The following is a 57,351-nucleotide window of genomic DNA, read 5'->3' on the forward strand; positions in this document are numbered from 1 at the left end:
ATTTCTAAGACAATATTGAATAGTGGTAGTGATAATGGGCATCCTTGTTTCGTTCCAAATCTTATGGCAAAGACTTTTAACTTGGAAAGGGATAGACTTTTTATAAAATAGAGAACTTTCAAACATTCCCTATTGTAAACCTTAAAATTCCTTAGACTTATAAATGTTGGAAATTTCACCATTGGGAAATTTCATACTTGGAAAATTTCTTACTGATAGTCTATTGGAATGTGAACCCCATTGGCATGGGAGGTTCCTCCTCCTCCCTTCTTAAGATTACTTTAGGACAGAAACCTTTTGCTGAACAATGGAAAGGACTTTGACCTATGCTTAAGCATAGAACAGGAATTTCTTTGAGTCATGATTGATTTTAGAATTGATACAATGGAGATACTTGGAATCAATCTCCACCCTACTCAGTCCTAACAGGATTGAAGAAGGGCTGCAGCATAGATCAAAATTTAATTATTCCAATCTCTACCCTACTCAGGTTAACAGGATTTAGGAAGGGCTGTAGCAAAGGATCAAAGATTTAATTATTTGAAAATATGACCTTCAACAGACATGTGCAAAGCCAGAGACCTCTGGGCGGTCCTGGGTTAAGCTAGAGCCTCCATTGGCACAGGGAAATTGATGGACAGTGATTGGTAGATGTGAGAACTGAGGGGAGGGAACTTGGATGTTTTCCTTAAAGAGAGAGGGGTCTGAGGACTGAGGGGGGTGGTTGGAGAGTTTTGGCTCTGAGTGGTTGGAGAGGTGCTCTGAGAAGCTTGCTCTGAAGGAAGCTGGAGGTGGAGGCCCTTGAGACTGTTTCTCCATTTTGGTCACGGGAGTAATAGGGACTGATCTCTTTTCTTTGCCCCAGCTATCTAAGGGCTTGGGCCTTTTGGCCCAGCCTAAACAGAAGGGGTATTTAAGCCCTATTCCCTTCTCTCCCTTTTCTCTCGCTCTATCTCTAATTCCTTTTTTCCTCCTGTTTGTAATTAAACTCCATAAAAGGTTAACTGCTGACTTGAGTTTTCATTTAGGAATTACATAGCTGAATTCCTTGGCGACCTTAAATTAATATATATCAGTCTTTTAAAGTGATTTCCTTGTCACACTATGGAAAGACCAAAGCTATGTAGAAACTTTGAAGTTCAAACATGGGAATTAGGAAAAACATTAAAAGGTACAAACAAATGAGCAATGATAAAGGACCAAACAAGAGTAAGTGCTTATATTCAAATATGGGGAGATGATCCATATCACCTCTGAACCCTATCAAAATCATGAGTCATAAAGGGAATCTGATGAGGCAGGGCTGGAAGTGATTTTTGATATATCCTGGTATGCTCAAGAATGGAAAGAAGGGAAAAGGAATAAGTGGTGTTTTGGGAGGAGAGAAAGGAAGGTTAAAGAAAACTATCATATATAATCAGGGTACACAACCAGACATCTATATGAACAAAGAGGAGGAAGTGAAAGGGAAACAGCTGACACTTGAAGCTTTCTCTCATCTAAACTTTCCCTCAAAAGTGGGAAGAATACACACAGAGAAACATGCAGTCAAAATTGAAAATAATTTCACTCAACAGGGAAATAGGAGAGAAAGAGAAGAGAGATTAAAGGAAGGATTAGTTCAAAGAAAACGAAACTCATATACAAAAATATTTCTAGCACTTTTTGAAGTGGCAAATGGAAATCTTAGGGAGTGTCCATAAAATGGGGAATGGTTGAACAAGTTATAACATATAAATGTGAAGGAATACTATTGTGCTATAACAAAAGATATAAAGGATGGTTTCAGGAAAACCTCAGAAAACATATGGAACTAAGAAAACAGTATATATAGCTACACAATTAATATTTGAAGAATTACTTGTGAATGTCTATCTCCAAAGAAAGAACTGATAAAGAGAAATATGAAAGACATGATTTGTGTGTGTGTGTATATATATATATATATATATATACATATATATATTTGGGGGGGGGTCTGGTGATGTAAGGTTCAGGAAGGAAGGGAAGGGTGAGAAACCTGATAATTTTAATTAATAAACATTTTAAAACAAATTAGTAAAAAAATTTAATGAAATTAAAAACAAATAACATGAATTGGTGTAGACTGAAATGAATAGAACCAGAATAATTTATACAATGACAACAATATGATAAAGACACATAACTTTGAAAGAATTAGAGACTCTAATCAGTGTAATGACCAACTACAATTCCAGAGGACTAATGACAACACATACTACCCCACCTTTTTTTTAACCCCACCTTTTGATTGAGAGAAGAATTTAGCATAACACAAATTTTGTTAGAAATGGTCAATCGGGAAATTTGTTTTACTTGACATTACATGTTTGTAATGATTTTTTCCCTTTCATTCTTAATTGGGGGGAGAGAAGGTAGATTTTTACTTGAAAAAATTAAATATGATCTTTTTTAAAAAATGGTTAGTAGGCAATTGGTAATGTAGAGCAAATGACTAGGATAATATATATATGTCTGTGAGTTTTCTTCATAGAAACTTGGTCATCTCACCAGCTCCCAAGAGTTTAAATGTCATCTCTCCTAGATTATATGAGAGTTTTATGTATTTATGTATAACTGAGTCCTTTGTGTATGTTCATTTTCTACTAAGTAGAAACTGTACCACTCCTGATAACCATATTGAGGGGACTCTTACCAACATTTGGGAAGACCTTAAAATGACTCAAATCTTAGGTTTGTTAGAGATTTTTAGACAGGAGCATACCAATAGAAAAACCTGACTTGATCTAGAGTCAGCCTTCCTACCTTACCTTCCAACCAGGATGAATCAAGTCAATATAAGCCCAGAGTCTCTTGTTGGGAGCCCTCTGGGAAAAACAATATAAAATATAGAGGAGTTTATCAATAAAGACCTGGATGTAATGGAGGTTGAATTAAGAGTTATCCCATAAGCAATACTCAAAACAACCCTTCTTTCTGGTTGACTGTAGTGGGAAGCTTTCGGGATTGCTCTAGTCATAGGGTAACTTAGTATCTAAAGAACCCAGCATTTGGGATGACCTTGGAGTGGTTTCTTGGTTCTCCCCAGGCACCATGACAGAAGAAGAGGGTGAGGTGCCATATTAGTTAAAAGAAGAAACAGCTACAGGCTCAGTCTCTTTGCTTCCCATTTTCCACTTGACAAGTGGTGAGCTGTTTGTAGATTCTTCATGGGGAGGGTAGAGGAATAGGTTTTGATCTTTGCCTCTACACCAGCAATACAGACACAACTAGATGATCTTTGAATGGGCCCCAGAAGCCTTTTCCAAGGTGACCACGCACCAACCTTGAGGTGAATGCATCCAAACTTGGCTACAGGCTTGTGAGTTTAGGCAGTCTTAGGTTCTTTGTCCATAGAATTGGAACCAAGTGATTGTCTCAGGGTAGAATACTCCAGGGCTCTTGGAGAAGTTGACCACCAACAAGAGCACTGTGTCAAGCCTGGCTGTCTTCCCAAGAGATAGCTACAGGGAATCGTTAGGATAGTGCAAAGTTGAGGTAAAATGTAAAATATCTAATCAACAATCTCACAAACTATGTTTTGATGAAGTTTAAGTATTATTCCCCCAATAAATTGTAACATGTTTGTTATACTAACTTACTGAATCCTATTTGAAATGTTTTTTATAGAAATGGCCTTGTGAATGTTGTTTTATGTGTAGAAATAACACTCCTGTCTCATATCTGATTTATGAAGTAACCAGGAATGTCAGTGGACAGATCGCTAGAGTTAGGAAGATCTGAGTTCATATCTGACCTAAGATGCTTACAGCTGTGCCACTCCAGGCAAGTCACGTAACGTCTGCCTCATTTTCCTCACCAATAAAGAGGGGATAATGATAGCACCTACCTTCCAAGGTTGTAAAAATGATATGAGATAATGATTGTAAAGTACCTGGCACATAGTAAGTTAGCTATTGTTGTTGTTCACTCACGGCTGAGACTCTTCATGACCCTATGGACTATAGTCATCCAGCAGGTTTTCTTGACAAGGATAGTGGTTTGCCATTTCCTTCTACAGTGGACCAGGTGGATCCTTCTGTCAGACAATTAGAGATTAAAGGACTTGCTCAGGGTCACACAGCTAGAAAATATCTAAGGTTGGATTTGAACTCAAAGCCTCCTGACTCCAGGTCCAGCTCTCTATCCACTGAGCCATCTGTTTCCTAGGCACATAAAAAGGTTAAATGACTTGGGTAAGGTCACAGAGCTAGGAAATATGCTAAATTTGAACTCAGATCTTCTTGACTCCAGGCCCAGTGCTCTGAACCACTGAACAACAGATGTCTCCTAGCTATTATTAGCTATGATTTTTGTGATAATAAAATGAGATATTTGTAAAGTGCTTTGCAAACCTTCAAGTGCTATATAAATGCTAGCAATTATTATTTATTATCTTTTAAATTCCATCTTTAAGAGAAACCATATAAATATTGTATTTGTTGAAAAGAAGGGGTAACGAGCTGAAGACTTATGAGAAAAGAAAGCCTCATATTAAAAGTAATGCTTCCACAGGGATTGAACTCCTGTCCACATACTTGAATCCAGGGCAGAGAAGTTCCCATAGGAGAGAAGGGAATGATATAGTACCTATATTAGAGAAATTTGTACAATCTGCAATAAAAATAATTGAGGCAGAACTCCAAGTCAATAGCTATATATTTAAAAAACTCTTGTTTTTTTTTTCTTATTAACAACTCAAAGATAGAAGGTCATAGATTAGGTAATTGGAGTTGTTACTTGCCCAGGGTCAAACAACTACAAAGTGTCTGAAGCCAGATTTTAATCAAGGTCCTCTGGACTCTAGGTCTGACACTCTACCTATCACCTCCTTCCCCAATAACTTTTGATTTATTTTTAATTTAAGGGACCTGGCCTCCTTTAGTGAAAAGGACCCTAAGATCTTCCTCATGATCTGAGATCTCTTCCTCCAGGGCACAGGTTTTATAATCCTTGTTTACCTAGATGATCAAGATGGTGCAGAGTAAAATATACAATCTAACTGGTTAAGAAACTTTTACCCTGACCTTCTGGAAGGGCCTACCAAGAAGGTTTAGAGCTGATGACTAAAGGCTGGCAGGCCACCAATAGGATGGAGGCCATGTTGGGCAACCAAGGGAAAGTAGAAAGAATAGTGGGGCACCTAAAATAACTGGAGAACTTTCTGCAATGTCAAGACATCTCTATCCTGATGAACTTGGATGAACTTGGATGGTCATACTCAGGTACAGTGGAGATTGGCTTCTGTCTTGGCTCAGAGAGGATGTTCCTATTCAACGAGTGTATACTATGTAAGCTGTGTCTAATAGTCTAATAGAAAAAAGGGGATCTTTAAACTAATTAAACATCCTAAATTAATTTAGTAATTAAAGTAAATAATATTAACCTATCTGACTAAAAATTACTAACTTGAACTTGATATATAAGTATAAAAGAAAAAATGACTCCCTCTAGGGAATCTCAGTAAACTGAACTGATTGGGGAAAAAACGGGGGATAGATCAAGAAATCAATCATTTCCTATATACCACAGCTTATGTGGGTCCAGCAGGGATCAAGATTACATTCTCAAGATACATTAATTTTATTGTCTGGTTAATATTTGTGCATAGTTATAAAACTTGTAAACATTTCCTAATTTTATTTGAATAAAACCTAAACTAATTTGCAATTTGAAAAGGCGGGGTGAAGTAGTAATTTTCTTCCTAATTTTATTCGTGCAAAACTTTACTAAGGCAATTATTTGCTTTCTTATAAAAAAAGGGGGAGGGGTAGAGTAGCAATAATGTTTTTTTAAAAGGTGGGCGTGGACAATAAAAAGTTTGGAAACCGGTCTCCCAGTCAAAGTGTGAGCTCTTGCTTGCATCCTGCGTGGGATGTGCCCAGCTCACCCGCTGGGGTGTGGGTGCCGCAACCAAGTGTCTCTCTAGAACGAAGCAGGAGAGGAAATTAGAGGTTAAAGACGGCCGCTACCCCCGCCCCAAAGACTTAAAGGAGAAAAACTACCAAAGGTCCAACACCAGAAAAGTGAGTTCACTCAGCAGTTCCGCCCTTCCAGGTTCTAGTACCGCCCTCTATCAGTCACGTGGGAGCATTTCCGGAAGTGATAGGCCTGCCCACACTGAACTTGGCTTAAAAGCCAATGACTGCAGGCGAGAGTGAGGCTAAACGGAAAGATGGCGGAAGTGACGTCATTTAGCGCGCCGGGAGGTTAGGAAGGCCGGGTAGGATCGGGTCGCCGTGGCGGGCGCAAAGACTGCCTCCGGCCGACCTCCGGTTTCACCGGCCGCGGCGGCGGCCACAGCGACCCTAGGTATCATTCCTTTAGATCTTACTCCTCGCCGGAGAGTCAGAAGGCGGGGGAAAACTGGTGGAGAGGCCTCAGAGGGAGTGTTGGGGGAGTCTGAGGCGACGACCGCCGCGTCGCGCGCGGGCTGCTTTTCGGGAAGGAGGGTAAGGGGGATGGGAGGAGGGTTGGCGAGCGCGCGGGAGGCAGCTGGGGGCGGGGAGGTGGGGGCCGCTGCTGGAACGACAGGCTGGAGGCGCGAGAGGCTCGGCGGGGCTCGCGGCCGCAGCGTGCCGGACTCTAGATGCGGTGGCCGCTGTCCGATCCATCCACTCCCTGCCAGCTCTTTCTCGCCGCCCCCCCCCCCCCCAAGCTTGGTGTATTGTTGTGGGTTTGGCCCGTTGGCCGGTAATTTTCTCCAAAGCCGGAGGAAAGTACCGAGGGAGTATTGTGCACGTGCAGTAAACCGTGGAAGGGACGTCACTGCCGCTGCAGGCTGATAGCGTTGTTACTAGATGTGTGGTGACTTGGGTTCGAGTACTGCCTATGATTATTGGCGTCTTTGTGACTCTGGGTCAATTTCAAGTCCCTCAGGCTGCTCTCTTGGGTTATCTGGAAGGAATTATTTGAATTAATGGAGTTTACTAAACCTCTGTCTTTGATAGAGAGGGTGTTTACCATACCAATGGAATCACTGGGTCAATCCACAAAGCACTTTATTAAATGACTTAATAGATGTCTCGAACTGTCCCCCAACATGGGAATAAGAAGGAAGATGGAAAACAGCCCCAGCCTTCAAAAAATCTTCCAATCAAATGGGAAAGACAACATGGACCTATATAGTTCCATACAAATCGCTGACAGAGTAGATCCGAGGTAACTTTGTAGCAACTGAGAACACAGAATAGCTTCCTACAGGAAGAAGGTGGTGCTTAAGCTTACTCGAGTTCACATCCACAAATCGGAGAGGAGGTAAGAAGGTAGAGTCTTCCAGTTATGGAGAATTTCTAGTGCAATTGCAGAGAAACTGGAGATGGAGCATCGGGTGTGAAGGACATAAGGAGATGCTGTGGCTGGACTCCAGAGCCTATGCAGGAACATGCTGTGTGAGAGACAGTAAGGAGGCCACTATGGTGGACTGGATGGCATGGGAAGAAGTGAAATATTTAAAAAGATTTTGAAGAAAAGTAGGGGTAGGTCATGAGATGAAGAGCTTCAAATGAAAAATGGGAATTTATATTTGATCCCTAGAGGTAATAGTCACAGGGGTTTATTGATTTGGTCAGAACTGTGTTTTTTAGGAAAATCACTTTGGCAGTTATATGGACCATGGAGAGATACTTGAGACATGCCAATTTAGCCAGTGTACCCCTGCTGAGAGTGTGATGGCTCTCAGGGCTCTAGGCCTGGCTCTCCACAGAGCCCTGTTTTTCTTCCACCCCGTACCTCCACTAAGCATTCTTGAAGCAAGTAGAGCTCAAGAGAAAGACTGGAGTTGAGTATATAGATCTTGGGAGTCTTTTTACAATAGAGATAATAGAATACATAGTTGCTGATGAAATCAGCAAGTGAGAAAAATAGAGTAAATAGTATTATTTCTCTTAACCTCCCACCTTGGAGGATCTTGGGCTTATCCTAGATCCCCTCCAACCCATTCTACTTGTCCAAGCTACCTCTCATATTAGAATGTTGAAATGCAGATATAGCAACATTGACTTTCAGATCTGAGCATAAATTTTGATTGCTTAGGCTGTTTGCTTGTTGTATGTATCACAGTTCTTAGCAGAATGTAAAACACATAAAATGTTAAATACTTCTTAAATTGAGCCTTCCCTTTAAGAATCACCAAGAACTGCTAAGTGAAATTGATTTAAAATGTTTGTCTTTTTTACCTTTTTCATATATTTGTATTATATTAAATATCCACTAACTACATCAAATATACTGTGCTAGGAAGTCTCCAGAGTCTTTTGTGTACCACTTTTGCCTAAATGATGAGTATCACTTATTGGATTCTCTTATCTTGTTTAGCAATACTATCCTCTTAGCTAATCTTGCCGGTTCCCAGAGCTTCTATTATCACATTTCTTTAAAAAAAAATTTTTTTTTTTTAAAACTCTTACCTTCTGTCTTAGAATCAATACTGTGTATTGCTTCTAAGGCAGAAGAGTGGTAAGGGCTAGGCAATGGGAGTCAAGTGACTTGCCCAGGGTCACACAGCTGGGAAGTATCTGAGGGCAGATTTGAACCTAGGACCTCCCATCTCTAAGCCTGGCTCTCAACCCTCTGAGCTACCCAGCTGCCCCCTATTATCACATTTCTGGAGAGACTCCCAAATTTATATCCAACCCCAAATAGCTCTCTTGATTTCCAGTTCTGCATCCTGAAAATGCCTTTTAGTTAGCAGACATTGTAAAGTAGGATGTTCTTTCAACACCCCAAGTTTGATCTGCTTAAAAATAAACTGATCATCACCTTTTTCTCTTAAATTTATCTAGCCTCCCAACTTTCATGTTTTTATTGGTGACATTCACCATATTCCCAAATACTCCAGCATAAAACCTCAGTCATTCTTGCTGCTAGACTATTCCTCAGCTCACACATTCAGCAAAGTTGCCAAGTCCTATCAGTTTTTACCACCCCAATATCTCTTCCCTCCTCATCAGTCATACTGCCAACATTGGGAGTATTAACCATCCAATATGGTAGAAGCTATAGTTAAGCAAGTATAGTAAACCAAGAGATGACAACATCAGAGAAAGAGTGAGTATGTGTGTGTAGAATTCCTAAATCAGTATTAAGTAAGCATAAAAAGTTAAAGCAATAGTGAAATGGGTTTTTTTCACACTTAGGTTTCTCAAGCTATGTTGTAAATAGCACAAAGCAATACTTTTTCTTAATCTTGGTAGAGTAACTTTTTAGAAACTTTAAATTTAATTTCAACATACAACTTATTATGATGGTGGGTTTGGGAGCTGGAAAGGACCTGAGGAATCACCTATATTTTTCAGATGAAAGCACTGATTAATGCCCAGAAAGTGTAAGTAACTTGTGTGAGAGAGTCAGGAGTAGAGCCAGGGTCCAAGACCAGGCCCACTACTAATTCAAGTCATACTCCATAACACCAAGAACTTATAAATAATTCCTGATATTCTTGCAGTAAGAATGCATGTCTTTTAAAACAAAATTGTTTTCATTTTGAAGGTACCTCAGTTGGTCCAAGGACTGCTCCAAAAGTCAAACCATAAGGAATATTTTTAAAGTATCATTTTAAGAGGAGATAATGAGGAATTTATAAAGGGTCCATAGTAACAGATGTAATATTTCTTTCACTATGGTAAGGATATAGATTAAAAAAAAGAGTTTATGGCCGTTACAGAAAACAAAAAGATTTTGATATCCTTCTTAGCCCAGCCCCCTCTATAGACTAGAAATGACTCTGCTACTCCCCTACTGCTTTCTTTAAGGCATCTTTTCCCATCTCCGCCATATGTTCCAGTTACTTTATTTCCTAGCTTTCTCTATTATACTCTTCTTTGGATATGCCTTTATTTACAGTACTTCCCTTCACAATATATACCACAATCCTAAAATGACATGTAGTATCTTTCTAAAAGGTTAAAAGGAATCCAAGAGCCAAAGTGTGTCATTTTAAAATGTGTTTATTTATACACACTTGAGAAACAAAAGGTTTGGGTAAAGAAATAATCTTAGAGTCATGAAGTACTGAATTCAAGTCTGCCAGATGGTCATGGGCCAAGCACTTAACTTTTCAGGATCCCAAGCATCCAGTTGCTTATCTACTTGGTTGAAATAGGAAGTTCTCTACAATGATGAAATCATAGTTTGGGACCAAAAAACATGTGTATGTATGAGGGCAACTAGATGGTACAATGGCTAGACCACCAGAACTGGGTTCAAATTTGGCCTCAGACACTTCCTAGTAGTGTGACCCTGGGCAAGTTACTTAATTTCTGTTTGTCTTAGAGGTAGCAGGATGGCTTAGCAGATAGATTGCTGGAAGATCTGAATTCAAATCCAAATTCAAACATTTACTAGCTGTGTAACTCTAGGGAAATCATTTAACCTCTCATTGCCTTAATCTGCTGAAGAAGGAAATGGCAAATCACTCCAAGATCTTTCCCAGGGAAAACTCCAGTGGGGTCATGAAGAGGCTTGAGATAACCCAATTAACAACAATAGGTACTATGTATGTATCTATTTCATCTATATTATATACCTCTGAATAACCTGGGTCTAAGAACTCTCTTCTTTCCCCAGTAATTTATTTTATTCAAAATTACATGTAGGGACAATTTTAAACATTTGTTTTCTGACAATTTCACTATCCAAATTCTCTCCCCTCTCCCCAGTCAGCAAATAATCTAATGTAAGTTTTGCATGTGCTGTCATATTTTCATATTTGTCATGTTATATTCAGACGCCATCATTTTCTTCTATAGTAGTGGATATCCTTTTTTATGAGTCCTTTGAAATTGTCCTGGATCCTTATATTACTGATAGTAGTTGTCATTCACAGTTGATTACCATACAATATTGTTGTTACCATATACAATATTCTCCTGGTTCTGTTCATTTTACTCTGCATCAGTTCATATAAATCTTTGCAGGTTTTTCTGAAATTATTGTTTGTCATTTCTTATGGCATAAGTCTTTTACTATCATATACCATAATTTGTTAAGCAATTCCCTAATTGATAGACATCTTTTCAGTTTCCAGTTCTTTGCCAGCACAAAAAAGAACTGCAATAAATATTTTTGTACAAGTAGGTCATTTCCCCCCTTTCTTTGATCTCTTGTTAGGTCAAATGGTGTGCAGTTTTGTGGCCCTTTAGTGTGGTTCCAAATTATTGTCCAGAATGGTTGTATCTGTTTCACAATTACTTATCAGGGTATTAAGTGTCCCGATTTTCCTATATCCCCCTCCAACATTTATAACTTTCTTTATCTGATAACTATCTGTTCATATCCTTTGACCATTTTTCAATTGGAGAATGACTTATATTCTTATAAATTTGACTCCTTTTTCTATATATTTGAGAAATGTGGCCTTTGTCAAAGAAACCGACTATAAAGTTTTCCTCAGTTTTGTTTCCCTTCTAATATTGGTTGTATTGGTTTTGATTATGCAAAACCTTTTTAATTTAATGTAATCAAAATTAACCATTTTACATCTCATAATGTTTTCTATGTATTATTTGGGCAAAAATTCTTCCCTTATCCATAGGTCTGGCAGGTCCGTTGTTCCCTGCTCCCCTAATTTGTTTTTGGTATCATCCTTTATTTCTATATTTTGACTTTATATTGATATTTAGTGTGAAATGTTGATTTATGCCTCATTTCAGCCATATTGTTTTTCAATTTTCCCAGCAGTTTTTGTCGAATGGTGAGTTATCAAAAGCATGATTCTTTGGGTTTATCAAACACTAGGTTATTACTATGGTCATTTGCTACTGCATGTTGAGTACCTAATCTGTTCCATTGATTCACTACTGTAATTTCTTAGCCAAGTACCAGATTGTTTTGATGATTATCACTTTATAGTACAGTTTGAGATCTGGTATGACTCCAAGAACTTTTTTTCAAAATCATGTTAACTATTTCACCATAATTTGTTTCCTTGTAATCTTACGTATTTTATTTTGTAAGTTGAAAACCATCATTCTGCAAAAGGCTTCATAAGTGTCACTGACTTCCATAGTGGTCCAGAAAATGCTAAGAACTCATTACTTTAAATTATAAATTAACTGTACAGGCTTTCCTTTGTTGATGGTATCTAATAGAGTGACTAGTTCACAGTGTTTTGGGTTCTATCATAGAAATTGCCTGTAACATCTCTTAGAATACAAAAATTAATCTTTTTTTTAGTGGTCATGTCCTTTATGTGGCATACTTGGCATGCTTAGATAACATGAATTAACTGTCAGACAATTTAATTTGGTCATATGAAGTACTTTTACATCATCAATTAAAAGAAAGATTTACTATGTGATATTAACATTTTTGTAGGGGGCAGCTGGATAGCTCAATGGATTGAGGGTAAGGCCTAGAGACAGAGGAGTATACACCATTAATTATTTGTATTTTTGAGATCTGGTTTTAGGATACAGTTTACTTCACATTGTTCCTTCATTTAAGCTCCAGATTTTTTTTTCCTCCAAGAGACATCACATTTCCTCGAAGTGGATATAACCTAAAGAATTTTGAAAGGAGATAAGACGTAAATATTTGTGATGCTTTGAAGGACAAACTGAAGCAAAGGGATCGGAACTCTTTGGTTTGTCTAAGAAGGAAGTGAACATCATGGATCAAAACAACAGCTTGCCGCCTTATGCCCAGGGCTTGGCCTCTCCTCAGGTAATACAGCTGGACCATGGGTAGAAAGCTGCATTGTAAGGGACAGGTAAGAGGGAGGGAAGGGAGGTGAATTGTTAAAATATTGGCATGGATTTGCATTTATTGTTTGAACCATGTGTTGTTACTTTTTGTTCAGATAACTCTACCAGGTTTTGAGTAGAAATTATGGAACCTTTTGTCACGGGTAGACCTTTATTTTAAAATTGTAAAACCATATTTATTTGCCAAGGAATAATTTCTAATTTCTGGATAAATCCTGGAGCTATACCAAATGATCATATAGTCATATTTCTAAAAGCTTGTGATAAATTTTAGTTCTCTGGTTTTATCTTTATCACAGGCTTATTTTTTAAAATTTACTAGTAAAGATTACTTTGCATCAGTTCTAGATGGTACATGAATCAGGTTGTTCTGCATGCCCCGTTTGTATGAACCCTTAAGCAGAAAGTTAATTAATTTGGAGAATGTACATGTTGTTGGAGGTTTTGTATGTGACCCTTTTTTTCTCTTTCTAGTCAGTCTTGTTTCTACCAGTATTTTGGGGGGTAGAAACTAATTATATCCTATTCCTGTGGAAAAATAGAAATAGTTCATACTTTCTGGCTTGTGTTGAGGGTAGAGAAACGTTGTGATGCTCCAGTACCTGTCAGTTTTATTAGTACTTGCAGCCTGAAAGTACCGAGATAAAATTGAGAAGATGTATTCTAAAATTTCTTGCACAGCCACCAGCTAGTGCAATAATCTTGAGGAAATGAGATTCATTTATTTGTAAAATTGGAGATAATAATGCTGTTCTTACCTAGCTTTGTATTTGTGAGGATGGGATAATCTACATGAATGTGGTTTGAAAAGTTGGAAAGTATTTGAGAATTACAAGATATTCAGGGAAATGAGAAAAAGTATTGATTTATCTTTTTTTGTGAGGTGATAAATTCAATTCTTTTAGGTACCTTTGAATAGAAAATATTGATTGCCACAATCTTTGAGATGGTCTCTTTTTTGTTGATGGCAACTCAGAAATAGAAGGGACCACAGAGTATAAATTCTTTATAACTACAACTGGAAATGCTGAAAACTAAAATGAGGTCATCCTCTTCCCTACATTCTACTAATACCTTATGCCAGTCAAACTATGTACACTTGGCCAAATACCTACATAACTTCTTTTTACTCTTGTTCTCTACAGGGTGCCATGACTCCTGGAATTCCTCTCTTTAGCCCAATGATGCCCTATGGTACTGGACTGACTCCCCAACCTGTCCAAAGCACAAGCAGTCTTTCTATTCTGGAAGAGCAGCAGAGGCAGCAGCAGCAGCAGCAGCAGCAGCAACAGCAGCAAGCTGCCCAACAGGCTGCAACTCAACAAGCAACACAGGGAACTTCTGGCCAAACCCCACAGCTCTTCCATTCACAGACTCTTACCACAGCACCTCTGCCGGGCACTACACCCTTGTATCCTTCCCCAATGACCCCTATGACCCCCATTACACCAGCCACACCTGCATCTGAAAGTTCTGGGATTGTACCACAGCTACAGTAAGTGTGTCTTTATCTAGCGCATTTGTCTGCTTCCTTCCCCTGAATTGATAACATATTTCCTTTAAAGTTTTACGTATTCATTTTAGAGGTGTTAGTAGTGTTTTGGTTAAATTAGGCTTATTTTTACAAATTGCAAAGAAGCCTCTGTAAATGAGCTTCAATAAATAGATTATTATTCTTCATATTTTATTAACTGCCTCTGTGAGACATTCTTTTCTCTAAAATGTTTCCTCTAATTCTCTTTAATTTTCTACTGCATAGGAGGCACTAAATAGATATTTATTGTATTGTGAACTTGGGATATTGAAAATAAGGAGGTGTCCTTTGTTTATTCCATTGGATAGTCAATAATTAAAATTAATTCTCTGATCTGAGACTGCTTTAAATATCCTTTCCCCTCCAATCCTCCTTTCACCTCAAAATTTTTTTCTCTTTAGTAAGTGGTAGCCAGCTCAGGTCAAGGAAGGGAGGAGCCAGAATCTTTTGTCCTAAGAAGATAGTGATCTAGAGCCTGGAATCTCCTTTTGATGTTTACTTTAAGTTTAGTCTATCTTAGTTACTTGCATTTCTCCAATTTATGAATAGATTATTTTTTTCTTTTTCTCTTTTGTACTAAATTCATTGGTGATTTTTTTAAGCCAGGCTCAAGCGTTCTATGTTCTTTTGCAGCTGTTGATCCTACTCCATTAGAATATTAGCACAGGCTAGATGATTAAATAATGTATGTAAATTATTCATGTTTTCTCTTTGATATTGCTTATAGGAACATTGTATCTACCGTGAATCTTGGTTGTAAACTTGACTTAAAAACCATTGCACTTCGTGCCCGAAATGCTGAATACAATCCCAAGGTAAAAGCTGCTTTATTATACTCAAAATTTAAAACTGTATCAGAACACATCCTACTCAGAGATAAAAGATCTAAAATACAATACAGCCAGAATTAAGGAGTTTCTTTCATTTTTTTCAGGTTTCTTTTGTTCTGTGAAATAAGGCTATGAGGCCCAAAATACTTCTTTTACATATAAAGTGATAGAGGCTTTGAACAAAAATATTTTTCAGTGACTAGTAGAAAAAGTTTAAAAGTGCTCTGGATTTTATTTTTAGCTTACACCACAGGTCCATTGTAAGTTTAAGAGATCTACTCTGCCTCTGTTTAAAATGAGTAAGAGAATTATCACCTGTTTACTAGTGGATATTGTGAATTTTAACTTACAGATAAAAACTATAGATCATGAGTAACTAATATTCTGAAAATTCAGATTTTCTTCTTCCTAACTCACTTGCCTAGCCAGAGAAACTCTTAGAGGCAAATGTTAGACTTCATTTGTCATTGGTAAGGTAAATCTAACACTTTAGTTAGTACTAAACTTGGAACTTTTATTCTCTTTGTGTACATGTGTGGAGTATCAATGTTGAGACTAGAGAGAGACACTCTTTCCGTAGACTTTAGGTCTCTGGTGACCTAAAAAAAATTAAGTCTATACTGTACAAGGTATAGACTCCCAGAGGTAAAAAGAAAGGCCTTATATATGCTGAAATATCTATAGCAGAACTTTTTTTCTTGTAACAAAGATCTGGAAACAGAGTAGGTGCCTACCTTTTGAAGAATGACTAAACAAATTGTGGCATATAAATATTACTGTACTGCAGAAAAGATGAATATGATGAACACAGAAATATGAAAAGACTCAAAATAATACAGTGAAGGAGGAAGAGCCAAGAAAACAATATACACAGTGATTACAAGATTATAAATGGTGGGCAAAGTACAAAGCAATAAAAAATAAATGTTTCAAAATTGTGAAGAATAAGCTTGGTCCCAAATTAGAGACAAGAAAAGAAACTTCCCCCACACTGCTTTGCAAGAGGGCTTGAGGGGGCCACCATGGATGTGAAAATTTGTTTATGCTCCCAAATATTTTTCAGTGTATTGATCATTTTAGCCAAATTTTTTTTCTCTCTTACTCTTTCTTTTTTCTTTTAAAATATTCCTTGTAAGAGATGGCTCTCTAGGATAGTCAGGGATAAATGAGGAAATTTAGTTAAAGTATTTATTCATTTTATGTAATGTGAAAACAAAAGACATCAATGACATTCTTTAATGAAATGAGACCTAAACAAAATGTACACCAGACAAATGGGAATTTATTAAAATAATAATATTCACAACACAAATATCTTCAGGCCAATTGTACTTTAGCTTCAGAAAGGTCTTTTAGAGCAGGCCCTTTAGAAAGAGGCATTGGGGAGCAGCAAGGTGGTTCAGTAGAGAGCCAGGCCTATGTGGCCTCAGACACTTCCTAGCTGTTGGACTTTGGGCAAGTTACTTGATCCCCCTTGCCTAGCCGTTACTGCTCTTCTGCCTTGGAACCAAGACATAACATTGATTTTAAGACAGAAGGTAAGGGTTTTAAAAAAAAAGGAAAGGAAGAAGGAAAAGGCATGAGTGAAGTGCTTTATAAGACAGACCCTACATTGTTTAATAAAATCACTGTTCAGTAATATCACTAAGGATTTTCTATGGTAACATTTTAGCGTTTTGCTGCAGTCATCATGAGAATAAGAGAGCCAAGAACTACTGCACTTATTTTCAGTTCTGGGAAGATGGTGTGCACAGGAGCTAAAAGGTAGGATAGTGGGCACTATTTTCCTCTTGGTGAATATTGAAGAAAAAGACATTGATCCCTGGAGTTCAGAAGCTATTAAGATGAATTAAAAGTTTGCTTTGTTGTTTTAAATATCATTCTATTAGTAAAGTTAGTTTCCAAGCTCTAGGTCATTGGTTCTCAAAATTTTTTTGGTCTCAGAACTCTTACATTCTTAAAAATTATTGAGGACCACAAAGGGTTTTTATTTATGTGAGATACCTATCAATATTTGCTACATTTAAAATTAAAGCCAATAAATGTATTAAAATATTTTTTCATTATAATAAACCCATTACATGTTAACATAAATAACATCTTTATAAAAAAGGACTATTTTCCAAAAGATTTTTGGTACAAAGAATAACATTGTAATGTCTGGTCTAATAGAAGACAACTGAAATCTTCTAGATTCAATATGTTACTGTCTTATTTTGGTTGAAGAATATGAAGAAAGTCTGGCTTCACAAAAATCTGTAGTTAGAAAAAGGAAGGGGCAGCTGGGTAACTCAGTGGATTGAGAATCAGGCCTAGAGATGGGAGGTCCTAGGTTCAAATCTGGCCTCAGACACTTCCCAGCTGTGTGACCCTGGGCAAGTCACTTGACCCCCATTGCCTAGCCCTTACCACTCTTCTGCCTTGGAGCCCATACACAGTATTGACTCCAAGATGGAAGGTGGTAAGGGTTTTAAAAATATATATATATTTAAAAAAAATTTTTTTTTAAAGAAAGAAAAAGGAAGAATTATTTTGTAGTCAGCCTCTCAGCTTTATTATGAAAATAGTTTTGACCTTGTAGACCCTTCCTGAATAGGTTTCCAGGCTGCAGACCACACTTTTAGAAACCCTGCTCTAGGGGGCAGCTGGGTGGCTCAATGAATTGAGAGCCAGGCCTAGAGACCGGAGGTCCTAGGTTCAAATCTGGTCTCAGACACTTCCCAGCTGAGTGACCCTGGGCAAGTCATTTAACCCCCATTGCCCAGCCTATCCCTTACCTCTCTTCTGCCTTGGAGCCAATACACAGTATTGACTCCAAGATGGAAGGTGGTAAGGGTTTTAAAAATATATATATATTTAAAAAAAATTTTTTTTTAAAGAAAGAAAAAGGAAGAATTATTTTGTAGTCAGCCTCTCAGCTTTATTATGAAAATAGTTTTGACCTTGTAGACCCTTCCTGAATAGGTTTCCAGGCTGCAGACCACACTTTTAGAAACCCTGCTCTAGGGGGCAGCTGGGTGGCTCAATGAATTGAGAGCCAGGCCTAGAGACCGGAGGTCCTAGGTTCAAATCTGGTCTCAGACACTTCCCAGCTGAGTGACCCTGGGCAAGTCATTTAACCCCCATTGCCCAGCCTATCCCTTACCTCTCTTCTGCCTTGGAGCCCATACACAGTATTGACTCCAAGATGGAAGGTGGTAAGGGTTTTAAAAATATATATATATTTAAAAAAAATTTTTTTTTAAAGAAAGAAAAAGGAAGAATTATTTTGTAGTCAGCCTCTCAGCTTTATTATGAAAATAGTTTTGACCTTGTAGACCCTTCCTGAATAGGTTTCCAGGCTGCAGACCACACTTTTAGAAACCCTGCTCTAGGGGGCAGCTGGGTGGCTCAATGAATTGAGAGCCAGGCCTAGAGACCGGAGGTCCTAGGTTCAAATCTGGTCTCAGACACTTCCCAGCTGAGTGACCCTGGGCAAGTCATTTAACCCCCATTGCCCAGCCTATCCCTTACCTCTCTTCTGCCTTGGAGCCAATACACAGTATTGACTCTAAGACAGAAGGTAAGGGTTTTTTTATTTTAAAAAAAAAGAACCTCTGCTCTAGGTGATAGGAACTTTTTTTTTGTTCATTATTGGCATGTCTATCATCAAGAGTAGATAAGCATATGTAAAGACTTTTTTTTTCCATCTATTTTTGGTAATGGTTATAATGTGAATGTTTGTATTGGCCCTTCTTTTCTTAACAAAAAACTAGGAAAATATTATTTTGGGCATTTTGATTTTTGTTTTTGTTTTTTTCCTTTCAGAAGGTAGAAAAATAGAATAGTTTGGTAATAGACCTTGGCTCCATCATGAGTTTTTAGAGTCTTTGTCTCCACAGGATATAGCAGAAGTATGAAATTCGCACTTGAACCAGATTAAAATGTAATTGGGAAAAGCTGAACAAAATAAATAAAAATACAACACAGAGAATGTTCATTTATAGTTTTCTAAGTCAATGTGCTACCTTAATTGTTTCTATTTGAGTTTGACTCTGGGATAGAGAAACAGGCAGAGCTGACTTTTAAATAAGGAGAAGATGTTCCTTTCCTTCATCTTGCTCTATTTTAGATATGTTGCTTGTAAAATATTCCAGCACTACTTGGCTTAGAGCAAGCAAATAATAATGTAAATGATGTAATGCTTTAAGGTTTGCTAAATAAATGACCCTCCAAGGTATAGTAACCATCTAAATAGCATTACTTTTTTAAATTAATTTTTTATACTAACCAACACCACTGTAACTTCCCACTGATTACCTCCCTTAAAACAAATAGTCAAAATAGTCCAGGAAAACTGAAAAGTGGTTGAATCATGTTTGAAAATGGTAGGGCCCCTTGTTAATAATGGCTCCCCTCCCTCCTTCATGCTGAGGGAGAAAACTTTCTTCTCAAATCTTCCCAGTCTTCTCAAATCACAGTTGTTCATTGTATTGATGAGAGTACTTTTTTTGACAGAAAAGTGACATCTTTCAATTCAAAGGCCTGGAGGATGGGAGGTTGAGTGCCATTTATGAGGAAGAGAGAGATGCCCATTTTGGCGTTCATGACAATGATGTGTACAGTGAGGCTAGGAAGGTATAAATTAGGACTGGCTTGTGAAGGAATTTAAAAGTTAAATAGATAAATTTATATTTGATCCTGATTGATTCCTGAATTGGGGGGAAGGAAGCGTTGACATATCAGATGTACATTTAAGTAATCACTGCTATAGGGAGACTCGAAGCAGGAAGACCAAGTAGAAGCCCATTGCAATGAGAGGCAATGAGGACCTGACCTAAGAGATATCTGTATCAGAGAGGCCTCAGGTACAAGAGATACTGGGGAGGTAGGAACAGTAAGCTTTAGCCACTGGCTGATTACATGGTATAAGAGAAAGTAAAGAGTCAAGGAGAAAGCTGAGTTTATGAATCTTAGAAACTGGAAAACTAGCAATGCCTTAGACAGAAAGGGGGAGATTTGGAAGAGGGGTGGGTTTGGTGATAAAGATAGTGAGTTCAGTTTTGTTGATTTGACATTGCGATATCTATTGACATCGACTTGGAAATACACTCTGTTCATTTGGTGATGTGAACCTGCAACTCTAGGAGATTAGGGTTGAATATATAAATATAAAAAGATTCTAAATGGGAACTTAGAGGGAGGAACCAAAAAATGTTATGATAGCTACTTTACACATTGAAATTAAATATAGTTATTAAACAAACCAAAAAAAAAAAGTAGAGGCTGTTAGGTGGCTTAGTGGATAGAGAGCCAGGCCTGGAGACAGGAGGTTCCAGGTTCCAAGTTCAAATGTGACCTCAGATACTTCCCAGTTATGTGACCCTGGGCAGATAAATTAATCCCCATTGCCTAGCACTTACCATTCTTCTGCCTTTGAATTAATATTTCTGAATGAATAGAAGTATTGCTTCTAAGTAGAAGGTAAGGGTTTTTTTTGTTTGTTTTTAATAAATAAATTTCTGAGTAAGTTATATGTTAAGACTTGATAATTAAATCTATGAAAGCTTATGCAGTCATTTGAAAGAGAACATAGAGGAGAGAAGAGGACACAAGATTGTCTTGGAATAATATACTGGCAGTTAGCTCATCATTCATTGAATTAACAAGGGAACTTAAAAGGAAGGATAGGACAAGTAGGAGAACTAGACTGTTCCAAAAACCCAGAGAGGAAAGAAAATCCAGGAGAATGGAGATGAGAGTGTTTATTTAGAGGGATAAGAACTGAGGACAGACCATACTGGTAACTTTGGAGAGGGCAGTTTCTGTTGAATGATTAAATCAGAAACCTACAAAGATTTAGGAGTGAAAGGATTAGAAGTGGAAGCTGTGAGTATATACATCTTTTTCTAGAAGTATGACTAAGAAAGAGAGGTATGGTCAAGTAAAAGTTTTGTGAGAGAGATTTGGGCATGTTTGAAGCCAAATAAGGGAGAATTGATGGGGCAAGGAGGGTGATAAAGGGAGAATATGATGGAGAAGAGAAAAAGGGGTTGGTCTGAGAAAGAGGAGAGCTAAGGAAAAGAACAGAGTAAAGCCTGATAATAAGTAGTTTTGAGATGAAGAGGGAGCTCCCAGCAGATAGCCTCAAGTTTTTTTCTTTAAATTAAGAGTAAGGTCCTCAAGTGGGAGAGAAATAGAAGGAAAATATGGGAAACTTGCAGACAAAAGAGATGACTAGGTATAGTTTTTGTGAAGAGTGAGATTGGGATTCAAATGGGAAAAGATAAAAGGATTGCCTTATGATAGTTATTCATAGTGTAGTTAGTTTGGACTCTTGCTGCCTCTTGACTATTGCAGTGGTCTTCTAACTTGTTTCCCTGCACTGTCGTGCTCCACTTTGTCTAACCTCCACAAAAGTTATTTTAATTTTTTTCTAAAACCCTCACTTTCCATCTTAGAATCAATACTCCGTATTGGTTCTAAGGCAGAAGAGAGGTAAGGGGTAGGCAGTAGGCAGTAGGAGTCAAGTGACTTGCCCAGGGTCACACAGCTGGAAGTGTCTGCGGCCAGATTTGAACCCAGGATCTCCAGTCTCTAGGCTTGGCTCTCAATCCACTGAGCCACATAGCACCCCACACCAGCCCCAAGTTATTTTCTTTAAGCATAGATCTCATTCTATCAATAAACAGTGATTCTGTGCTTTATTGGGATCAAATATAAACTCCTTTATTTAGTTCTTAAAGTGTTTCACAAGCTGGATTGCCCATTTTTCCAGCCTCACTGTATGTAATTTCTTTTCACTGCTTATATTCCACATTCCAACCAAACTGGCCTTCTCTCTATTTCTCATATACAACCCTGCACTTCCCATTTTTGTGCCTTTGCACTGTCCATTCCACCATACCCAGAAGGCCCTCACTCCTTATCTTTGATTTACAGAATCTTTATATTCCTTCAAGTCAAAAATAATTTCTTTTTTCCTCCCAGTGAAGAACAGTCCAGATTAGCAGCCAGGAAATATGCCAGAGTTGTACAAAAATTGGGCTTTCCAGCCAAGTTCCTGGATTTTAAGATTCAAAATATGGTGGGGAGCTGTGATGTGAAGTTTCCCATAAGATTAGAAGGGTTGGTACTGACGCATCAACAATTTAGCAGGTAAGGAAAAAAAGATATAAGTACTTTGTGTTGGAGATTATGCTTCCACTTGTAATTGTATTCAAAATTTTAAGTTTCTTATTAGCTGCCTTAGCTATTTATAAATAAATCTTCTATCTTCACCACCTAATTTTCCAGTTTTTAGTCCATTTTATCAAGTCAGAATTCCCTTTCATTGGAATTAATTTCATACTCATAGTTTTACCACATTATTTTCTATTATGAAAATAAATTCATAAAATAGGAATGAAAAATGGCCATAAGTCTGGATAATAGTCACTGCCCTGTAACAAAGTTTTTAGGAAGCTTATAACTAACTTCAGAATGTCAGAGAAAGTAGAGGTTAGACAGTGCAATAATATTGGCATGTGAGATAGGAAACCTTCCTGATTATTAAGAACAGACGTGCATAAAGCAATATGGCATTACCATGACTCTCATTTCCAGGCAGGCCTCTAAAGTCGATTTCCTCACCTTTGATTGTTTCACAGTCTGAGAGATTTGAATAGAAAAGTTAATCAAGTTAAAAACTGCAAAACTACAATTAAAGTTCTTAGAAACTATGCACAGAAACAACTTGTTATTAATTATACATAATATATATATATAATTCTCTATGACATAATATATTTTGCAATTTTCTTATATCCTCCAAAAGCATACAGAAGCTATTTAATATATTTATATAATACATATTATTTATTATATAAACATAATAGCCCGCTTCTGTATAGAGAATATACAGATTGGCTAAATTACATTCCTGTCCTTATAGCATTTACAGTGTAACAGAAGTGTAAGACCTCAACATAGATAATTGATACAGTTAACCATGGAAAGTGCAGTGGAGAGGGTACAAACCAAATTGGATTTTGCAGTCTGTGGGGGAAGGTTGTTTCTGGCAGGGGTGTTCAGATGAACCTTTAAACAGGAGGCCACATTGGGCTTTAAAGAATAGGTAGGAAAATTGCAGACATTAGAGCATGTTTGAGAAATAACTCATTCCTTTATGCAAAATACTTTCCTCACAACAAACTTTAACATATTAATACTGACCATTCCTTGTATCCTTGAACTTTCCAGCCAGCATCTTTCACCCCACTTCATCAAAGGCTGCTCTTTCTGCTCCGTGTGCTTCAGAGGCCAGAAGGCCTAGGTTATTGCTTGCACGGAGGTTTCTAGACCATTTTTGTACTATTCTGTCCCTCACTGGCCTCATCTTTGGCCATCTATTGGTGCAGTCTGGCTCTACTCCCCTTCCTTGTTGTTGCAGCCTCCTGTTGACCTTGTTTACTTCCCATTTTCTCTATGGCCCTGACATTCATTTCACAATCTGCTTTACTCATCATTCCTCTGTTGTCCTGTCCAGAAGCTTCATTATTGTTGATGGCCCCTCAAAAACTAGTTGTTCATTTCTTTGCTCAACTCCAATTTCTTCATTTTGATGAATTAATTTTTTGCTTTTTTTTTTTAAACGTTACCAAAATTTCTCATTATCCCTCTGAGAGAGCCATCCCATATATAACAAAAAATTTTTAGAAAAAAAGAAGAGGGAGGAAAAAATCAGTGAAACCTATTGGTATGTTTAAAAAGTTTGAATATTTTACATCCTGAGTCTCCTCCTTCTGCAAAGGAATACGCTAGCTTCTCATGTCTCTTCTTTGGAGCCATCCTTGTCCTTTATTGTTTTACAACATTCACTTTTGATTGTTTTATGATTTTTCTTTCCATTTATATTGTTGTGGTAATTATATACATGGTTTTCTTGCTTCTGTTTATTTCACTCTACATCCAGTTGTATCAATCTTCCATGCTTATCTATATTCATCACAGGCAGAGTAACATTCCATTATATTCATGTACCGTGTGCATATACCACAGTTGCCTCGCCCTTGCCTCTCTTCTGCCTTGGAACCAATACTCAGTATTGATTCTAAGACAGAAGGCATGGGTTTAAAAAAACTTTTAAAAATAAAAGCATCTCCTCTTCCTCCCTTATACGCTTGCCTCCTTCTCATCTTTGTTCTCACAGACTCTTAAACAATCCATTCTCTACACCCAATCATGTCTCCACTCTATGGTCATCTCATGTGCATTCTCACAGCCACCTCTCTCATAGACATCCTCATCACCTCCTGCCTAGAACATTGCACCAGCCTTGTAACTGATGCTTCTCCTATTTAATACTTTTTCCTTGACTTATTTTACCTTATTTTGCATTCATACAATCTATATTTTAGTCAAACTAGAGTGTGCCCTAAACTCAATAGTCTTATGTTCAACCTCTCTATTCACTCAAATTATCTTTCTACTAAGAAATTATTTCTTCCTCAATTCTGTCTCATCACATCTATCTTTCCCTTTAAAGCCTCAGCTTAGGTGCCTTTTCCTCTGTAAGCCTACTTGATCTTCAAATTATTACTGTTTCTCTTTCAAATAGGTTTATATTTTTGTATGTTTGTATTCATGTATTCCTCCCAATAGAATGTAAGCTTTTTGAGAGAAGGAAAGGCTAGACTTTGTCTTTGAATCTTGAGCACCAAGCACAATTTCTCATACCTAGTGATGCTTGAAAAATATTTGGTGAATTAATAGGATTTACCTACATTTACCTCTCTAACCATTTGTCTGTCTCCTTTGCTGACTCTTCATCCTTTTTCTTACTCTTTAATATAGATGTTTTCCAAAGACATAAGCTCGGCATCCCCTTCTTTCTCTCCCCACCTCCCCACAACAGACTCACATCTCTACCTGACTTTAGTATATCTACTGAGATATTACCAACTCCCTAATTTGATATATACAAAATTCCATTCATTGCCCTTTTTTTCTTTATCTTTTCCTACTGACTTTACTGTTGTGGTCTGACACAGCACCATTCATTGAGTCTTCCATGTTGAAAAACATAGTTTTTATCGTTTATTCGTTCTTCTCCCTTAGCTGTCAACTCAATTATGAACCTTGTTCCTTCCTTCTTTGTGACATCTCTCATGTCCATCCTCTTCTCTCTGTTTTCACAACTTGACTATACATGTCCTCCTAAGAAATACTTCAGACATCAATCTGGTTATCTGACTCCATTGCTCAAAAGTTTTCTGCTCTTCTCTCCTTAGCCTGGTACTTGATCAACAACTTTGAATTAAACACATGCTGCGTGCTGCTTCTGTCCTCACAAGTTTTTACAAATAATAATTCTGTAGGTCTGGGGAAATTACAATGGCAGTTAAAAACAAATTAATTTAACAATAAAACTCAAAATTTTTAAGTACAGATGTAATGAACCAGGCTTTCAAAATGCGAACTAAAAAGAGAACTACATGTAATTTTACTAAACTTCTTTTTCATTTTCCTTCAGTTATGAGCCAGAGTTGTTTCCTGGATTAATCTACAGAATGATCAAACCCAGAATTGTTCTGCTTATTTTTGTTTCTGGAAAAGTTGTATTAACTGGTAAGAGTGTTTGACATCCTAGAGTTTTAATGGTTACTCATATTGCTCAGTTATTAATATTGAAAATAATTAGTTACTGATATTTAAAGTACACTTGAGTAGAGAGAAGTTTAAATACTTGATTTGGGCAATATGTTATTTTGAAGTTTTGATGCCCTTTTAAAATCATTAGTCGTTCACAGCTATACCTCTTGGCAGCAGCTGCAGATCCCATCTCCCCCCCCCACCCCCCTCCAGACTTTTACTTGTAACACAGGGGATAAGAACTTTAAGCAAAACCATCGGCTGCATTGATCCTGTCTGATAGCATGTGACCCCCGTTCCATAGCCATAGTCCTTCGCTTGTACAAAAAATGAAGAAGGTACATTTCCCTAGGTCTTCTCAAAGGCCCAGATTATTGAAAGTATTTTAAAAGTCACCGTCCCATAGGCAAAACTTCCTAAAGGAGCACCCTGCTTTCCAGCCTTAGTCATACTATTCTGCTGCCGCTTCCTCTAGGAAGCCCTCCCTGGGCTTCACTCCTTCCTTCATGGCGATTTACTTGTTCCTGTCTATTGGGTTTGTCATGGATCGTGTCAGTAAACAGTTACTATGTGCCTGCCATATGACGACCACTGTACCGAGTTCTGGAGATGGGATCAATTGTTGTCACATTTGTATCCCTCGCCCATGGAGTGTAGCCTGGCGGAGGAATATTGTGTACTGGAGGAAGCTGAAAAATAGGGGGAAAGGTACCCAGTGGATGGCAAAGAAGCCCAAAGCCCAAAATGAGTGTAGGACTTGTGAGAGGTTCTTGCAGTTATCTACAGGTTCATTTAGCTGGGTTGCTCAGGTGATAGAGTCAGCCTAGAGACGGGAGGTCCTGGGATCAAATCTGGCCTCAGACACTTCCCAGCTGTGTGACCCTGAACGAGTCACTTCACTGCAATTGCTTAGCCCTTACTGCTCTTCTGCCTTAGAGCCAATACTGAGTATCTATTCTAAGAGGGAAAATCATGCTGTGTAATTAGTTGCAGGTTTTTACCCCCCATATTAGACTGGATTCTGTGAGGGCAGAACTGCCTGCCCCTTTATCACACCTCACACAGTGCCCTGCTCACAACTACCACCAGTAAGTGTTGGGTGCATTTGAGTAATTGAGTGATTTTTTACAAAATGTGCTTTAAACCACTTTCTCTTCTCTGTCACAACCTTTAGGTGCTAAGGTCAGAGCAGAGATCTACGAAGCATTCGAAAACATTTACCCTATTCTAAAAGGATTCAGGAAAACAACGTAACTGTTTTCTTGTATTTGTTTTTTTTTTTTTTTACAAGTTGTCTTGGTACATTACATGGTGTTATTGTGTACGGCACATCAGTGAGATGGACTTTTAGTTGCAAACTGCAACACTAAGATACTTTTCTGGTGCCTATTTCCTGGCACTGCTGAAAAAAACTATTAATTTCTTACCAGAACATCTAGGAGTTACTGTGAGTTGCTTTTATGGAACTCTTTTGGAGCAGCACTGTCCATTTATTTATGTTTAGATTTTAAACACTTTTATCCTCAATTGTAATTCACAAGTTGGTTTAAAAGACAAAAACTATGTTACTAAGTGTTAAAAACTACTTCCACTGTTAGGGGGTTTTGTTTTAAATTGAAACCATAATTTTTATATTTCTACCATAAAACGAAACCTTTTTAAAAGTGTTTATTTCTGACTTATAACTTAAAAGGGTTTTGTTTTTGTTTTGTGCCACACATTCCCTCTTTCCAGTGTTGCAGGATAAAATAGATGTATTAATAGATAAAAGCTTGGCTGTACATATTCTTCTTTTGAGACCAGAACTGTCATATTTCCTCAGAGCACTCTGTACAATAAATGATGTTTATATATGTGCGAGAAATTGCTTTAATGTTATCTCGGAAGGTTTCTGTGTTTGTATTACACATCCACATCTGGTGTGGACACAGTCCAGCCTAACCCTGACTGCTTAAGCAAATATTTCTTTTGCAACATACCTAACAAATGGTCAGCCAACTCCAACAGCTTGACTATCCATATTAAGAAAACAATTTTGGGTGCTTCCCCACAACCCTATCAAACAGCCACAGTAGTAAGTACCCAAAAGAATAATTTATGAACCTTTCAAGTTCTTCAAATCATCGGCTGTCTGAGCTGGGAAGGGTTAGTGCAGCCTCCTCACATCACAGAGGAGGGAACCTAAGCCTCAGCAGTAAAGGGACCCGCCCAGGTCACAGCTACATGCTAGAAAACAAAGAGCATTTTATATTGTACAACCCTTCATTTGTTCAGTGTGGACATGGGCACTTAGTAAATGCTGACTGAATGGACTAATCAACAGGGACTCTACCAAAGGAGCCTTCTCTGCATGCACTTCAACTCTTGGTCAACAGTAAAGTTTTCCCAAACAGTCTCGTGATAGTGAAGTTCAAGGTTATTCCTGCTCCTTATTGATACCAGGGATTCCTTGATGATAACAAGAAGTAGAGTGGGAGTTAGTACAGCAGGAAATGGATCATGCAATGGAGGAGGGATCTTTGTGTGCGAGTTAGGGCAGCAGACACCATCACCCCTGGGACCCAGATAGATCACACAGGGTGGCCACCCTCCCATCTCAAAGCACAGATCTGCTCTACGTGAATAGTGCCAGTCACACGGGGCAGAGAAAGGGACCCAGTGCACCCTCCTGAAGACAGACCTAACTTCAGGTTTGCAAGCCCCCAGCGCCCAGTTCCTAGGGAAGCTGCTGACCAGGCCCCCTTCTGCCTGATGGGCTTCACTCACTTGGCCTGATGGCACATTGTTTGCTTGCCGTGGTTCACAGCTTAGGCTGGGGCTGGAAGAGGTGGGCACGGACCAGCATGGGCCCAGAAGTTGAGGAAGGGACTGGCTAGTATTTTTGTGGTTTAACATTACTAGGGTAATAGGGAGTATCCTCTCACTTATGCTTTGGTCTGCATCAATTATAGAAGCAAGTTTCCCTGCATGTTCATATTTGTTGTTTGTGGTAGAGGCATGGAGAGAGAGAGAGCTTGTAAGCCAAGATGCAAGAAAACAAGCTGGGGACCTGACCTGGCTGTCAGTCAAGAAGGTTCCAAACAGAATGTTCCCAGGAGTTGGCAGTTGAGGCTGGCTAAGAACCCTAGTAGGGCACGCTTGGTGTTCTAGGGCTCTCTGACCAAGGGAGAAACCTGCTCTGAGATTAGACTGACCGACAGTTTGAGGAAAGCCAGGCTGAAGGAGAGATTTTGAACTTTGTTTCTCTCTGGGGTTAAGCTGAGAGACCTTGCTGGTTCTGTGAAGATTTTAAACAGCTGTTATACTCCATCTTTCTAACTGTCCATTTCTCTGTCTTAGAGTCACAGTTGTGACTGGACTACTTTCTCAAACCCTCAATTCTCCCTCATTTTAGATTAGGGACATCCTCATCCCTCTTACCTCAGTTTCCTATCCTGTTATCCCAGTAAACCCCTTGACTTGAAAAAGGAAGAGAGTATATAGTTTACTCAAGAGGGGGAGGGAAGAAGCCAAAGGCTTCAAGAAGAACTGGGAGGTGAGGGAGGCAGGAAGGAGAGGGTTGGAGAAGGGAGGGAATGAAGGGGGGAGGAAGTTAGAAAGATATACTGATCCATCAGTAGGGATCAATAGGCAAACCCCAGAGCAGTTCCCCTGTGTGGCAGCATCCCTGTACTAGCATCCCTCAGTATCTCTCATTCCTACCTCCATTTACAACCAAGCAGTTTCAGGTCCCTCTAACAGTTCTCCAGTCACAGCCAACCAGAGCAGTCATTTACAAGAAGAAGAAATAATTTCCTCAGTTTACATTTTCTATTTCACATTTCTTACAACATAATATTCTATTAGAGCCCAACGCATTCCTTGACCACAAATTGGTTTAAGGGCTGCCCAAATGATGGGCACCTACTTTGGTTTTAGTTTTTTTGCTACCTCCAAGAACTAAACATTTTGTAATGAGCATGTGGGACCTTTCTGTCGCTGGCCTATATATCCAGTAATGTTTGGTTTTTTTAACCCACACCTTCTTAGTGTTGATTCTAAAAGCTAGGCAATTAGAGTTTAGTGACTTGCCCAGGGTAACACAGGAAGTCTGAACCCAGGGCCTCCTGACTCCAGGCCTGGCACTTTATCCACCCCCAAGGAATATATTCTTTATTCCTTACTACAGGAATCGAGATACATTGGCCAGGAAGTATAGAAGTTAAAGTCTTCCACCCCAACCACATCTTTACTGTCTTTTACCAGACTTCCAATTTCATGGGCAATCCAGAGATTGTTGGCATTTAGTCTGTAACCCCTCCCCCCCCCCTTCCATCATGCACTCAGTAAACCCTTCGTAGGCAACAGACTATAGTTGATCCTAAATCATCACTGAATCTTGGGACCCTTCTGATAACAGCCTCTCTGGTCCTTGCTCTCTTCTCCAAGTTGCACGATTTACAGCTCTAAGCTACAGAGTAGGTCATTCCCCTTCTCTCCTCAGCAACCTGGATCAGTTTTTCTCTCCACATTTGCCCTCCCACAAGAGACTTTGGCATCCGTGCTGACTGTTCCTCAGTTTACTCATTCCCACAGTCTCCACCACCACATGCCACATAGAGAAACGGTCCTAGTCACAAAGGCCCCAGCCATGGTAAAGACTTCCGAAATTCCCGTCTGGCTTTTACGTCTTCTGCCTTCCCTTATGAAACCGTCCTCAATTATCCCAAATAGTCCTTCCCCACAACCTCCTAGTTGTTCTTTGTTCTTACAATCCAAAACCACGTGCAATGTCTTAACACCTGTGGACTTTCCACCTCCATAAAAGGGTCCCACCTCTTTGAGCCTGCTTGATCTGAATGATTCTGCCACATTTTTCGTGTCCTTTCCTTTTATGCTGTTATAGTCACTTGGATATGTTTTCTTGGCTTACTTTGTTCTGGATCAGTTTATGTAGATCCTTCCATGCTTCTCTGTATTTGCACATTCTTTTTTATAGCTCAGCAATGTTCCACAGTTTAATCATTCTCCAATTGATGGGCACCCACTTTGTTCCTAAATCTTTACTACCACAAAAAACTATGCTATAAATGTTTTGACATAAATGATAGGGCCAGTACCAGAGTCAAAGGTTACTCCTTGCATCCTTTTCAGACTGATGCTATAAAAATTACACTGAACAAAGGATGGTAAAAGGCTAAAAGGGCGACAGGAAAAAAAGACAAAAAACTGGGAACTCAACAACCTTATCTTAAAGAATGAGTGGGTCAAAGAACAAATCGTGGAAATAACACATCTATAAATGCTTCCCTCAGAGACTGTCCTACCCTTCCTGATGCCCTCAAGTCTTCAGACACTTCAAACTGAACTCAACATGTCCAAAACTGAACTTTACCCAAAATCACCCCCTACTCTGGACTTTCACATTACTATTGAGGGCAACATCCTCCTCCCAGGCCCCAGATGTACAGCCTAGGTATCATCCTCAACTCCTCTCTCTCACCCACCATATCCAATCCATTGCCAAGGCCTTTTAATTTCACCTTGGAAGCATCTCTTGTATATGTCCCTTTCTTAATATTGCTGCCAACCTGGGTGCAAGCCTTCATCAATTTAGCCAAATGACTTACCAAGTCATATAAGCTGTGTATGTCCGAAACAGAACTTGAACCCAGCTCTTGCTGACTCCAAGGCTAGCTCTGTTCTCTAGGAAAAACATGTTTATTATTTTTTAAGGGAAGATCAAGAGTATTCTTTATCTTCAAGTCCTTCCATAGTGACTGGAAACCTAACTGGCAGTTCATTGGATGAGGTTAAGTCAATTAAAAACCATTCTCTAATTTTAAAAAAATGCTCAAAGGAGACCAAAAGAATTTCAAACTAATAACCCATGAAAGTGTCTTCCAAATGACTAATGAGAAATGAAAATCAAAATAACTTTGAGGTTTCGCCCCAACACCCAGCAAACTGCCAAAAAAGTCCAAAGAAAGTCAGTGGTTTGAGTTGAATAAACAGGAGAGGTACACTCATTTATCATTGGTAGAGCTATGAACTTGGTTTGGTCACTTTAGAAAACAATGGAAAATTAAATAATGTAGCAACTCTTTGATCCAGAGATTGATTGTTCTGTTAAGCAAAAAGCTCAAGGAAGTCATTGATAAAAAGAAAGGCCTCAAATATGCTCAAGTATTTACAGCAGCCCTTTTTTTCAGTAGCTGAGAGCTGTAAACAATGTAGAAGCCCATCAAATACAGAATGGCTAAACCAAGTGGTGCCCTCTGAGAAATGATAGATATGATGTATACAGAGAAGCACGGACTTACATGAGCTGATGACGCAGAGGAGAACCACGAAAAATACAAAGAAATGTCAACCATATAAATGGGAAGAAATCAAAAATAATAAAACAGTGAATGTTGCAGAATAACAATCAGGCCCCAAAGAAATACATTTTCCACCACCTTTGCAGAGGTTTAGAATACATTATATTGCGACATTTTCAATGTACTGTTTTTCTCTTTTCTAAAAAGAATTGCTTTGAAATGGTTTAAAGATTTTTAAAAATGTGAACACGTTTCAAATGTTCATGCAATCACATCAACCATAACTTTGCTACGCGTAGCCTCAATTAAAACATAACTTCAGGAGTTATGATGTAGCTCTCCATTATGGAGATTTCTAAATCTCTATTTTATGATTTTGATAAAATTCCTTGAAAGATTAAATTTAAGTATTTTCCCCCATCCTCCAATTAGTGACCAAAAATAACCATAAACTGATAATACTCTGCTGCCTCATTCTAGTGCAACTGACCCTGGGTTCTTGAAGGCAAGATCAGGTGACCAGTTTGTCCTGGAAAAACAAATGGACTTTTCTATTCTCAGATGAGGGAGGAGTATGGGTCGTTATGTTAAATATTGTTGGGCTTCATTGCTTTTTGCTCAACTTTTAGTTACAAGGGAGGGGCATGAAGGGAGTTGACAGGGTAGACATTTAAAAAAATAAAAGAATCAATCATTTCTTTTAAGGAGGAAAGTAGGGGCAGCTGGGTGGCTCAGCAGATTGAGAGCAAGGCCTGGAGACAGGAAGTCCTGGGTTCAAATCCAAACCCAGACACCTCCTAGCTGTGCAACCTTAGACAAGTCACTTAATCTCCATTGCCAAACCCATACCTCTCTTCTGACCTGGAACTAATACTTAGTATCAATTCTAAAGCAGAAGGTAATGGTTTGTTTTTTTTTTAATTAAAATAAAAGCAGGGAGGCTATCAAAGGAGGAAAGTTCTGGTGAAATTCCATGCCCACAATGGAACAACAGCTTAAATTTAGTACAGCTTTGGCAAAGCTAATAATTTGTCCATCAGACCAAAATAAGTGCTATGGGGCTCACAACCAACAGTGAACTCCTGTGGAGCATTTATAAGAAAAAAAATTACAGGATGACAGGGTATAGGGGAGTGGAGAAAGGATACAGTCAACATCAGAGTTGAAACTTAGCCTGATAAAATTGTTCATTCAATATTACAAAAAAAAGTATTCTTGTTAATAGTGGTTAAAGGAGCAAGTTATAGCAGATATTATTGCCAGCAAGTAAAATTTGGGGCCATAATCTCAATTTATGAGCAATTCCTTACTTAAAGGAAAGAAATCTAGACCTGGATGTACATTGGGGCCATTTTATGTGACCAATACATCCCAAGACCCTTCAAGTAAATTGAAAATCATGAATCCCATTATTTAATAAGTATTTCTCATGTGAACCTGCCTATCACCTTTTTAATAATGCAGATTAAACAGAAGTCAGTGTAAAACAAAGAGAAGCACTGCTCTGCTGCCAGCGTGGCATGTTACAAGCAAAAACTCCAAAGACTGAGGTAGAAGCTAATATTTGGCACAAAACAATGTAATGGCTCACACTAATGCTCCTCAGAGCAAGAATGAGTATACTTAGGCAAGATACTTCAAGATGTCATACTGCTTGAGAAAATGTTGAGGCTTTAGCATATAATTAAAAATTATATTTTACCAATTTTTCTGCCTTTTATTTTTTTCAATCACCAATCACACATACCTGAATTCACATGTCAACTTCTTGTAAATCAAGGTCCTATTGTATTTCAATTTTGATCAGAGACCCTTAAAGGTTCCATAGTTCAGTCACTTCATTTTTTTTTCTTTTAAACCCTTACCTTCCGTCTTGGAATCAACACTGTGTATTGGCTACAAGGCAGAAGAGTGGTAAGGGCTAGGCAATGGGGGACTTGCCCAGGGTCACATAGCTGGGAAGTGTCTGAGGTCAGATTTGAACCTAGGACCTCCTGTCTCTACCAGCTGCCCCCAGGTCACTTCATTTTACAAATGAGAAAAAGGAGGCTTGGAGGGGGCGCTAAGCAACTTGCCCTGTTGCTCAGGCTATGTAATTACCTATGTAATTAGGGTAGAGCCCGGGTTTAAACTTAAGTCCCTCTGACTCCAAATCGAGCACTCCCTACCCCATATGATAATCATGTCTGAGGTTAGATGAGGAAGAAGGCTAAGTTTGGATGTTTTTAAATTCAAGATTTATAATTCTGTTACTTTCAGAGACAGTTTGAGACAATATAGACAGTTAAACACAAATGGACAGGAAATTTCTAAGTTTTAAAAAATAATTAAAAGGAGCAGATGTGATAGGTTTGGTACTCCAGCTGAGCACTGAACTTGGCTCTGAACTTCATGACCGTTAATGCAAGAACTGTTTAGGGAGATGTTTGTCTGAGAGGTACACAGAACAGAAGGAGAAACAAGGGCACAGTAAAAAGAAAAAAGAGACAAGACAGGAAAAAAGATGACAGCAAAGAGGGAACAATAAAACAAAACATGCAGCCTTAAACCTAAGGAATGACGTGATTAGCAGTCTCAGACTCCAATGGGAGCTCATTTGTTCCTGTCACTCCCCAACAGAAACTGGCTGTCACTAACAACTGAGGAGTTCTACTCATTACAAAGATAAAAATATGGCTCTGGATTACCATATCATTTCAGCATACTGAATATATAAAAAACAGTACTAAACTGGCTTGGGTAAAAGATTCTGTTAATTATGAAAATAAAAACCTGCCAAATTAATCTTTGATGAATTGAGACGATTACATGATTAGGAGCTCAGCATAAGTTCTTTGCTAGTCACCATAATAAAATCCTTCCTCCCATGTTTTGGCAGGCACATCAGCATGTGCATTAAACTAAGTGCCCATCACAGTCAGTTTGTCATCAGACAGTGGTGCTGTTGTGATGAGTTTTATCGAGATTATTACAATCATTAGCACATCATCATTATATATACAAGGCCTGAAAATTGTTGAGGTATTCAAAATGTGAAAAGTATCACAAAACCAAACTAGAGATTTGTCTTTCATGATTTTAAGTTGTATCTGTGAAGTCCTGCTTCCAGATAAACTCTTCTGTGTACTTGGAGCCCAAGCTGCAACTTTCCACACAGGTAAATACAGCCAGAGTCCCCCAGTCAATGCTTCTGCCCAGTCTGTCAGCCTTCAGGTAATTTAGAAGCTGTGGCATAACCTGAGGAAAGACAACACAGAATTGGAGAGCAATATACCCTTGTTCTTGTTTAGATTAAAGCTAATTATAACAAGCTTGTTTTTTTATCACTTTCCCCTTAAATCATTTAAGTATTTAAGAAAGATCATAGTTATTATGCATCTACATTTTCAGACAATTCCCTGGTCCCCTCAATGGTTCAACGTTGATGTGACCTTCTGCTTAACACACATACATGACTGTTTGTCAGAAAGGAGCAGCCAAGTATGTAGGTGCAAATCTCATTTCAAAATCTATAGGTCCTAGAAATATCATCTATCCTTGCTGATTTTATGAAAATAGTACTGATATTTATGTTGAATAAAAGTATTACTCCAACTAATTGGTCAAAATATACAAATAAGCAGTTTTCTACAGAAGAAATTTAAACTACCAACAGCCATGTAAAAGGATACAAAGAAATGCAAATTAAAACAACTCTGAGGTTCCAAATCACACCTAGTAGATTAGCAAAGCTGACAAGAAAGTGACAAATAGATGGGGATGTTATGGGAAAATGGGTAAATTGATGCATTGTTGATAAAGCTGTGAATTAGCCCAGTCATACTGTAAAAAAAAATTTGGAACTATAACCAAAGTTACTAAATCTTGCATACTCTGATTCAGTGATACTACTACTAGGACTAAAAACCAAAGAGATCAAAAAAGAGAAAAAGGATGCATATGAACACAAATAGTAATAGCAGCTTTTTGTGGAAGCCCAGAACAAGAAATTTAGAGAGATACCCATTATTTGGGGAATAGCCAAATAAATTGTGACATATACAGGTAAGAAACTAAAGATGAAAACCAGAGAAACATGAAGACATATACAAACTAAGAAGACTCAAGTAAGGAAGACCAAGACCACTATTTATACAATAATAAAAATTTAAAGAAAAGCTACTTTGAAAGATTTAGGAACTCTGAACAACACAATGACCAAACACAATTTTAGAGGACTCATAAAGAAACATGCCATCCATACCTCCTGCCTCAAGGTAGAGAACAAGTCATATTTTTAAAAACTTGGCCATTGAGAAAATGAGTTTTGTCACAAAGGTTTTTAACCTCTCTACCTCTCTTCTCCTTGAGGGTGAAGATATGGGAAAAATAAAAAATAAAATTTTGGTCATTTAAATTTTTTACCTTTTTTATGTGAAAAAATTATAAATTAAGGCATTTTAATGATAGTCTAATGTTAAAAAAGAGTAATACTAATAACATCGAGTATGGAAACTACACCCTATTGATTTGAGAAAAGAATAAAAAGGTAGAATGGTGGCAATGAAGTTTTATTTTAAGTTTATTTCTGTAATAGATCACATACTGGTTGATCTGAAAATCAACCTATAAAAAAATCTATAAAATTCCAAATTGTAATTCTTTTTTTTTTTGACCCTTACCTTCTGTCTTGGAGTCAATACTGTGTACTGGCTCCAAGGCAGAAGAGTGGTAAGGGCTAGGCAATGGGGGTCAAGTGACTTGCCCAGGGTCACACAGCTGGGAAGTGTCTGAGGCCATATTTGAACCTAGGACCTCCCATCTCTAGGCCTGGCTCTCAATTCACTGAGCTACCCAGCTGTCCCCCCAAATTGTAATTCTAAAGTAACACACTAGGGGACATACTTCAACTGGATAAAATATCAAGTGCTTTAAAAATGAGTTTCAAGTAGATTTATGGATTAAGTAAAATCTCTACCTAAAAATCTTTTGACAAAAATACATAAAATATTATGTGAAAATAGCTCCTATTTACCATCTAATAACAAACTCTGTTTTCAAGGAACTTATACTAAATACATTTAGATTTAAATGAGATTAGTCCATATGATAAGTAACTATCCTTTAGATTTTTAAAAATCTATTTCTTTTCCTCCCAATTCCCCCTACTATGAAAAAAAAAAAAAACCCAACCCCAAATATTTCAACTACTCATAGCCAAACAAAACTTTTGCATTGGCCATATAGTGTGTGGCATGTTTTCTCATGGGTTCTTTGGAATCATGGTGGATAAATGTGTTTCTTAAAAGTCCTGAGTCTATCAAAAGTATGTCTTTCCAATACATATTTTTTTAACCCTTATCTTCCGTCTTAGAATCAATACTGTGTATTGGTTCCAAGGTAAAAGACCTAGGCAATGGAAGTTAAGTGACTTGTCCAAGTTTATACAGTGTCTGAGGCCAGATCTAAATCTAGCACCTCCTATCTATCTCTGGACTTGGCTTTCAATCTACTGAGCCACCTAGCTGCCCCTCAAACTGACAGACTTTTAAAACATTATTACTCACTTCCCAGCTGTGTGACCCTGGGCAAGTCACTTAACCCCCATTTCCTAGCCCTTACCACTCTTCTGCCTTGGAGCCAATACACGTGCAAGATGGAAGGTAAGGGTTTAAAAAACAAACAAACACATTATTACTATCACTAATTTGTGAAGAATCTTCCTGTCATTTATAGACCTCCACATCATGGGTCTTACATATGCTCACTTCACTCTGAATCAATTCACATAAATCTTTCCAGTTTTTTCTGAAACCTTCCCTTTCATCCACATTCCAACACAACAGAGTATGCTATTACATTCATATACCAAAGCTGATTCAGCCATTTCCCAATGAATGAGAATTCCCTGTTTCTAGTTCCTTGCCACCACAAAAAAAGGTTATTATAAATATTTTTGCACATATGGGTCCTCTTGCTTAAAAAGGGACCCTGTTTATAGCTAACTGCTATAAGAGCAAACACTCTTTATAATCTGAAAGACCCATGGGCTCATCACTGAGTAATCCCCCTGATCCACACCACCTTTCCCCAATGTTTTCTCATTCCCTATAATTCATGTTCAAGTCTTTTCATAAATGTTTCACAGAGGATTAATTCCTTTTATGTGGTGGGGTAAAAGTTAACATTCAGAAAAGAGACTCATTTTTCCTATGGTCATCCCTTATTTCAGAACTCATACCTGGAATTCAAATATCCTCCTGGCACCACATGGGCAATTTGGAATATCTTGTTCTTGAGGAATATTTTCACCAGAAATCCAGATGGGGTCAATACCTCTGCCATATCTAAGAATCTGAAATCAAATAGGAAATTTCTAAAGTTACTAATACAACATCTCTTACAAATTACATCTTACAAAGAGTTATGAGAAAATAAGGTTTTTCATCAATTACAGGGTTTTACAGATAGCTCCTCAGAGCTTAGGAAAGCTCCCCTACAGATGGCAGAAATATCTACCTAAAATAGTCTGATGTCGTGTTTTATAACATTTCTTGCAAAATGCCCTTGTTAATACACACTAGTAATGCTTTCTTTCAAAACATATGCTCTTAATATGAATCCACTCAGTTCATCAGTAAAGAAAATATGATCAAAAGAGAAAGCTCTCCAAACTCTTCGAAGCCTATTCTACTTAAAAACAAACCTTGCATTCCACTTAGTGCAGCTGGTGGTGCAGTGACAATGAAGGTAGACTAGCTATAGTATAAATCTTGCCACTGCCACAGCAGAAGGCATCTGCAAGGCAGCTGTCTAGTCTTTAGCATCCTCTATTTAAGGTATATGTTTATGTTTGGTCAGATAAAAACTAAACAAGTGTCAAAAGAGGCATTCAATGGATCAAGATAAAATTAAAGGTAAAACCCATTAATAAATCAACTCTTCTGAATAGCCACTGTTCTGCTCTCAAATCACTACACAGCTAGAAATCACACTCTTCTTTCACAGAATCCAAAGAACAGAGATTAGTGTGGTAAACCCTTCATAAAAAGAATGCTCTGAACTTCCTTCCACTTATACTTTTCCTCTCTTCTCTTCAAACTGCTGCTTAGGTTTCATTATATTTTAGAGATAGGACTTACAAACTGAAATATACTTTTTTTCACAGGTAGCTGGCATGTTTAAAGTGAAAAGAAGTGAGGCAAACTGTAGAGTACAGAGACCCATGAGTGACAAAGCAAAAAAGGAGAATTCAATTATCTTCTTCCTTCCAAAAAGACAAACTGCATAGATCCCATCAAACAATGATGGTCAGGTATCATAAAAAGAAAAATGTTTTATCATAATTATAAATCATGAAGAATTATTAAAACCATATTATCAAAGCATTGTTTTTATAGGCTGCCCATCAAGGTACAGGCCTTGTAAAAATATTTGTTGTGGTGGATTTTACCTTCTATAAGTACTGAAAACAAAATATTTTTCTAAAGTAAATAATACAATTTGTCTACTTTACCTGCTCTGGCTCAAGGGCTATTTGAGTTTTAAATTTCTGGAAGATTTCATCTTCCTTAGATTCATGCTTTGCCATTGAATCTAATTCTGCTTCAAGTGCTTCATCTGAAAGAGGCAAACAAATACTATAAACAAATTTTAATGGGAGCAGATAAACAACAATAAAACCCATTTATATAGCACTTCATAGTTCACAGAACTTTTTTAACAAGTATAAGATCCTAGTGCTGGTATTATTCCATTTTACAGATTAGGGCACTGAGGATCAGAGATATTTATAACTTATCAGGGAGTCCTTCCTACTATATCATAGTAAGTGTATTCAAAGTAGCGTTCATGCTAAGCAAGTTATAGTATATGACTGTGATGGAATACGACTGTGCTATAAGAAATGACAGGCAAGATGATTTTGGAAAAAAAATAAGATTTATATGAACTGATACTAAGTGAAGTGAGCAGAACCAAAAGAACATTGTACATGTAACCGCAATATTTTTTGATGAATAACTTGTGAATGACCTACTTATTCTCAGCAATGCAATAATTCAAAATAATCCCAGAGACTCATGTTGAAAAATGCCTTCTGCCCTCCAATGAAGAACTCATTGAGTCTAAACAGACTGGAACACACTATATTTCACTTTCTAACTTCTTTTTTTGTCTTTCAATCAGTTTGAGATTTCTTCCACAAAATGACTAATATGGAAAAATGTTTTATGTGACTGCACATATAAAATCTGTATCAGATTGCTTACTGCTTATGGGAAGCTAGGAAGAAGGGAGAGAATTTGGAACTCAAAATTTAATCAAAAAAAGTTTTCATATGTGATTGGAAGTAAATAAAATATATTTTTTAAAAAAAGGTTCAGCTGAGACAGCTAGGAGGCTCAGTGATTTGAGAGCCAAGCTTAAGAGATGGGAGGCCCTGTGTTCAAATCTGGCCTCAGACACTTCCTATCTGTGTAACCCTGGGCAAGTCACTTAACCCCCACTGCCTAACCCTTACTGCTCTTCTGCCTCTGAACCAATAAACAGTATTAACTCTATGAAGGATGGTATGGGTTAAAAAAAAAAAAGGTTCCACAAAATAGCATTCATATACACGTCTTTTTCTCTCTTTTTTTAAGATAATATTTTTTGTTTTTACATCTCTTTCATTTCTAAATAATTTAAGTGAGGCAAATAGATGGTACAATATATAGGCTATCCATGAAGTTAGTATGTGAGAATTGAGTATGCTATTCTCAGAAAGAAAATTCAGCTTAAACAGCCAGTTTGCTACCTTTTGTTGATTGAGGACTCTGAGACAAGCTTTGGAGGGAGACCGATGAAGGCCAGAGAGGGAAATAAACAGCTTGGCTGTTCCCCTTACCTCACCTGAACTGGGCTGAAAGCACAGGTATTTTGGACTGTAGATCAAGGCCTGACAGGGAGCAAGGAGGAGCCTTGTGTAGATATTGCCTGTTACTGCCTAGTCAGTCAGCACTTGAGCACATCTTAGCCCATCACTGAAGTGCCCTCTTTTATGAAGGGAATAAAATAACTGCCTCTTTTTACTCCTACCTTCTGATTCCAGGTTTTATGACTTGGGTGAATGGGGCACAGGTGCTCATTTTTGAGGGAGGTACTTGGCATCATTTTTTACCTCACACATTAGGAAGATGTATGTTCAAATCAAATATAACTGTGTGACCTTGAGTAAGTCACTTAACTTGTGTCCGCCTCAGTTTCTTCACCTGTAAACTGAGGAATATAGTAGTATCTACCTCCTAGGGTTTGTGGAGGATCAAATGAGATCTCTGAACACTATCAAACACATAGCAAACATTTAATAAATGCTTTCTTCCTTTCATCACAAATTTCTTTTCATTTAATCATTCATTCAACCATTCTTCCCTCTCCTCTACCCAGCAAGAACAAGAGAGAGGGGGGGGGGGGGAGGGAGAGAGGGAGGGAGACAGAAAAAGACAGAGAGAGACAGACAGACAGAGAGACAGACAGAGAGACAGACAGAGAGAAGAGAGAGAGAGAGAGAGAGAGAGAGAGAGAGAGAGAGAGAGAGAGAGAGAGAGAGAGAGAGAGAGAGAGAGAGAGCAAAAAGGACTCTGGAAAACTAACTAATACATCAATTAAGTCTAATAGGACATACAATGTTCTGTACTCAAAATCCCCCACCACTGCAGAGAGGTGTCCTTCACTTATTTTAAATGTTAAAAATGAAAGGTCGGCTCTTTCCACTGCTTTCCTCAGGATTCAAATCATATCGATGCTTCAAATTCTATCTCCTCCATTAAGCTATCCCTATTTCCTTATCCTACAGGGTCATGATTAGATTGTAAATAGAGCAGTGCAATATAACAGTTAATTGTTCTATTTCTTTGTGTTAATGTCATCTCCCCAAGTAGACCTGCTCCTCTAGGGTTTTCTCTTCATTTATTTGTCCATTCCATGTCCATTCATTTATCCAACAAATAATGAATACTCTCTACATTGAGCCTCTTGTACCAGACAACAGATGGGAGGTATGACAATGCATATAGACAATATCTAGCCAGAGTTTATAGTCTCATGTAAGAAATTCTAATAGTATTTAACATTTCCGAAGCACTTTAAAGTTTACAAAACATCCTACAGACATGGTATCATTTGAGACCCTATAAGGTAGTTGCTATTAATATCTCCATTTTACAGAGGAGGAAACTGAGACAAGTTGCCCAGACAAGATCTGGGCACAAATAATCATAATAGAAGATGAGGGCCAGATAGAGTCTGTAAGTCCCAAAGAAGATAGCCTTCTCTCTGGAGGAATCAGAGAAATAACAGTGAGCTGGGGGCTTGTGGGACTGATGAATGATGACAGGTAGGGAAGGCAATATGGAGACTTAACAGGCACTTTAGAGAGAGGCAATGTCACAAGGAGAAGCTTAGAAGAAGACAAGAAAAAGATGAGTTCAGGAAAATTGAGAAGTCATCTAAAGCATAAGGTTCACCCAGGGTAGCAGTGATAAAGTTTAAAATGGAAGGTGGAGCCAGTTTGTGAGAAGTCTTGAACAACAACGCAAAGAAACCAAGACTTTTTGGCAGACAAGAGAACTTGAAAACTAAAGATTTTCAGGCAAAAGGCAAGATCAGAGCTGCCTTAAATAATAACTACTAGCACTTATACAGTGTTTTAAAGTTTTACAAAGTGCTTTATAGAAGTCATCTCATTTGATCTTCACCACAAGCCTGCAAGGTGGGTGTTATTATCAACATTTTATGGCTGAGGAAACAAAGGCAGACAGAAATTAAGTAACTGGTCCAAGTCATACAGCAAGTATCTGAGCCTGGATCAGAATTCTAATTTTCCTGACTCCCAGCCCAGCACTCTATACACTAAACCATCTACCTGGAATTGGGTCCAAAAGGAATTGGAACAAGAAAAAGATCTGGCAAACTACTATAATAACCCAACCTTGAGCTATGGCAATGCAGTGAGAAAGCAGAGTTAGCAGATACAGCCTATTTGTACATGTAATCGGACTGTGAAAGGATGAAAGGATTATGGAATAGGAGCAAGGTTAAATAAGATTTCCCCTCTCAGACAGAGGGGTATATTTGTATACCTAGGGCAAGAAGTCAATGACTTCCCAATAGATAAGAGTAATTAAAGAACATGAAATCAATTGATTTGTTTTGCTTTAAATCCTTCTGTTCTGTTTTAGAATCAATACTATGTATTAGTTCCAAAGCAGAAGAGTGGTAAGGGCTAAGCAATAGGGGTTAAGTGACTTGCCCAGGATCACACAGCTAGGAAGTGTCTGAAGCCACATTTGAACCCAGGACCTCCCATTTCTAGGCCTGGCTCTCAGTCCACTGAGCCACCCAACTACCCCATGAAATCAGTTTTTAAATGAAAAAAATGGAAACTACCCACAATCATATGAAAGAATACTCTGAAACAAACCAAGGAGGGGGCAGTTAGGTAGCACAACGAATAGGGCACCAGGCCTGGAATTGGGAGGATATGAGTTTAAATCTGCCCCTGAACACTTCCTAACTTCATAATCTTGGGCAAATCATTTAACTCCAATTGCCTGACCCTTGCTGCTTTTCTGTTTTAAGACAGAAGGGGTTGAAAAAAACTGAATGACTCTTCACATCCATCAAATTAGGAAAGATGACAGAAAATGAAACTGATTAATAATGGAGGGCATTTAAGAAGACAAGCCCACTAATCCTCCTATTGTAACTGTAAATTAGTCCATGCTGGCTAGGACACTGAGAATTCAAATGATCTCCTTAGGGTCACACAGCCAATATATGCCAGAAGCAGAACTTGAACCCACTATCCATTATCTACTGCAGTATAAGTGAGAAAAGCAGAGTGAGCTGATATATTTGTACATGTAACCTATGAAAGGAAGAAAATATTATGGAAAGAGAGCAAGGTTAAATAAAATTTTCCTTCCAAGACAGGAGGACATATTTATATACCCAGGACTACACTGCCTGTTTTCATCTTATTACATAATGGAATGAAAATGGAAAATTTGCAGGTTAGTCTTCTTTTTCCTCTACTTACAGCTTACACATCTGTCTAGCTAATAAAGTAATTATTTTTGCAACAATGATCTATTTATCTGTGAATGAACTGTCTTCTTAAAATTTACTTCTTACCCATGCTGCCTATGAGTTCTGAATTGTCACACTTTCCCAGGCCTTCAGGAGTGCAATCAGGAATATTGTCCGGCTCCATCTCTTCTGTTTCTATTACAATTTCATATTCCGGAAAAAGGAACTTGTGGTCTGGGATTTCAGACCATAAATTATCTAAAAGAATATATCTGCATTAATTACCATGTAAAGTCACAGATAATCACTCAAGGATGACCAAAAAAAAAAAGACTTTGTGGACTTCTTACAAGTCCACAATCTATTTACTATAGCCCTTCAAATAAAATTAGTTGTTGGGTTCAGGAATAATGGATGCAGAGGAAAAGTTTAGAGGGAAGGGATGTAGCAAAACTGTATCTGACTCTCTTCAAACCTCTGACCTATACCAGATTCCTGGGATTTCAAAGAAACCTACATATTTTTAAACATCAAAATTTTTAATGAATATTAACAGAAATTTTAACACATGCTTTTTGATAACTCACTTATGTTATATATTTCAAATGATAATATTCATCCATAAAGTACATAATCTCTAAGAAGATAGCAAATCATATCATATTATGATAAACTTCATAGAAAGTAATCACTTCAGCTTAAACAATTAAAGTGTCACTTAACAGGAGAGTGTACCCTCTTCTCTTCTTTGCCAAAGGAGAGGACCATGGGTGTAGAATACTGAACATGTCAGAATTTTCAACATTTTGGCTAGTTTTATATAGCTTTTTTCTCACTTCCTCTTTTAAAATTCTTTATCATAAGAGATGACTCTCGGAGGGAGATAGGGAGTAGGATACAATGCAAAATGTAGGTGATATAAAAACAAAATATATCAATAAAATTTGATTTAAAAAATTCAAGTAGTACACCCCAGCAGTTCATCTCTTTAAAGTAGTATCATATTTTTTTTTTACATCTCTATTAAAGACTCAGAACCACAAAAAAGGACAGGGAGCTGAAAGAAAATTATTTGGAAAATAATTTTTTAAAGTATTTAACTTACCTGATGTACAAGATTGCTTATGTCCCAATTTCCAATCCAGAGTCTGATGATCCTTACTACAATAATGAGCCTTATGACACTTGGAACAAACTTTGGGACCCAAACAGCCACAAACCCTACAGAGATGAACACCAGACTGAAGCTGTACACTTGGAGAATCGTTTATTTCATCTGGTGGCTCATCAGATGGTGGCTCATAAGAGTAATGGTCATTTTTCCTGGGTAGCTGATTCCTAAAAACTAGAAAAGTAGAATGAAAAGAGTCAAAATGTAGCCATAAAAATACTATGCCCCTAAAAGGTGGGTTCTCTAAATTATATCAAAGGAAAAATCATAGGAAGCTGATAATCAGGGTAAAAACGCCTTAAATGCTTCTGGAGTTGTTCATAATGCCAAAGATATCTGTCAGTTACCAAGTGCCACAAATAGAGTTAGGCTATTCATATAATACAGGCTCTTGCCTCCAGTTTAGCCTCCAGATAATGGGAAACGTCACCCTACTGTGCACATCCTTTTTTAGATGAGTTTTCCATTTTATTTGCTTTTTTATTAGACTGAATTAATTTGATCCAAATGTTTTCATGGAAATACTACATACTAGGCAACATTTTAGAAATATGCTGGTGGGGAGATTTCTGCTTAAGCAAAGGTTGGACAAGAGGATCTTTGAGGTCTCTTTCCTACTCCACGATTCTGTAATTCCATAAAATGCCATATAGAGGGAAAAGTGGCAACTTTTTTTTAATGGAGTAAATTTTAGCTCAACTTAATAAATAACTTATCTATCAGTCTGAACGAATAAACTGAACTAATAAAATGGAAGAAAATACCTCAAAGAAGCATGACATACCAGAAACTGCACTACACTTAAGTGTCAGGAGGTACCTGCGTCTTTTCTAGCTTTGAGAACATGAATATGGCACAAAAATCACAATAAAAGTTGGGAAAGACATACAAAAATCCTTCTTAAATCCCCATCCTCCCTGACCTCAGTGAAGTATTCGAAGTTGCTGACCATTCCTGTCTTCTGGCTCTCTCTTTCCTGGTTCTCTTCCCACCTCTCTCACTGATTCTCCAGAGACATCATTCATACCCCACTCTTTATGTGTGCCCCAGGGTTCTGTCCTGCATCCATATGCCTACTGGACAGCTCTACCTCTATGTTCCACAGACAGGGGAAACTTTGCCTGTTCAAAACACAACTTTCACCCTAACCTCATCTTCCCTCCTAACTTCATGCCTGACATCAAGGACTTCTCCGTCCTTCCAGTATACAAATTCACAACCTAGGAGTCAACCTCCACTGTTCTCTTGAACACACTCCACATATCTGTACAGTGGCCAAGTCTTGCGAATCTCACCTCTCTCATCTGTCTCATTCTCTCTACTGAAGTCACAACCGTCCTATTTTAGGACCTCATCAACTCTTACCTGAATTATTGTAAAAGACTGGTCTCCTTGCCCTCAACGTTTCCCCTCTACAATCCATCTTCCACATAGCTGCCAAATTGATATTTCTAAAGTATAGGTCTGACCATGCCACTCCCTTGTTCTGGAGGCTTGCGTAGATCCCCACTGCTAGTAACCAGATAATATCTTCTGTTTGGAATTTAAAACCCTTCATAACCTGGCACCAGCTTCTTTCCAAGTTGATCACACATCAGACCACATGACTTTTACATTGCAATCAAACTGCCTAATATGCTATTCCCCAAAGATGAAATCTCCACACCTTTACACACACACACCCCCATGCTCTCCCTCCTGACCTCCAGCTCTTGTAAGTCCAGACTCCATTAAAGGGTCAAGTTAAACGCTCTTTCTTCAGATTTCCCTCACCCCTCATTCCTTGCCCCAAGTTGTTAGTGCTCCCTCATTACTTTTTCTTTACTTCTTGGATACTTTGTATCTAAACCTAAACCTGCTTCTCGCTGCACATTGTACCCACTGTTTGGAGATCTCCACTCTGAACAACAAGCCATGGATTTGAAACAGACAATGATTTAATCCTTCCTTCATCCTGGGCAAAGCACTTAATCTCTCTCTTTACAATATAATTCAATTCAATAAAACAAAAATACAATTCTCAAATCTTTAAAATTGGGAGATAAATAGTACCTACTTCTTAGGTTTGTTATAAGGTTCAAATGAAATAATATTTCTAAGGTGCTTTATAAACCTCAAAGCACTACATAAATATGATTTGTTAGTATTATCATCACTATTATTGTTACTGGGGCCAAACAAAACAAATACAATCCCTCTCTCAAGTTAGTCTTTTAAAAGGCTACTTCTGAAATGCTCAAAAAAAGAGGTAACATGTCATACACACACTAATAATAAAGGAGGAACCTCATAAGGCTTATATAGATAGCACTCACTACTTACAAGAGTTTTTACAATTATTACCTCATTTGATCCTCACAGCAACCCTGAGGGGGTGGGTACTATTATCCATCCCCATTTTGCAGATGAGAAAACAGGCAAATCGACTGCTAAGTGATTTCCCCAGTGTTACATGGCTAGTAAGTGTCAAATTTGAACTCAGGTCTTCCAGACTCCAGGCCTAGTGCCCTACACTTACAGTACCACCATCGGGTGGTAATCCTGTCTGTCAGTTACAGTGTCAGTGATATCTCACTTCATTTCTCTGAACCACTTTTTTTTTTACTTTTAAAGTGGAGCTAATAACTGTAGCATGTACTTCTGTGCTGAATGCATACATATAAGGCTATTTTTTTTTAAGAGCCAAAATCCAAGGCGGGGAGGGGAAGATTGGAGGGAAATCTTTTAAAAAGGAGCAAGAAAATAATCGTAGGAAGGGGAAAGGGATAGGAAAGAAAGCAGGGACGACTAGGAAGTAGCTGCAATCCTGCATTTTCTAAAGCACTTCACCCGCAAAACACATACACGCGAGGAAGGACTTTTTCTCTGCTCCCCTATTTTCCGATAACTTCCTTCCCTCTGGACAGGTGGTAGCTCCCTCCTAGAGTCAGGAAGGCAGAGTTCAAATCTGGCATCAGACACTTACTAGCTGAGTGATCCTGGGCAAGTCTTTTAACTTTTCTGCCTCGGTTTCCTCACCTGTAAAATGGGAATAATAATGACACCTACCTCCCAGAGTTGTGGTGAAAGCGTTATGAGGTAATAATCATAAGCCATGAGGCGTTACATAAACGCTTCTTTTCTTCCCCTTCCCTCACTCCTTGGATCTTCTCGGGCAAAACCAAAGAAGGCTCAGCTTTCTGCAGACACAATTAGAAAAGATCGGTCGACTCGACCACGCTAGGCCTTGGCCTTCCCTGTTGGGTGGAGGAGGCGGCGGAGACTGGGGAGAACGAACAGGTCCTGACCTCGGAGCGCGGCGCAGCACGGAGGCTCCCGACAACAGAAGACGAAAAGGTCGCGGTGGAAAGCGTCGTCGCGCCCCGGGAGAGGCGCGTACAACTGCAGCAGAAAGGCGAGCGGGCGGTGGCATAACGGGCAGGCGAGCTCCGCTGGGCCAGGCAGGTCACACTCGGAGAGCCACGCAGGCCGTCCTCCAACCTTGCTGGGAAACTGCTCGCTTCGCAGGCGCCAACCCGGCGCTTCGACCGCGAAACCCAACTCCACAGCCGGGGCCGGGGCCAGGGCCTGGGCTGGGGTCTGGGCGAGGGTCGAATCCAGAGCCGGAGTCTCCACTGATGCCATGACAATGCTCCAGGTAGCCACACGAAACGAAGACCGAAACTCACACTTAGTCCTGGTTCCGCATACCGGAAACAGCCGGCCAGGACCGGAAACGTGCGCTATGGAAATGGGTCCGTCGCATACTGGGCACCCAGATAGGTTCCTGGTGAGATTGTCTCTGCTCTCTTTTAGGAGGAAGGGTCCTTTTGAGGTTAGAGAAGGAGATAGTTGAGAAATAACTGGAATTCATGTGACATTTTAAAGTTTTCAAAGGACTTTACATTACATTCACTTATTACCCTCATTTTTCAGGTGAGGCTCAGAACAGGTGTTGCCTAGAGTCCAGATATTGTCAGTTGTTTTTTTTTTTACAGTAAAGAAACCCATTTATCCAAGTTAAAACAAAACAAAGGATAGTCTTAATGCAAATTCAAGCTTATTTTTACTTTATTATTCTTGGGGGGGTTGTCTTTTCTTTTGCAATATGTCTAATATGTAAATATTTTTGCATGACTGCACAGGTATATGTAGTGGTAGTCTCTCGGTGACCGAGAATATATATAATATATATCAAGTTGCTTGCACATTCTGGGGAGAGGACAGAGTGAAAGACAATTTGGAGTTCAAATTTTTAAAAAATAAATGTTAAAAAAATTGTTATTTACATGTAACTGAGAAAAACAAAATAATTAAATGTCAAAACAAAATAAGAATAAATTATACATGGGTAAAGAATTGGAAATTGAAGTGATACATTTTAAGGTTTACAATACCCCTCAACTGAGGAATACTGTTATGCTGTAAGAAATGATGAACAGAATGTTTTCAGGAAGAGTAGGAAAGACTTACATGGACTGATGCAGAGTGAAGGGAGCAGAACCAGGAGAATATTGCACACAGTAACAGCAATATTATATAATGATCAGTTGGCTACTCTCAGCAATACAATAATCCAGGACAATTCCGAAAGACTTATGGCAAAGAATGATATCCACCTCAAGAGAAAGAACCATTAGAGTGGAATACAGATCAAAGCATCTGATTTCTCACATCAATGTATTTAGTTTTATTTTGGGGTTTTTGGTTTTGCAAATGTTCTCTTATAATGACCAATATAGAAGTATGTTTTTCATATCAAATTGTTTATCATATCTGAGTGGGGCGAGGGAAGGATTTGAATTGGATCTTATAATTTTGGAAAATGTTTAAAATTATTATTACATGTAACTAGGAAAATAAAATATCTTTGAATAAAAAAAAAACAGTTATACATAGGAGAAAATACCACACACAATACAGAATGAAGGTGATTGAGATTCTTATCCAAGGGTCATCACTGAAAATTCAGAATTCCTTCCATTAGCCCAAGAAAACTTTGAGTATACCAATATATAGGCATAAACTCTCTAGTTTAACCTAGAATGACATGTTTGTGTAGCAGTTATATTGAATGCTCATATGTAGCTCATTAGTAAAATTTTCTACATGTAAATGTGCCCCCACACACATAAATCTATAAAATGACCACACATGAAGGGCTGTTCAAATACTTAAAAAAAAAAAGCTTCCCTTCTGTCTTAGAATCTAAGTATTGGTTCCAAGGCAGAAGAAGGATAAAGGGCCCAAGGTCACAAAGCTAGTCTAAAGCCAGACTTGAATCTAGGACCTCCTTGTTAGGCCTGGCTCTGAATTCACTGAGCTATCTAACTGCCCCCATGCTCATGAACTTTTTGACAATTTATTCATTGTAGGTCAGAGGAATCCCTCACTTGCAGAAGAAATTGTTTTGGAACTCTTGTTAGAGACTGGAATTCTGCCATCTTCTCATCCCGTGTAAAAATGGGATGATGAGGGTAGTTCAGACTTAAAGAGTAAAGAAGACAGAGATGGAAACTTGGAAGGTAAGGGTTTAAAAAAATTAATTAATGGAGGGCAAATACTTTATATGAAAATTAAATGTAGGAGTTTAATGCATGTAGATTGTTGCATTTAAATGGTGATGCTTTTTTCCCCCCATGATAAGGGGGGGAGAAAAGAGAATGATGGCAATTACATGTTACTTTAAGGTTTACAACATGCTTTACATATTTCTTATTTTATTCTCACAACCACCCTTCAAGGTTGAGGTCAAATTTGAATTTATAAAGATGAATATTCCAGATTCCAGGCCCACACACACCACACCACCTAACGGTCCCACATAGCATTTATTTAACCATTCCTCAAGTGATAGGCATCTACTTTGTTTCTACTTCTGCAATCACAAAAAGGTTCTTCTATATTTTGATGTCTATGAACCTTTTCTCTTTTTGGATAACATTTTGGGGGGATAGAATTTAAATACATACATATATATATATACATATATATATATATATATATCCAGAAGATAACAGAAAAGTCATAGGAAAACACAGATAAGCAGAACAGCTTTAATAGTAATATGCTGGGGGAAAAGTCTTAAGAGAAAAGATAAGGGTTTTAAAAAGATGTTGAATTTATTACATAATTTTTAAAAAATAAACCTATATAAAACAGACTTTCACATACCTTATATTTTCTATTCTAAATATGTGCAAATGCTTTTTTATTCATGCATAATAAAAAATATTGTGAAGAATAAAACAGGGAGAATGTCAATATTTGACATATCTTGGAAAAGAGAAACATGCTTGACATATGATGTCCTATGGAGAAAGTCAAAATGGCAGGGGTATTCCTCACAAATTAATACTAACACTGTTTCAAACGTAAGTCAGTTTGGGGTGTGAGACAGTTACGTGGCTTAGTGGATTGAGAGTCAAGCCTACGGATGGTGAGGTCCTGGATTCAAATCTAGCCTTAGATACTTCCTGTGTCACTCTGGGCAAGTCACTTAATTTCCATTGCCTTGCCCTCACCTCTCTTCTGCCTTGAAATCAATACACAGCATTGATTCTACGAAGAAAGGTATGGGTTTAAAAAAAAAGTAAATCAGTTTGAATAGCTCAAAGGGGATAACATTGATAAATTACATTTATATAATACTTTAAGGTTTACAAAGTGTTTTATATACATTATCTCATGGTAAAGTTCTCCTAATTTGAAGTTGTGTTCCTATTTGAAATCAGCAAATTTCATCTGTATTGAGCTCCAGAATACTGCTGGATTTCCTTATTGGCAGCCATGTCCTTTTTAAAAAAGTTTTTGTTATTGTTACTGAGCAGTGTCCAATTATTAGTGATTTCATTTGAGGTTTTCTTGACAAAAATACTAAGTTGACTTGATATTTCCTTTTCTAGTTCATTTTACAGATGAGGAACTGAGGCAGTTGAGCGACTTACCCAACGTCACAGAACTAATAAGTGTGTAAAGCCAATTTTTAACTCAGAAAAGATGAATCTTTCTAGTTTCAGACCTAGGACTCTCTCTACTGCACCATCTAACTGCCCTCACCATGTCCATCCATGTAATGAACGAGTTATCACACACCTGCATGAAATGTGATATTTTATCTTTCTCATTATCAACAAGTACACTGCCTATCTGATTTGAACCAAAGAGTTTGGATTTAGAAGCAATTGTGGCAAAGTAAATAAAGTATTGGGCTTAGAATTAAGAAGACCTAAATTCAAACCCTACTTCTGATACTTGTAAATGAACACCAAAGGACAACTGAAGGCAAAAAAAGTATCCTTGTTCTGCTATTCATTGTAGCCTTAATCAGGTAGCCTGAACAGGTTCTCAGACTGTTCAAGTTTCTGGAATCCTGTGGAGGGGCCCAAGTTTTCTCCAGGATCTTTTCCCACTCACTATTATGACCTATATTGGGATACATGGAAGTCTGAGCCAGCTAATGAAAATCCAGGAACTAATGAATGGGTTTCATTCAATTTCTTCAAGACTGGTGCCAGGAACAAAACAGGGATATGAGTACCTCTTACAAGGCTTATGTTTCCATTCTTGATTCATGCCCAAGTGTTACTGCACCAGTACATGGGAATGCAGATTCCTCAGCTCTCCACAATCAACCCTGCCAGGGGTGGCCAAAAAAACCTTTTCCACCCCATCCACACAAGGGAGGGCCATACCAATTGGGTTCCAGATGTTTTGTTAGATCATAGATGAAGTAAAGGAATGGGAATAAAACCCCAGAGAACACCCCCGAGTAAAAAGAGGGAAATTGTAAGGTGTGAAGTTCAACTAGATTTTTTTTCTTTTGGTAGGATAGCATAAAATCCAGACATTCCTTCTTACTTATTCTTTGGTTTATCTCAGCTCTGAAGGCAGAGCTAAGATTAGAACTAGTATATATGATACACTGGCTACCAAAATCACCTATTAAATGCCTATGTGAAAAGCTCTCTGCAAAGTGATGCTGGAGTTGAGATAAGATCCTATTATTCCCTAGTTCAAGAAGTTCCATATTGCCACTAGGATTTGTTACTTTTATTATTTTTTTTATTGAGTCTCCTTATTTCACTAAGGCTAGAAGTGCAGTGAGGCAGTAAATCCTGCTTCTGATCACCTTGGAAGATTTGATCTCTGTTTCTACCCTGAACTGATTAATTCTTTAGTCCCCTGTTCCCAAGACAACTCACCATATTGGTGACAAACTTAGTAGGGACACCAGAGATAATTCCTAATTAAAAGTTGGTGTTTGAAAAGCAAATTTAAAAGGCTTAGGAAATGCAAGAAAAGCAATTAGGTATTTTTTTTAAACCTTTACCTTCTTTCTTAGAATGGATCACTTCAGTTAGGGAACTGGGGTTAAGTAACTACTTACCCAGGGTCACATAGCTAGGAAGTGTCTTGAGGTCAGAGCTGAACCCCAGATCTCCCATCTCCAGATCTGGCTCCCTATCCACTGAACCACGTCCCACAAATATGTTTTAAAAATAAATGAGTTACAGGGCAGTGAGGTGACTTGGTGAATAGAGGGCCAGGCTTGGACTCAAGAAGACCTGATTCAAATCTGTCTCAGATGCTTCCTAGATAAGTGAGGTCTGGAAAAGTCACTTAATCCAATTTGCCTAGCCCTTGATCTTAGAGTTGTTACTAAGACAGAAAAAAGTTTTGAAAGGGAAAAAATGAGTTTGAATAGCTCAAAAGGAATGATTGATGAAAGACAAAATAATTTTCCCTTGGGAAACTGAAAAAACAAAAATAGAAAAGATTTAAAAAATTATCCTAGAAAAAGAGAAATGGAAAATTAGTATCTCTTTGAATGAGGGTGCTAAAAATGAAAGTTGTTTTAACTTAAGGGTAATGAGAATAAGGAAACCACATTTTTATCTGGGTCAGGCAAAATTTTTTTAAAAAGGGTAATATATGCAAAAGAATAGAGGGCAGGAATTGGGATGGGATAGGGAGTAAAAGAAGCTTTTAAGATGGAAAGTAAGATCTAGGAGGATGTTACCTAAAGCAAAGCAAACTAAAAGCTAAGGAAGACTATAAAAATGGGGAAGGGAGCAAAGATATTTATTAGTCTTGGCTTAGGGGGGAGGAGTAATGGAAACTATTGAGATTGGATTGTTCTGAGCAATACAAACTATATATGCCTAGTGCTGATTTTTTTTTGAGAAAGAAATATAATGGGATTTGATGGAGGGAAAAACAAAATGACAATACTAAATATTAATGGAATTAATTCACATAAAAATGAGACAGTAGGATGAATTAGAAAGAAAAATTCAACTACCTCCTGTATGCCTGTATGTAAGAAATAAACTTAAAATAGAAAGGTTTTCATGGAATGAAAATAAGGGCCTTGGAATAGAATTTATTATGACTCAACAGAATATAAAAAAGATCATCAAAAATTATCTCAGACAAAGCAATATTAAAAATATATTGTCAGGAGAAACAAGAAAAAGTCTAAAATATGATTAAAGGTATTAAAGATAACAAAACACTATGTATGTCTAAATATACTTATACACACATATACTCTGAATAGCATATCATCTAAATACTTAAAGCCTAATATACATTAAAATGAAATTTAGAAAGTAAATAATTGTAGATGACTAAAATTCCTTTCTGACAAACCTCATAGAAATATAAATTAGAAAGTTAAGGATCTAAACAAAATATGAGAAAAATGTAGTTATGATAACTTTGAATTTTAAGGGGTCTACTTATTTAGCATCAAAAGTGCCTTTATGGAAAAAAAAAATCAGTCACATTATAAAACATTATTTTGGTCTCAAAAAACTATGACAGCTGCAATACATTCCATAACATTTGGTTTGCAGTTCTATGAAGTACCCTTTCCATGATATATATGAAGATATTCCTACTATCTAGGATTTTCACACACAAAATGCCATCATTTCCGTATGAATTTAAACAAATTAATAGTTTTATAGTGAATGTGTATATGAAAACATATATATTACACATAGCTATTTCTGTAAGGTGACTTCTTTTCTCCCCAACTTTAGAATTCTTAAGGATTCTAAGCAACATTCTCAAGTAGAATACCAAGGGAAAGTTGCAACTATTTTAAGCAAAGACTATTGTCCCAACCTCCACCCTCCTCATATGCCTCAAGGTCATTTCCCTTGGCAATGGAAAAAACTATTTAAAAGATAAAAAGTTCCCCAAAACACTTGTTTTCCCACTTATGAAGTTTATTTTGATTTTACTATGTCATATCTCTAGCCAGTTCAGATTTTTCTCTATTTCCAAATTTATAACTCAGTTCAGCACAAATGAGTTTCTTTTAACTCCCTAGTTTGGAATTCTACAGATATTCAAGATGAGCCTTCCAATCCTATTTATCTACAATATTATCTAGTTAATCACTGCCCTAGAATCCTGGCTTTATATCAGACATGGGACCTTTTTTGTGTATACAAAAGAAAAGCTGGTGAGCCATCTTTAATATCTGTCCACCTTCTCCTCCAATCACTAGAATTCAATGCCACCCTACCAACCGATCTTGTATGGGAGTGGTTGTTACATAAAAATTCGTCATTAGAGGCTTTCCAGTAAATGTAAGAGGTAATATAGATTATGGGGTAGCGAGGTGGTAAAATGGATAGAGTGCTGGATCTTCCTCAGCTCAAATCCAGCCTCAGACACTTACTTACTAGCTGTGTGACAGTGGGCAAGTCACTTAATCCTGTTTGCTTCAGTTTCCTCATCTGTAGAATGAAGGAAATGGCAAACCCCTCCAGTATCTCTGCCAAGCAAACCCCAAATGCAGTCACCTCTGTCAGGACTTATGGATATATTTCTAATATTTCACAATTGACTTCTGAATCCTTAAATTGGATTGGGTTAAAATACTGAACTTAAAAAAATTAAGCCTCTATTATCTGCAGTCTGAAAGCTGTTAGACAAGTTGTAAAGTTCTTTTGGAATGTCAGACTTACACTTAAAATCTGAAAAAAGTGGTCAGACTGAAAAAGATTTCAGCCAGGGTTCTGGGAAGTCTTTTCAGTGGCCAAGAAAGACTTACAAGTGTGTTACTCCTCATTTCTTTTATCTTTGTAATTGGACACTAATATGTTAAAACCTTTGCAGTTTCCTTTGTTCAATGGACACCCGAAAACCCCCAAATCTGAAAAGGTGTAATAAATGATTCAGTGGGGCACATTTGCTCTCTCTGGGAGCTGCCTCACTGACACCACACTGCAGATTTCTATGTCTCTTGTCTGTAATTTGTTATATGTCTATCCTTCCCTAATCTTTAAACCCCCTCCCCATTGTTTTTCAGCCTTTAGCTACCCTCCATAGGTGACTAGGACCCACGCAAGGATTTTTAGAGAGGCTGGAACAGACTAGTCAAGACTCAAATTAGAATCCTCTTAGGACATCCCTAATAAGCAGCCACCCACCTAGAGACTGGAGGTCCTTAGGTTCAAATCTGGCCTCAGACACTTCCCAGCTGGGTGACCCTGGGAAAGTCACTTGACCCCCATTGCCTAGCCTTTACCACTCTTCTGCCTTGGAGCCAATACACAGTATCGACTCCAAGATGAAAGAGTTAAAAAAAAAATTAAAATTAAAAAAAAAAAAAAGCAGCCACCCAACTTGGATTAAGGACTCTTAGAAAGAGGAAATACATTACTTCCTAAGACAGTACATGCCAGTTTGGAACAACTGGAACAAGTTTTGGGAAATTTTTCCTTAGATGATTGAAATAAAACGTGACTTTCTGCAACTCTCAAGTATTGTCCTTTGGACACAGAATGAATCTCAACCCACTTCCAGATAATAGTTCTTCATATATCCAAGGACCACTATCATGACCCTCCTAAAAATGTATCTTCTACAGACAAAATGGCCCCATTTCCTTCAATTATATTATATATAGTCAGATCTCTCAAGTCTTTTACTATCCTATTCACCCTCCCTTGTATGTTCCTTAGTTTATTAATGTTCATTTATAAAATGGACTCAGAATTGAACACAATATCCTAGATGTAGTCTGACCAAAAAAGACATTAGGATTATCATCTCTTATTATCTGAGGACTAGCTCATGGAGTCTAGGATAGTCTCCAAAGAAAAAGGTGACTAGTAGTAAAAGTGGCTCA

At 37.9% G+C, this 57,351-nt stretch overlaps 2 protein-coding genes and 1 long non-coding RNA gene across 6 annotated transcripts; 2 read left to right on the forward strand and 1 right to left on the reverse strand.

The window, feature by feature from the left end:
- Positions 1 to 3,394: 3,394 nt before the first annotated feature.
- On the forward strand, positions 3,395 to 27,553 carry TBP (TATA-box binding protein). 4 transcript variants are annotated; one of them, XM_007484946.3, is made up of 8 exons: positions 3,395 to 3,519; positions 12,490 to 12,684; positions 13,871 to 14,220; positions 14,987 to 15,074; positions 16,762 to 16,853; positions 22,059 to 22,226; positions 25,582 to 25,676; positions 26,875 to 27,553. In XM_007484946.3, the coding sequence occupies exons 2-8, from the start codon at positions 12,631 to 12,633 to the stop codon at positions 26,952 to 26,954; spliced, it is 927 nt and encodes a 308-aa protein (XP_007485008.1). In that variant the 5' UTR covers positions 3,395 to 3,519; positions 12,490 to 12,630; the 3' UTR covers positions 26,955 to 27,553. The 4 variants fall into 4 exon arrangements, with proteins under 4 accessions (XP_007485008.1, XP_056675047.1, XP_007485007.1 ...); XM_056819069.1 differs by lacking the exon at positions 3,395 to 3,519 and adding an exon at positions 6,175 to 6,333; XM_007484945.3 differs by lacking the exon at positions 3,395 to 3,519 and adding an exon at positions 6,191 to 6,473.
- A 6,663-nt stretch (positions 27,554 to 34,216) lies between these two features.
- On the reverse strand, positions 34,217 to 48,845 carry PDCD2 (programmed cell death 2). Its single transcript, XM_001381626.4, has 6 exons — positions 48,509 to 48,845; positions 45,156 to 45,395; positions 44,156 to 44,308; positions 39,498 to 39,601; positions 38,223 to 38,336; positions 34,217 to 35,239 (listed from the first exon to the last, which is right to left on the reverse strand). Exons 1-6 carry the CDS (start codon positions 48,843 to 48,845, stop codon positions 35,081 to 35,083), a joined length of 1,107 nt encoding a protein of 368 aa, XP_001381663.1. The 3' UTR covers positions 34,217 to 35,080.
- A 10-nt stretch (positions 48,846 to 48,855) lies between these two features.
- LOC103103434 (uncharacterized) lies at positions 48,856 to 52,433 on the forward strand. Its single transcript, XR_463212.3, has 3 exons — positions 48,856 to 48,990; positions 50,576 to 50,725; positions 52,106 to 52,433. It is a non-coding gene; the product is annotated as an uncharacterized LOC103103434 (long non-coding RNA).
- Positions 52,434 to 57,351: the final 4,918 nt, after the last annotated feature.

Source organism: Monodelphis domestica, chromosome 2, assembly GCF_027887165.1.
Source record: "Monodelphis domestica isolate mMonDom1 chromosome 2, mMonDom1.pri, whole genome shotgun sequence".
Classification (NCBI taxonomy): Eukaryota; Metazoa; Chordata; class Mammalia; order Didelphimorphia; family Didelphidae; genus Monodelphis; species Monodelphis domestica.

What these genes read in the sequence shown, in the direction of transcription:
- TBP (XM_007484946.3), top strand. Translation starts at nt 12,631, where the DNA reads ATGGATCAAAACAACAGCTTGCCGCCTTATGCCCAGGGCTTGGCCTCT. An exon ending in ACGCATCAACAATTTAGCAG is followed by an intron (nt 22,227 to 25,581) that starts GTAAGGAAAAAA and finishes ATTTTCCTTCAG; the next exon opens with TTATGAGCCAGAGTTGTTTC. An exon ending in TGGAAAAGTTGTATTAACTG is followed by an intron (nt 25,677 to 26,874) that starts GTAAGAGTGTTT and finishes CACAACCTTTAG; the next exon opens with GTGCTAAGGTCAGAGCAGAG.
- PDCD2 (XM_001381626.4), bottom strand. Translation starts at nt 48,845, where the DNA reads ATGGCATCAGTGGAGACTCCGGCTCTGGATTCGACCCTCGCCCAGACC. An exon ending in AGAACTCATAGGCAGCATGG is followed by an intron (nt 39,602 to 44,155) that starts GTAAGAAGTAAA and finishes TGCCTCTTTCAG; the next exon opens with ATGAAGCACTTGAAGCAGAA. An exon ending in TAGCCCTTGAGCCAGAGCAG is followed by an intron (nt 38,337 to 39,497) that starts GTAAAGTAGACA and finishes ATTTGATTTCAG; the next exon opens with ATTCTTAGATATGGCAGAGG.